General features: G+C 28.4%; 4 protein-coding genes across 6 annotated transcripts; 1 reads left to right on the top strand and 3 right to left on the bottom strand.

Moving 5' to 3' along the window:
• Positions 1 to 34,221: 34,221 nt before the first annotated feature.
• Positions 34,222 to 44,868, top strand: LOC113873463 (phosphate transporter PHO1-like). Its single transcript, XM_027511593.1, has 14 exons — positions 34,222 to 34,449; positions 35,833 to 36,145; positions 36,808 to 37,141; positions 38,273 to 38,321; positions 39,831 to 39,902; positions 40,074 to 40,203; positions 40,571 to 40,691; positions 41,562 to 41,811; positions 42,263 to 42,367; positions 42,483 to 42,527; positions 42,619 to 42,771; positions 43,385 to 43,663; positions 43,754 to 43,890; positions 44,582 to 44,868. The coding sequence occupies exons 1-14, from the start codon at positions 34,222 to 34,224 to the stop codon at positions 44,670 to 44,672; spliced, it is 2,307 nt and encodes a 768-aa protein (XP_027367394.1). The 3' UTR covers positions 44,673 to 44,868.
• Positions 44,869 to 46,430: 1,562 nt separating this feature from the next.
• Positions 46,431 to 50,107, bottom strand: LOC113871503 (KIN14B-interacting protein At4g14310). Its single transcript, XM_027508596.1, has 3 exons — positions 48,989 to 50,107; positions 47,619 to 48,232; positions 46,431 to 46,965 (listed from the first exon to the last, which is right to left on the bottom strand). The coding sequence occupies exons 1-3, from the start codon at positions 50,105 to 50,107 to the stop codon at positions 46,431 to 46,433; spliced, it is 2,268 nt and encodes a 755-aa protein (XP_027364397.1).
• Positions 50,108 to 50,970: 863 nt separating this feature from the next.
• Positions 50,971 to 52,728, bottom strand: LOC113871502 (CRIB domain-containing protein RIC1-like). The gene is made up of 4 exons (XM_027508595.1): positions 52,671 to 52,728; positions 52,095 to 52,192; positions 51,928 to 51,991; positions 50,971 to 51,371 (listed from the first exon to the last, which is right to left on the bottom strand). The coding sequence occupies exons 1-4, from the start codon at positions 52,726 to 52,728 to the stop codon at positions 50,971 to 50,973; spliced, it is 621 nt and encodes a 206-aa protein (XP_027364396.1).
• A 10,174-nt stretch (positions 52,729 to 62,902) lies between these two features.
• LOC113872679 (glycolipid transfer protein 1-like) lies at positions 62,903 to 69,725 on the bottom strand. Of its 3 annotated transcripts, none has more exons than XM_027510410.1 (7): positions 69,576 to 69,725; positions 67,654 to 67,783; positions 67,028 to 67,083; positions 66,631 to 66,761; positions 65,046 to 65,181; positions 63,951 to 64,082; positions 62,903 to 63,293 (listed from the first exon to the last, which is right to left on the bottom strand). In XM_027510410.1, exons 2-7 carry the CDS (start codon positions 67,769 to 67,771, stop codon positions 63,258 to 63,260), a joined length of 609 nt encoding a protein of 202 aa, XP_027366211.1. In that variant the 5' UTR covers positions 67,772 to 67,783; positions 69,576 to 69,725; the 3' UTR covers positions 62,903 to 63,257. The 3 variants fall into 3 exon arrangements, 2 of the variants coding, with proteins under 2 accessions (XP_027366211.1, XP_027366210.1); XR_003505903.1 differs by lacking the exon at positions 69,576 to 69,725 and adding an exon at positions 69,442 to 69,557 and having other exon boundaries at positions 63,090 to 63,293; positions 63,951 to 64,056; XM_027510409.1 differs by lacking the exon at positions 69,576 to 69,725 and adding an exon at positions 69,442 to 69,557 and having other exon boundaries at positions 63,090 to 63,293.
• Positions 69,726 to 72,089: the final 2,364 nt, after the last annotated feature.

Here is a 72,089-nt window from a genome sequence, read left to right as displayed (position 1 = left end):
CATATGCAGAACCTGTTCAATAAGTAAGTATGCATGCATTTCAATAGTCTATCTTGCATAAATGGTTGTTGAAATGTAATTTACTTGATTCATCCACTATTATTAGCGTTTTTGTCACATATCAAGTAGAGAGGCAAGTGCAGCCCTTTAGGACAAAGATGAATCAAACAAGATGAGTTACTGTACAGATATATATATGATACAAAAACTCTTTTTACTTTAAACTTATAACAATGTATATAAATCTATGTTAATTCTGATTTTTATGTTTTTTTCCTCCACATAATGTCCAAAACAATCAAATAACAATGACTTTACATTTTATGTGTGTCTATTCATTAGAGATGCTTTGCACCATGGCCAAACTACAATTTCATATAATGTAAGAGGATCATTTCTATTTCTTAATATTAAGTCTTTGCTATTTAGTTTAAATTTAACTTAACTAACCTTTGTGTTTTGTTGTTTTGTCTACAAAATTTTTCAGATTTCTATATCCTAACATTTCTTGATGAGAGAATTCATCAAGTGCAAAAGGAGTAGTGTGCATATATGTACCATAGATATTTAAAGGACACATTAAGAACAATAGATTTTTAGTGCATTTTTTTTTCACATCATTTGTGATTTTTGTAATTTGCCTAAGGCAACAAGTATATAGATTGTTTTTGTCCTAGTGTTTATGTGTAATTGTTTACAGTACATGCAGATGCATTTTTGTTGTATTGTTCTTTTAGTTTGGGATATTCGTTTATATGCTGATTGGATTTGTACTTTCATATTGTGGAATGCTTTCATATTATACATGTTTATTCTGTTTGCATTGTTTATAAGCAGAAATATTGTTATTAGGTATACTAAATTTTGAAACATTGTCAGTTTTAATAAAAAATTTAAAAATTTTCCTATACTTAGATAGTGGTTAAGGAAAAACCACTCTTAGAAATACACTTTAGAAGACAGTTATTTGAGAACCGCTCTTAAATTACAAAGTAACTGCTCTTAGAAGTTGACATAAAAGAATGGTTAAAATAGAATCACTCTTAAAAAGCAAAATACATGAAGAAAGTAAATTTTAAATTTTAAAATAGAGTGAGAAGTACAACACGTAAATAGTCTTCATTGCCTAATTAAAGAGATAATAAAAAAGAGTAGAATAATAAGAAAAATAAAGAGACGAAGTTACCATAAAGTAAGATGTGTGTGATGTGCTACTCAAAATTTTTTTTGAGTATCATATCAAATAATTTATACCAATAAAAAAGAGACACATAACAAGTTAAAAAACTATTATTATATATAATTTATTTAAAATTATATTATTTATATTATTTGCTGCATAGTCTTTATATATATATATATATATATTAAATTTCTTATTATATTTTTATATTATTTTTTATAAAGTTTTAGTTTTGAATAAAATAAATTCATATTTAAGTAATTTATATTTATTATAAAAATAAAGTTATAAATAATATATTAATTTAATAATTAAATATTAATAATAATAAAATTAAGAGTATAAAAATATATTAATATAATATTATTATTTTATTTTTAAATTTTAATTTATTTAGTTTTGACTTAAATACTCTTTAAGTTATTCAAATATAATAAATATAATAATTTATTATTTAAACATTGTTTCTAAATATTACTAGTTAAAATTTTCATATACAGTATACTAAAATTTTTTTATGGGTACCACATAATTTACTATGTCTAGAAATGCATTTATAAAAAAAGTGAAAAAGGGATCATTTGTTTCTTAGAACAATTTTTTTTTAAATCAATTTATTAGATTTTTGAATCATAACAATTTATAATTCATGGCTTAGAGTATTTTTAAAAATAGAAAACAATAACCAAATTGAGTTCATGAATTTAGCTTAAATATCAATATACTAAAAAATTATTTTTATATTTAAAACTAATTAGAACAGAAGAAACATTTTACGAGAAAATTATTTTATATAAATGATAAAACCTCGATAGTCCTAAAAATGCTATGAGGTGTTAGAGGGGCATGGATCAATTGTTGTCTACTTTATTGCAGTACATTTTCGTTTACCAAGAATAAAATAATTTAAAACAATTATCCAGATTGAATATAATATGAAATAAATATTTAAATAATTAAATACAAAGTAATATTTTATATATATTATTCCTTTTTTAAGTATGATGAAAACAAAATAAAAAATGAAATTTGTAAAAATAGAATGAATGATTTATTTTAAAATTTCATACTAAAGTTTAAGATTTTCATTTTAGTAATTTTTATTTTAAATTACTTTATTAATGTTTGGGTATGGATCCTCTTGTACAGAAATCTATACCTATTTTCAGTGTTATCCTATAATTCTATCACATTTCTCACTCATTGGATGTTCCAAGCTCACTCTCGTATTTCGCCTGCTACGTGGCAATACTACAGGAACATACTAATGTATTACTACCAAGATCAATTGAAACAAAATTATTTAATTTCACTCTCAAATTTAAATTAAGTCAATTAATCTTGAGTTTGAATTTTAGTATCTTCTACTGTCGTAAACACGATTACTTTTAATAAAGAATATATGCAGTGTAAGAAAGATAAATTTATACTTATTACATAATGCAATGAGTTTTAAGTGCAGAATGTGTATTACTTCTTCAATGAATGACTTTAATTAAAAAATTAATAAATATCACCTTTTTATGGTTAATGAAAACTACTTGAAATAGGTAATGTTTTTTCTTTTTTCTCAAAAAACTTTGAATCTTAGTGTCTCTATGTATCCACCATTTTAAGAATATAAAAGTTAATAATAGATTATTACAAATGAACAGTTTAGAAAATATTTTTTATTTTGGCAATGCATGGAATAATTGAATAATTGTATCAGATGTTTGAGAAAAAATTATTTGGGATTTGCGATAGATTTGGGTTATGAATTAATTTTAAGAGCTTATAGGCAAAACTTATAGTGAAAACATGATAGAATTTGAAACACTAAATAACACGCAAGGTAAGGATTTGGAAATGGAAAATTATAAGATATATTATTTTGAGTGAAATTTATATTTTCATTAGTGAATTTTGATAAAAAAAGATAATTGAAAAAAATAAAAATAAAACAGAGAAAACACAAATACATATAAAAGATGGTTAAACATTTTTTGAACGGTTTACCGAGTGTGAATTGTTTTCAAACAAATTTTCATAGAATAAAAATTTTCAATTTGTCATACCTGTAAGAAAGGTTAGCTAAAGTAAAGAGGGTAAGGAGAGAAGTAAATTATCAAATATACCAATTAATTCTAAAAATCCAAAGTTATATTTAGTTCACAAGAGAGCATTAAAAATGTTCTCTTTAAAGCACTTTATGTTACAAATTCATTATTTTTCAAATATTTTTATACAAATTTCTTTGAGCTCACCTACTTAAATAATGACGAATGTCTGGATCATATTTTTATGCGAATTCATGAATCATTTTTTTTTTGTATATGTAAATGCATGAATCATTTTTTTATATGTGAATGCATTAATTATTTTTTTTATATACGAATGCATGAATCATTTTTATATGTGAATGAACAAATACTTTTTTTTTTGTATATACGAATTCATGAATATTTTATTTTTGTATGAATTAATTCTTTTTGTATATGCTAATGGATAAATATTTTTTTTTTATATATACGAATTCATGAATATTTTATTTTTGTATAAATCAATTTTTTTGTATATGCAAATGCATGAATCATTTTTTTTTTGTACAAAACGTGTAGGATGAATAATTATGAATGTGAATTTAAACAAATGAAGGAACAGGATAAATTTTGTAAAGAAAATATATTTTATTTTTATTTATTTTAATTTTTCTACATTTCTATGGTAAAAACTCTAATTTTTGGAGTTCAATATGTCCTTTTGTTGGTGCATGATTTCATAGATAGATCTAGATTCCTCTGGTCTTGTATGGCTCCCAGATTGCCCCTATTAAATAATAAGGACCTAGCTCATGACTTAGTCATAAGTAGGGACGTGTCCTCTCAATATGAGTAAGTTAATATGCTAGTAACAACCTAAGTGGTAACTCAACAACTACCAAGTGAGCATAAAGCCCCTCAATAATAGTTGTTAAGGCACCTTCTACTCCTAGGCTAGCATAGGCTTGGGTATAAAGCTCAAATATGTGTGAGATAAGTATTAGTGATGTGTGTGCATAGAGCATACAAGTTTTTATCCTATTAACTACCAATCTAACACAAACTAACAAATACCGAAAAATGTACAAAAGTCATTTACCCTACGATTCACAATATAGCAAGAGAAATAATAGTAACAAGATATTTACAAAAATAAACTTAACAATAAATAAAATAAAAGAAATACACAAACAAAATGATGAGTGAAATAAAAAAAAATATTAAAACTTTTACACATTTAATTAGATTAGGTTTGACTCTTAAAAATATCCCCAGTGGAGTCACCATCTGTCGTAACCGGGATTACGACGGGACGGCGATAACAAGGAGTCGCCACCAAAGTTTATTAAAGAAAACCTTGGAAAAACTTTTGATAAAAAATCTTTGAAACCAAATTTGGGCTCGGGAGTCATTTACGTGTAAGAAAGGTATTAGCACCTTACGACGTCTGTTGATTAAAACGGTTATCTTCTAATTAATTGTGCAAAATTTTATTTTAAAAACATTTATTTCACTCTAAAAGAAACCAATTAATATTTTTTACTATTTTCAAATTTGTTATTATTATTATATTTAGATTTATTTCTAATTTTTACAATTTTTTTAGAGATTTTAATTTTATTTTTTTAAAATAAGGAAACACAATAAAAATTATTTGAATTAAAGGGGTGAGTTATTTGTAAAAATATTTTTCTTTTTTTTTATTTTTTGTATTAAAGAAATATATAGTAAAAAAAACTTATCTTAACACCTTATTTTTTGTTTTTTTATTTCTAATTTTTAAAATAAAATTTTTTTTTTAATTTTTATAATGAAAATGTGCTAGAAATTAATCTTAATTTAAAATAATTTTAAAAATATTTTGAACCTGAAAAAATTTAAAAAAATTTGGACTTGACAGGTCAAGTTCCCGCTCCTACGTATCATCCGTGTGTAACATAGGAATCAAAGCCGCCACGTAGTTCTTTTCCAAAACTTATGTTTGAATAAGTTTCAAAGATTTTCATTCTTTTTTTTGTGAAAAACTTGATTTTTCTTTATTATTATCATTTTTAAGTAAATCCACTCCTGCACAGGGTTCAATTTAGCACACAGCTACTCAATAAACCTTTACCATCCAAGCAACGTTGAAAGTGGATCCTCCACTCTATCAAAATTACTTGGCCATTGCGTGGATTCAAAAGACTCATTTTTTTTAATAATAAAAAATTGATATACCTTTTAATATGAGATTTTTGCACGCAAAAAAAAGAAACATACAAGAGACATACAGAACAAATAAACAAATACAAGAGCAAACAAAAATGATGAGTAAATAACTCTTATTCAATTTAGGAAATAAGTTTTTTTTTAGGTTAGGATATGCAAAGAAATTAGGGTTTTAGAATTTATGAAAAGAAAGAATTTTTAAGACTTTGAAAAATTAAATTTTTATAATTTGCAAAATTGTTAGGGTTAAAAAAAATAGTTTGTTTTAGACCTTGCAAAAAAATTGAATGATTTTAGGTTAGAAAAAAAAATATTATTTTTAAGGTTTGCAAAAAAGAATAATTTAGAGTTAGAAAAAAATAGTTTGTTTTTAGGGTTTGCAAAAAAGGTAATTCTCTGAGTTAGAAAAAAAAAATTTCATGGATTTGAATTTTATGTTTTAGGGTTTGACTGAGGGTTTTTAGGGTTAAAAGAACATTAGGGTTTTTAGGTTTATGAACAAAAAAAACAAGAGGGTTTCTCATTAAGAAAGAGTTGTTGGAGAAAAATTATATTTTTTAGGATTTTGCAAAAGGAATGATTTTTGGGGTAGAAAAAAAATATTTTTTTTTCACAAAACAAACAAATATTTCATGTTAAAATAAAAATTAGGATTAGCAGAAAGAAAAAATTTAGAAAAAGGAAAATTAAAAATTTTGTAAATTTATAAGAAAAGGAAAAGTTTTTAGGTTAGATAAACTAGGATTTGTAAAAGGAAAAGTTTTTAATACAGACGAAAGAAAAAACACATAAAGATATGATGAGTAAAAGAAAAAAGGAACAACAAAAGAAAAAGGAAATAGTAGTTCTTACCGAATGATAAAGAGAAGTAAATTATATTTTTGTTGACTCATTTGTGATGACTCAGAGTTTTTGAGTCGACTTTTCTTTCAACCTTCTAGATATGTTCTTTCCAATTGATCTCTAGGACTATGCTTTAACTCTCAGTTATTTCTTTTTAGCTCTTTCCTCTTTCTCTCTATTTCTCGAGCTCTCTCTTTCTTGAATCTATTCTTTCTCTTCGTTTCTTGAGCTTTCTCTCTTGAATTCTCTCTGTTTTTCTCTCTGTGCTCTCAAAGTATTTCCGTAAAGAAAATAATAGGTGTCCACCTGCAAAGTCCTCCTCTCTGAAGACCTAACCTTCCTATTTATAGGCATTGTCTAAAACCCTATATCCTAATAAAGGCTCCCTTATTTTTTGATGACCAGTAATCAGTTTTTTTTTTCTTTTTTATCCATTTTCCTAAAAATCTACTAACTACTTTGACCATTTCTAAATCTGATTTTACATTTAAAAATTAAAAATTTAAATTTAAATTTTAAATTAGTTTTTTTTATCTATTTTCTTAACCTATTAAAAAATAAATTATTATATTTAATTTTTTGTTTTGAAATTTATTTTTGACAGGGACCCGGATAAAATTGGGTATGCACAACATATAATATAAAAAATAACTACCTAAGGTGACAATGAATCACTTAAGTCAATATTAATGTCACTTTCACTATGAGTTTCACTATCACGTGCAGTTGAGCAGGATGTATCCTCATTTTGATCATCTAAATATTGTTGATTAAATAATGACGCAACATCAACTTCGTCCCCTTAACCACTAATATCAGCAAGGCTATCATCATAAAGATCAAAATCAATTTGCAACATTACATGAAGGTCATCAACAACATGCACATCTTGATATGAAGTTTCAATATCAACTTTATCAAACAAGTTATTATTCATTGCACTGCATGCCTTAGTCTTAATGATAAATACCCAATCACGATGTGCTTCTAGATATGTTGTGTAACAAACTTGTTCTGCTTGTTGTGCAAAGATGAATGGGTCATACACCTTATATCTTCATGATTGATTAAGTTGAACAATTCTATATTGTTTATTTACTTTTGTCCCTTGATTAGGAGTATTATCTAACCACTCACACTTCAAAAGTACTAACTTTTTATTGGGTATGTCAGTATACTCCAATTCAATAATATCAGTCAATATCATACGCAGATACCATAATTAGAAGTTTTTATGCCTTCATTCTATGCCTTTGTGTGAAATTTATACCCATTTATGATGTAAATAGGCCAAGACTCAACCCTTCTTAATGGTCCCCATGCCAACGAAATCAATAATGGTTCTTCAATTTGATTTTGTGGATTTTGAACCTATTTATCAAATATAAAATTAAACATAATAAAAAATTTAGTATAACATTACTTGAATATTATATTAAAAAAAAACATACATATCCTTTAAACCAACTAGGAAAATGAGAGGCAATTTCTTGATCAATTTGAGAGTATGAAATATCATGTTGAAGCTCTCATATGAGTTTAACATAAATACTACAAATATTAAACCAAAATGTGTTAGGAGTAAAAACAAAAAATATTTAGTGAAGGTCATCTAATTGAATGTAGTAAGACATTGATCAAGTTACTCTAAATATGCTTGTACTTCTTCATAATTTTGTAGAACGTATAGATGAATAACTTTCAACTCATGTTCTTCTAAGTAATATTGATAGGATTTGCCACAACTGTGTCCTGGATAATTAAAAATAGAGATTGGAGGACTAGATAAACAACCTTCGCTTTCAAAATTACGTGAAATTATAGTCCTTCTTGAATTTATGTTTGATGGATAGTAAAATGGAGCAAAACTAGATGTTTCTTCTACTAAATAGGCTTAACAAATGGAGCCCTCTATCTTGGCCTTGTTCTTCACTTTTTCTTTCAAAGATCGCAAGAACCTAAGTGAATACATTGTAATTCACCAAAACATGTAGTAATAAAGATAAACAACAATATTGAACTAGACCATCAACTGGTGCTTCACAGGGCAAGTAAATTGGAAGATGTTCCATTGAATCAAAAAAGTTGGCAGAAATATTTATGCCAACTTACACAATAACACTGGGATAGCACGTTCTATATCTATCAACTTGTCTATGTGTAATGTAGTGCAAATTAATTCTCTAAAAATGTGGCTAAGCTTAACAAGTGGTTTCCAAGTAGTGTTTGGTAAACTATCAAATGCAATGAGAAGTAATCTCTGCATGAATACATGACAATCATGACTTCTCATTCCATGCAACTTTTCTTCTTTAATATAATGCATAACCATTTGGAAAATTAAGTTGTTTAATCCACTAACATACACTTATTCTTTCTGACTTGGTTAAAACATATTTAGCTTTTGGTTTAATAAATTTGCAACCTCCAACATCTTTTAATTCACGATCCTTCCTTTTGCATAATTTTGCTAAATCTAATCGTCTATTGATTGTATCTTTTGTCTTACCCTTAATATTCATAACAATGTCAAACATGTTCATAAACACATTTCTCTTAGTATGCATGACATCAATGTTATGATGAAGAAGATATGTTTTCCAATAAAGCGACTTCCAAAATATATATTTTTTAGTCCAATTATAATGTTTACCAAATTTAAGTAACTTCCTCCCTTGAGACTCCCATATGAATGAAAAGTGTGAAATTCTCTCCCAAATATCTTCTCCACACAAACAAGAAGGGGAAGAAGACTTCTCAACACAACACCTCTTGAAAGCATTTTTATTCCTTCTATATGGATGATTATTTGGAAGAAATTGACGGTGACAATAAAAAAAATATGTTCTTATAGCAATAATTTAAATGACTTGCCTTTGTATGTTCCATACATATTGGGCAAGCAAGTCTACCTGCGGTTGACCAACTTAACAATATAATATAAGCTAGAAAGTCATTAATTGTCCACATTAAAGCTGCTTTCACGTTAAAATTTTGTCTTAATGATATATCATAGGTTAGGATGTCATTATTCTACAAACTTGTCAATTCTTCTACGAGAGGTTGCATGTACACATCAATCTTACTTTTGGGATTTGTTAGACCAGGAATGAGGATTGTAAGAAACATAAACTCTCTTTTCATGCCCATCCCAGGTGGAAGATTATATGGAGTTAAAATGATTAGCCAACATGAGCAAGTTTTACCATATTGTCCAAAAGGATTAAACCCATCTGCATATAATCCCAAAATAACATTTCGAGGATCTTCAGCAAATTTAGGATACATGATATTAAAATGTTTCCAAGCTTCTCCATTTGTTGGATGACACAATACACCAAGATCTCTGTGATTCTCATGGTGCCATCTCATGTGTGATGTAGTAGCCATTAATGAGTTCAATCTTTGAAGTCTTGGAGTTATTGGAAAGTACCACATTCTTTTAATAGGGACTTTTTTTAATACCCCTTATACAAGTTATTTTATATCGATTCTTGTGGCAATATTTGCAAGTTGTAACACTATCATCTTCATCAGCATTACAAAACAACATGCATCCATCTTAACAACAATCAATCTTTATACAACTCTATCCCAAGTTCGTTACTAATTTCTTAACACGATAAAGATTTAAAGTCATTCGATTTCCATTTAGCATGGCTTCACCCATAAATTGAATCATACGATTAAAACATCCTTCTAACATATTGTAGTCAGATTTTAAACTTAGAGTAACTAAAGAAGCTGATAATTCTGAGTGAGTATCACATCCATCCCATAAGAGAGCTTGTGCACTTGCCAACATGTCATAGAATTTTTTAGCATCTAGATTTAGCTCTTCTTCAAAGTTTTGTTCTCCTACTATAGGTTGTTATTCTATAACTTGACCAACTTGGAGACCAACATGATCGAAGATCATTTGCTCATATGGGTTGAATTCTTTCCTTCGGTCATTCATACCATAATATGATTTTTCCACCAAAGTAGGTGGGTTGGCGACATCCTCTCACCATGATTTGTCTAGTAGTAATAATTTTTCATGAATCCCTGTTCATATAGATGTACCATGACATCATCCACATAATGGAACCTTCTACATTGACATTTCTTACAAGGACACCTTAATTGTTGATACTTTTGGAAGCTTTGTTGAGTAGTTGCAAATTCAATAAATTCATTAACTCCTTCGACAAACTCGTGTTTCAAATGTCTATTATGATACAATCTAGTCTCCATCCATCTTTGATTCTCAAGAATTTCCATTACTGCTAACTATAACAAATGAAAAATAGAGTTTACAATCACACCCTATTAAGCATTGCTGTGTACTAACATTCAACAGTTTTCATTACACAAAGACATGCATAATCATAAATTACTCAGCATAAACCAACATCCTGCATTAAGTCAAGCAAGATCACACCCTATTGAGCATTACTCTCCACTAATAAACAATGATTTAATGCATCAAAGACATGCATAATCATAAATTACTCAACATATAATCAGCATCCTGCATTAAGTCAACCGATATCACATCCTATTGTGCATTGCTCTCCACTAACAAACAATGTTGTAGCTTAATACTTGAACCTTATACTTTGTTTGTGTAATGTCAAAACTCTTCTAAAGGTCTTTGTCTGTTGCCTCCTTATTGATCTCTTTAATTTATATCTGTTAAAAGTAATTAAAGTAAAAGTCAATAGCTGTAAAGAATAAACAGTCAGTTCTCTAGAAATTATAATCTAATTCCTTGCACAAATTATTAGTATGACATTTCATACAATACATAATCAATCACATCACTTCTAATACAAACAGATGTATAAAGGATTTATTTCGATTTCTAAATTCGGTGGGTAATCAAGCATTTTCTTGTTGTATGTCTAATTTTCTTTTTCTTTTCTTTTATAAGCAAAGAAAGTTTTATTAAAGAAGAAAGAGAACTTATGTATAAAGGATACCTAAGTTTTTGGTTCAGTACATGGTGCACACTTCTCACAAAAGATTAATCTCTAACAAAAATTATAACATAAAGGCTAATGAAAATTAGAATAAGATCATTATTAGTTTCCTATACATCCCAATCACAACCTTTAATAGAATGTAACATAAGTAGTTTGGAAGGCAATAGAAACCAACAAATCAATGGATAGTAGCTGACCTTAACTTATTCATAGGATCAACTGAGCAAACCAAATATAATTGTGTATTCTAGTGTACACCACATGCACACTTAAACTTCTAATACCGCAAGAGTCTCCAACTTTCAATTATGATATCAACTACATCAACTCAAAAGAAGTTTTACCAATCCAAATATAGCACCTTAATTTACAAACAAAGTTATACCTCATGCAGCAAAAAACAAAAAAAAATAGATTCACCGAAAGCTACAATTATATACAAGTAAGGGGATTTATTTTCCAATAGTATAAAGGGTAACTAAAATCTTTATGCTTAACTTTCAACAACCACCATATATAGAATACAATATAATGAAATAAGTCCTCATCAACTTGTGAGGGAGATTTAAATATCACATGCTTCCTTCTCATCCAAATGGAATATACTATACAAAACTAAATCATCATTCAAACATCATTTTTTTTTTTGTTCCCTAAAAATAAACCACGAATATGTTACAATGTAAAGCACAAGAAAAATCAATCCACTTTAGAATTTACACTCAAAGGTTGTGCAAAGAGTTGCATAGAACAAATAGATGGTTTTTATTCTCTTATTCCTCTTCACACATGTCATAGTAGAGCTAATTCAAAAGAAGTACTCTTTTTCCAAACAAATTTGACTTTACTGTTACTCTGTTTTACACTAGTCTCTAAGAAAAGACATTAACTTTAAAAGGAATAAATAAATTTTATAAGGATTTAATTCAAAAATCCCCTCAAAAAATATGTTTATCCATAAAAACTTTATAAGCTAATTTTACTAAATATTATTCTAAACCGTCAAGAAACCACAACCAACTATCATGGATGTTAACTTACAAATACACAGCTTTCAAAATAGAAATTAGGCATAAAAGTAAACCATTTTTCCAGTAAATCAATCTCTTGAATCTCTTGCATCACTCTCAGTTCCAATAACCTCAAGTAACACGCCCTTTACTCATAACATTTCAAAGGAGAAATTATTTTAATTTTTTTTAAAATAGCTTTACCAACTAATTTTCTTTTGAAATAGCTTTACCTTTAATATCGATTAATACATAGCTGCCTTTTGTGAAAATGCTTTAAAAACTAAATAAATTTTGTAAACATTTTCATTTTGTCCTTCTAAAAAAAGTTTGTTGAATCTCTTTAAAGATTAGTTTTTTTTCTTCAACTTTGACGAATAAATTAAATTAAAAAATATAAGCATATTGTTAATTTTTTTTCCTTTTTAAAGATCTTTTAAAAAATCTTTATCAAGATTAAAAAATGATTATAAACAAAAGCATAAAATAACTATCTAAAGAAATTAAATGATAGGTTAATATTAAAGCTTCATAAAACTACATTTGAAAGAATTTTTCAAAAGATATTCATTTTCAAATGCAAATTCTGGAAACAAATTCTGACTAAACTATGTTATGTTAGTCCAAAGAATAAAGGCAAGAAAGAAGAACACATATGTACACTAGTTCACCTTCCACAAATCTAGGGTTGTATCCAATCATTGACTTGTACCTAGAATTTTTATTTAAGTATTTTTTATAAGTTTTTCTAAGTTCAACAGTTCAAATATTTTTATATAAATCTTTTTAAGCTTTCTTTCTTAAATTCTAAAAATATAATATTATTTTAAATATTTACCAGGTAAGCTCAATCATAACGATAAATGTTGGAATGCTTAAAAAGTGTACAAAGAATGAAAGAACGAGAATTGAGTTAATGAGCATTGTGATACCAGATAGACAAAGCTTTATAAATTCTTCATTATAAGGTATTTATAACACTAACGTTCTTAAAGCCGTTGGAGATGGAGTTGTTCTTCTTCTTCAAAAAGAAAAAAACAATGAAGTGATTGTTGAACCTAACATTTAATGTACTTATACGTTGCTTCTAATCTCCAAGTAGACAAGCTATTTTAAATCTTGATTTGGCAATCTTATCCTCTACTATGTAGCCTTTTTAGACTGAAATTTTCATTGTGACTTTGACGTGCTAATATTGGTATTACTCATCACATCTTTTTTAAGATAATGACACATTCTTCAATGAAAATTCTTCTAATTAGGGTACATTGGGGAGAGATTTTTAGAAGGGAGGCATATTTTTAAATTTTTTTATTTTAAAAATTATATATTATTATAAAAAATATATTATGAATATATTAAATTTATGTTAATATATCAATTTATCTCTTTAATTTTAAATATTTTTATTTAATATATATATATATATATATATATATATATATATATTGTAATATTTAACTTAGTATTTGAGTTCCTTGATAGCATATTAGTGAAGCCTTGAACGGTCCTAAAACTCTAAATTGCTTGAAGAAACACACTCCTTTGCTTCCAGAAGACACTTTGGCTATTATACACGTCAATTTGGTCTATCAGACACTTAAACATTTAAGAATATTCTAAGATTCTGCATACTTCATTAATACGTAAACTTTTCTTTAAAATTCATTATATTATAATAACATATATATAAAAAATTTAATACTAATTATAATGACGGGTATAATACAAAAAAATTAGAAGTGTAGATTTGAAGACTAAAAGTTACGAATAGAAACATGGCACTTTATAATTCGTCAAAATAATTCTTTCTCCGTTCGCTAAATTCAACTATCCTTACATGATAGGTTACTATTCTTTCGTTAAAATTTTTACTATTTTATTTTCACCAAATAGTAATGTTCCTATATATATTTGAGCGTTAAATTTAAACACATCACTTAAAAGAATCACAGGTAAGTAGAGAAATAATTGCATAATAATGTATTTGTAAACTAATAATATATATATATATATATATATATATATATTGTATTTTCTTCTCAACTGCAAAGTATCATAGTCATTAAATATTTATTTTATTTATAAATAATTGTTTATTTAAGTGGGAGTTGTAAAATTCAAATTGCATTAAGTGTTGCTCATTTTCAAACTTTAAAGAATTTACATCACATTTTATTTATTTATATATATTACTAATAAATAAAGGAAAGAACAAAAAATTTACCATAGTACACTAAATTTTCAAAGACTTTAATTAAAGGTTTGGCAGGGTTAGTAGATAGGTAAGCCCTTTAAGTACAGTAATTACATTTAATTCTTAATTAAATGTGTGTATGAAAAGATTTAATTAATAAAGGCTATATTAACTCGTTGATCTCTCTGCCTTGAAAAAAAAAATGTTAATTTCCAAACTATTTAGAGACCGCGGTGTAAAAAACAGCTTTTATTTACTATATATACATATATATTGTGTATCAAGTCTCACTACTATTTTAAAATTAAGGTTTATAATAAATTTAGTAGGGATGAACATGAGATAGGCTCAGACGGAAAATAAATCAAAATTTTGATAGCTCATTTTTCAAAACTTGAACTCGACCTGATCAAGATATGATCATATTAGCACAGGATCAGATTAACCCAATCTACAAAAAAAATTTAATCAATCTTAACATTATATATATCTAAATTATAGAATTCATAAAATGTATAATTAAAACAAAAGCATATTTTATAGTATACATACATACATATATATATATATATATATATATATATATATTGCTATTATAGTATATATATTTTAAACTGAATAATATGAATTTAAATATTACATCAAATTATATATAAAATATTATTTATTAAGTGAAATTTGATGTTTTGATTAAGTTTTGAACAGAAAATAATTAATTGATTCAATTTATGAATATTTTGAATATAAAATTTGTAAGAATTTTGGCAGAACAAAATAAACAACATACTCAGTTTCTTAATTTTAAAAATATAGAGAAGTTAAGCTTAATTTTAAAAAATAACACCACACATAGTTCTAACTACGAGATGAGAAGTGTAGTTAAATCAGACCAAAGAAAATATAAATAAAAGACTCCTTCGACATAAATGATTAGATTAAATTATAATATTTATGCATGTACTCGTATTTTAAAATAAAATAGTTGTTAAAAACAAAAACTAAAAATAAAATACTTGTTCCTATCTTAAACTCGTGACACGTATTTTGATTTTGTGAAGAAAGGACGGTACCTTATTTGAACATATTTAACATTTACAAAAAAAGAAAAAAAAAGATCAGTGAGGATTTGGACTCTATAATCTATCAAATGAAGAACTCTTTCTTATTCTTCTTAACTAATATCTTAAAATTCATGACATGTGCTTTACTTAAACAAAATTTAAAATTTCATATCTTAATCGCAAAAGCAAGCAAAAATTGAATTAAATATAAGTTCAACATAGTAAATTAAATACTGAATTAAATATTACTCCAATATAATAAATATAAGTCCAACATAATACAAATAAATTTTCTATTTTGTAGTGATCGACGTAATATTTGTTATATATAATGACTTTTTAAATATTATTCAAAATTTCAGAATTAGTTTTATGTATAAATGAGTTGAGATTCTTGTAAACTATTTGAGTTTAACTGGTTTAAATTTTAATTAAATTTTATTATTTGATTAATTAAATATACGTGAGAGTTATATTTAAAATAAGTGATCATAATTTTATTTAAAATATATCATTTTGATAAGAAAAATTTGTAAATTAAATTAAATTTGATTATCTTTTTATTTTTCTTTTTAGTATAAATTTATTTATTAAATATTTTACTAATAAAAAATTATTCAAAATTAGTAAACAATAATAAATTATAACAAGCTTGAGAATCAAATCTAATTTTAAAATTTTTTAATCAAATAGATATGAAACTTTAAATATAACTCCTTTAAATAAATTAGTCAAAATTGAGTCTTTCTTATTTTTACAAATCAATCTTCAGTTTTAAATTTTAAGTTATACTCAACTCATTTACACCTCTAATTATATGAAATAATTTGTGTAATAGATTTTTTAAAAAAAAATTCATGGATAAAATAATATATATGCAAGTTAGAGATGGATTGAGCAGTAAAATATTCATATCTTCACATATCTCATAATTTGTAAATAAATAATTATATCTAAATTAAAATTCATTTATGTTTTTAAAAAGCAAGTTAAAAATGCTAGTTAGACCTATTTAAGAATAGTATGCTAGCTGTCAACGATAAAAACAATAACATGCAAAGTGAGCTCAGATTAGTGGGTCGATCCACCTAAAAATGATTTAAAAAATGAAACAAAAAAACGTGTAAAAATTATTAAATAAATATATATATTACTATATTTTAATTTTACGTAAAAGTTCAACAAGAAAACTCATTCTAACTCATTATTCACTGATATTTTACAAACCAAAGCAAGTAAGTTAAACGAGTGATCAAGTATAAAAAACATCAACACAACCCAAAACTTCAAATGCATTAAATAAATGGACTTATAAAATCAGATTTTTTATGGATACCTAGTAAGTTTGTATACATATAATTACTATCCCTATATTTAGGTTACATTGTTAGTTAAGATTGTATGGCAGAAAGATGTAGTGGACCAATACAACTTGGGACTTATATTGTGGACAGTAACGAAAAGTACCATTCATTTATCGTTAATACCTTTTGGGTTCTATATCATGTGGTTGTCAACAAAATAACTCATTCTTTCAAAATCTTATAACATAGGATTTCAACACTTTTCACAACTAAAAGGATATATTTATTCTTTATTTTTTCAAAAAAAATTTATATAGTTGAAATCAAAGTACATTTCACTAATCAATTTTTTACACTTCACATTTCTTCATTATCTTATATCAATCTTTTGTTTTATCTTAAATATTGTTATTCCATATTTATGAGTATATAATATAAAAATATTAAATATATTTGTTAAACATTTTAAAACGTAAATATCAAATGACTTTCATGTTTTTTATATATTATTGTTAAATAAAAACATTATTTTCAATTTTTTACTGTATATGTCCGTAAATATACAATAAAACTCAATTAGAGTGTGTTTAGAATAAATTGATTTTCCAAATTATATATATATATATATATATATATATATAAACTATTAAAATTGCTTTACAATCTTGTTTGACATTTATTAAAAAATAGATAATAATTTCTATTTATTTTTAAAAAAATTATTTAAGATAAGTACAATTTTATAATTTATAATTAAAAATCATATGCTTAGTTTTTTAATTGACTTTTGTTTTCATATTTTATCGTATAAGATTAATTATTTTAAATACAAAATTATCTATTTTAAATGACTTCATGTATACTTTTGTAATAGTTAAATTATAAATTTAATTTTTATATTTGATACACTTTTTAATTTGATTCTTACATAAATAGTCTTTACATGAGTTAATATTTTTAAATTAGTCCTTATTGTTAAAATATATTATCATTGTTACATGAGAATGGCTAAAATATAAAAACAATAAATGAAAATTAAAATATAAATGTTAATTATAAAAAAGTTTAAATACCTTTTAACTATCTCCAAATAGGGCTAAATTCAAAAAACTACCTTAGAAATTTTTTTTTTCATTTTAATGCCTAACTAATTTTATTTTTTTAATTTTATACCTGACGTTAATCTCCGTCAGTTAAATGATGACGTGGCTAACAGTTTATCACATCACCGTCGATCTCTCTCATCCACCTCATCTTAAACTACCACATCAGATTCCACATCAGCATTTTTGAATTTAAAAAAAGAAAAAAATCAAAAAATAAAAATTTAAGCGCGCAGTTAACATTTGGGGGAATTTTGAAGAAGGCTTAAATCACCATTTGGACAGTTACTTAATATTGAACACATAGTGAAATATTTCCAAATAGAAAGCAAAAAATCCTTGAACCCCTTATATGATATTGTAGTTTGTTTCTCATCTTCATCTTCACTTATGCTCTTTATCGTTTTCGAAACAAACATCTCCATTATTGTTTTTTCCTTGTTTCCCAAGCACTGTGGTTGTTACCAGAGACGACATTGTAGAAGGTAAGTGTTAGTGCGGGTTAGGGTTTTCTTTGCTAAATCTTTACTTTACCTAATACGAATATTTGTTTCTTTTTGTATGTAGATGGCTTTCAATGCTATAATTCATCATGGGAGTCATTTTGAACTGGACTCTGTGATGTACTATGTTGGGGGCAAAGAGGTTGTTGCTGTGAAAAATATTGATATGAACAGGTGGTCGTACTTTGAAGCACTTGGAATTTTAAAAGAAGACTTAGGTTACGGAGAGCACCCTGTGAGGATATGATGAAAATTTGGTCCTTCTGACTTCAAGGAAATCAATTGTGATAGTGTAGCCCTCGACATGACTAATTTTGCCATTTGTAACAGTATGGAGGTTGAAATATATGTTGTTTGTGAAGAAGGCAATGAGGGTGTTATTGTGGACAATTTTTTTAGTAGTGAGGAGGAATCTCTAAACGAAATTCATTTAGATGAAAGTGAGGAGGATAGGGCAGGTGACATGGATGATGGATTTGACAGAGACATTCCATTATTTGGGCGAGTAAAAGGCAAAAGAAAGAAGTCATTTGCAAAGAAAGTGGCTGAAGATTTTGAGGCCGAGGAGGTAAATGTTGCTCAGAGTGTTCATCAGTCTGATAAAGTCAATGTTTGTGTAGAGGTTGTCTAGATTTCTAGAAATGAAGTTTCTGTTGAAAAGTAAACCCCTAAAGGAGACTTACCAAGTGCGCTTCAGAGTGATGGTCAATCTAGAAGAAGGGTGGCTGTTGCGGTGGTGATGCTGTTAGGGGTGGGGATGATGTTGTTAAAGGTGAGGATGATGATGATGATGTTGGGACTACTGCTGCTGTTAAGAAACTTGGAGGTGGCAAAAAAAGAAAAAAAAAAAAAAGGGGGTGCTAAGATGAGGCAATCAAAAAGAGTGAATATTTTTTGTCAGAGTAGTCAAGGTTTACACAATGCAGATGATTTTTATAAGGCACAAGAAGTACAAGCTGACGACATTGATCATGGTTATGCAAGTGAAGAGTTGCTCAGTGGTGACTCTGAGGAAGATGGTTATAGAAGAAAATATTTCAAATTTAATGTTGATGAATTGAATAAGGATTATAAGTGAAAGTTGGGTTTGGAGTTTAGTTCCATCAAGGAGTTTAAGGACACTATTCAAGAGTAAAATGTGCTGAATGGAAAGGAAATCAGATTCGATTTGAATGACAAGAGGAGGGCAAGGGCAAGATGTAGGCATTGTGCTGAATACTCTATGTATGTTAGTAAGGTCAGTAATTCAGAGACTTATAGGTTGAACACTCTAGTTGACAAACACACATGTGGAAAGGTCTTTCACAATAAGAGTGCGAAGTCAGCTTGGGTTACCAAAGTTTTGATTAACAAGACCAAGGCTAGGACTACTGACATAGCATTAAAGGATATTGTTGGAGAAATTAAATCCAATTATTCCACTGGGATAACACTGTTAAGAGCATTCAGGGCTAAACAGATAGCTAAAAGTGTGATTGATGGTGACTTTGACAAACAGTATGGACTACTGTGGAGATATGCAGCTGAACTTAAACAAAGGAGTGCAGGCAATACCTGTCTGAAGACCACGTATGAGACCAATCACAAGATCTAGTTCAAGAGCACACGGAACATCTACTGCTGCAGAGATATATCAAGCTATTGCTGCAGATTTGAATGAAGGGTCAACTCCACCACCTTTATCAACTCCACCAAGTTAACCAACTAGACCTGAATGAAGACTGTGTTTTTTGGGAACCATTTTGGGAGGGAGAATAGTCTTTATGTTATATTGTATTGGGAGTAATGTAACTTTATTTTAAACAATGTATAATAGCTTACTTTAAGTTAGTATTCATGTGAATGAGAACCCTTTTATGGACCACTTTATGTACCTTTTGATTACATTAAATAATGTGTAGCATGCGCACCTTTTGGGATCACTGTTCTGTATGTTGATGTTGGAATTGAAGCACATAATTAGAACCAAAGATATATACAGGCAAGTACACGCCCGTGTATATGAACGTGTACTTTTTAGAAAAGTTATCCAGTGCAAATGTTAGAGATCAGAGATGTACACGGTCAAAGTACATGGCTGTGTACATGGGCATATACTTTTTAGAAAAGTTGTGCAGTGCAAATGTTAGAGATCAGAGATGTACACAGTCAAAATACATAATCATGTACATGGGCGTGTACTTTTCATTTACATCAGAGTTGAACTTTTGAGAAAAAATGAGTCCTTGGACCACTCTTATAAAAGGGAACATGACACAGAAACCTAGGATTATGAATAAGTAATTACAACATTACATTGATTGTGAATTGTTGTGAAATCATGATCAATTTTTACAAAAATAATGGACCACCTAAAGAGTAAATGGTTTTTCTACTTCTATGGCAGGAAAGACAGTAATTATATCTAATCAACTTTATTTTTATAAGAAGGGTGAAACTTTCTAGGCAGTGCTTTTGTAATTGATGTTGACACAGTAGTGAGGCTTATTAATGTATGTAATTACTTGCTGATTAGATCAATTTATCAATTTTACATGATTTTCATTTACAAATGTGCATCATAAATCTTATGTCATTGAACCAAATTTAACAGGCTGAACAAAATTAAAAAACTAAATTCAACAGGCTGAACAGAATAAATAACATAATGAACATAGTCACAAGCATAAATCTTATGTCATTGAATTCATTTAATCATATTCAAAACAACTTTCACTCCATTGAATTACAAATTGTCAACATTTAAAACTTTCCTACCAACAACATTTATTGTCACTACAATGCTCACAATGGTAATAAAAAACTAAATCATAATCACTAAACATACTAAAATCTTCACCCTATTCCTCTCAATAGCAATCTTTTTCTTTTTGTGGGATATTTTAAGCTTCATTAGTGCAAGTTGTTGATGGAGACTATCACATTCTTGCTGAAGCCTTACCATCTCTTCTTTGGTTTTTACTATTTTCTCCTCAGTTGCTTTTTCAACCTCCATTAAATCATCAATATTTGCCTTTAACTCTTGAATTGTATGGATTTCTTTTGACATAACAGACTCATTGTCTCCATTTACAGGCTCTTTAATCCAACGAAAATAATCGCAAGAATTAGGTTCCTGCAAACTAAATACAAACAAATTTGTAAACACAATCACAAATTTAGAACAAATACAACTAGTTGAATTTACATTCCAATTAAAGCATCTCCAAAACCTTCTACCAAGATTATCCTTGCTCTATGAGGTCAAAATTATAGCTGGCTTTTTACATTTGTAAGTTACACCTCGTGCAAAAGATGAGCACAATGAACCATCCACATTACTCATTTCGTTAAGATTAAGAATCAAAACGGAACCCCAGATGGATAATGACAGCACATGATAAAGAACTCTAACCTTCTTTTTCCTTTTCTGCTTTTTCTTCCTTTCTCTTCAGCGTCTTCGTTCTGTGCTTCTTCTTCAATTATAGTTTTAGATTTGACCATCTTTCCCTCACATAATCCAAAACGAAAATGCAACTGTTAAGTTAAAATTCAAAAATGTTGATGTGGAATCTGATGGTTGTTTAGGGTGAGGTAGAATAGAGAGATCGACGGTGACATGACAAACTGTTAGTCACGTCATCATTTAACAGACGGAGCTTAACGTCAAGTATAAAATTAAAAAAAAAAATTAGTTAGGCATTAAAATAAAAAAAAATTGAGGTATTTTTTTTAATTTAGCCCTATTTAGAGGTAGTTAAAAGGTATTTAAACATTATGAAAATTAATTTATAAATAAATATTAATTATAAAAATTAAATAGTATGCAAACTAAAAGTAGAAAATTATGAACTTGTTTAGAGAAAGAAACATGAGATACCCAATGAAAAAATCATAAAAGTTTTTAATAATTAAAAATTATATCCTTAAATAAACTTATATCTAATACATTCATATTCTAAAGATAGTAAATTTTCTTTATAAGAAAAAACTACTCTTAGCAGAAAAAAAATTATTTTTAAATATTTTATAAGAATTGATAAACGATAAAAATTATAATAAAAATATTAATAATGATATTTTTGTTTAGTTAAATGTATGATAAAAGATAAACACATAAAATAAAAGTGTAAATAAATGCTTCTCGTTTCAATAAAATTTTGTTAAAATTAATTGCTTGAAGTTATTCATAAGAGTTGGGATTATTATTTTTTTATTTTTTATCTTTTATCTTACCTTTAAATATATAAATTAAGTATTAATGTTAAATTCTTTGCAATGTTTATTGTATATAATTTCTATAAAATATTTAAAAAATTATTTTAAATGAAAAAATTTATTATTTTTAAGATATAAAACTACATTAAATATAAGTTTACTTCTAAGATATAAGTTTACAGTCAAATTTGTAAATTTTTCATTTGGTATTTCATTTAATTTTTTAAATAAGTCTATAATTTATTTTTATTATTTTTTAAAATACACATTTAATTTTTATCTATTTATAAATTAGTTCTTATAATTAATATTTATGTTTTAGTCTTCATACAAATATTTTTTTATACGTTCTAATAATTTTAATCTATGGTCGATAAACATGTTTCTAACATAATTAACTAAAAAATTTAACTCATATAAAGACTAAACGGTAGCATTTTGTTTATATCAAGACTAAATTAAAAAGTTTATTAAATATAGAAATTAAATTTATAACTTAACATTTTTTTTAATTTTACTATTGAAAAAAGTGTTGAATATTTATTTTTGTAACAACATCTAAACTACGTTATCAATAGGAACTATCTTAATTTTTAAAAAGAAAATGATGGCTAAAAAACTTTAAAAGTTAAAATTAAAATCTTAACCCAAAAATAGAGAAATTAAAAATATATTTAAATAAAAAATAAAGAAAATCACTCCATAAATTCTGAAAAAGAATCATCTCTCTAAATTAAAATCGATATTAAAGAAATCCATCATATAGATAAAATCACGATCTCCATATGTAAAAATTTTCTTTACGATGTAAAAACAAGGGACTTTATTTTATCACCATTAATTAATAAGCCTTACCATATTGTACGGAGAGGAAATGATCGTACAAATTTTGGACGAACAAACGTTTGTACGTGATTAGTCAAATAATTAATTAAAAAAGTGTTAACCGAAATTTCGTAAGACTTTGTATTTTATTTATTTATTTATTATTATTATTATTATTGTGTCTACTTAAACTTATAGCATATCCTAAAATGGTATCGTTCAGCTGAAAGGGCAAAGAATCTCAAGTAAAGAAAATTGGCTCTAAAAAGGCACTAAAATTCAGATATATTTTTTTAACACACTTTTTAATTATTAATTAAAATTTGTTGAAAACTTATAAAATATGAGATAAAAATATTAAATGAAAAAAGTAAGATTAATATATTCTTTTAATTTTTTAATAAATTTTAGTTAATAATTATAAATATATTAGAAAAGTAATGAACCAATGAATACAGAGAAACTTTCAATGTGTTAACTTGTGGCGCTTACGTATAAAAGGTAATGGATGGCATTCTAAACAAGAAAGATTGCAGATTTAGAATCAGATTCACCGATTAGATCCTAAAACTCACATTCTAAGCCAATAAAGACCATTAAGAATAACTAAAAAAGTTAATAATTAATAAACTGAGTACCCATAATTGTTCAAAAATCCAAATATCATTAGAATCATCTTCCATTGATCTCCAAACCCATTAATCAAGTAATTAAAAGTAAAATGAATATTAAAATATATTATTTTAAAGTTACAAAATAAATATATTCTTATACTAGAATTCATTCATAAATGGTATATATATAGTTGTAATGCTTGAACTAGGGCTTAACCAAAACCTTAAAATGTTAATTATAGAAGTTCATTAATTTTAAATGAACCTCACTTATTTGTACCCTTTTTTTCCCCACGTTTATACTCTTTTAATATGCAACTTTTTTTTTCACTAGCATTCCCCTCATAACTCCACCAATAATTAAGTTGTAAATATTTTATTTACTGTATTTCACTCACGTGTGTATGATGTTTGGTAATTAAATATATTAAAATGAAATAAAAATATTGAAATCTCATTTTATATATATGCCAATATTAAATAGAACAAAATAGTATACATACATATTTAAAAAATGATGTATTTTAATTTTAAAAGATGATGGAACACGTCAGACACTACTCTAATTCACGTCTTTTACGCATTATAGGGTCTATCCCTCACTAGGTATAGACTTTACAATTCCGATAATTTTAACTTTATATATTTTGTTCGAATTATTTGATTTTATTTTTTCTCGAGCAAATCAAGTTATTTTATTTATCTTTTTATTAAAGATGTTCACAAGTTGAGTTGAGTTAATTTAAATTTGGTGGAAAAAAATTACTCAACTCAATTAAAACATAATAGGTTAGATTGAGTTGATTGTGCTCAATTTTTAACATGCAATTCGAATTAATCCAACTTAATCACCAACACGTTAATTAGAGTTGAGTCACCGGATCTATACTTAAAATATTAAAAAAATGTAATATATGAAATTAAATAATTATCAAATTAAATTTAAAAATTCATTAATATTTATAAAAAAATATAAATTAATACAAAAATAATAAATTATTATCAAAATTCACATTTAAAAATACCCATCAAAATAAAAAAATAAACTCGACATCTATGTCGAACTTGATCGAATTAGTAATATTAAGATGAAATTAGGCAACCGATCGAACTCATTAATTTTAATTTGAGTTTGGTTGATAAGATTGAGCAAGTATAGATGACCCATTAACATTCCAGTATTATTTCTCCAAAGGATCATGATATCGACTAATCACATCTCTTAAAAAACTATTGATCGATGCAATAGAGAAAGTTATTAAACATGTAAGAGGATCTAATTATCTTCCATTATATGTGGCTAGCGTTGTTGGCTATAAAGTCTTATGTTACTGTCAGTATAAAGCAATGTAAGCAAGCTCTGCATATCATGAAGACTTTTTCAAGGCTGACCGTTTGGGTCACATTAGCCAACTTTTTTTTTTAATGATATAATATTTTATTTATAGAGTACAGAAAATTATATTTTTATTTTATTTTTATTAAATATTAATATTTTATTAAAGACAAGTTCAGAGTATTCATTCAAAGCATAAAAATCACCAAAAATGCTTTTACTTGTTTCAAGAGTTGCTTAAACAATCCTAATTAGCCATTCTTATTGTTAAAAAAGAAAGCAAGATAATAACTATTTATTTTTAATAGTTATCTTGTTTCTGAAGCAAAAATAGGAATATAATTCTTAATATGACAAGTGATAAATAAGCATTATAATAGTATAATATGATTAGGTGTTAAAATTACTAAAACGATTAAGATTGATGAGTCTATGATTAGGTATTAGAATTACTAAACGGTTGAGATTGATGAGTCTATGACTAAGTGTTTCCTTGATTGACGAGAGAAAAATAAAAAAGACATAGAGAACTTTTCCTATCATCTTTCCAAATTTTTTACGTATACTGTTTCAATAGAGCAATAGCTACTCTGAAGTGGTTAGGATCAGGAGCCTCTCTGCACATCTAGAAACACGTTGATTACAGGCGTATATTATGATACAGATAAATTTACAGATAGTAAATTAGAAAAATTAATTTTCTTTTAATTTTTGAAAAAATTTGTCTGTAAATTCGTGTGTAAATTATAGACAAATTTTTCTATCTGTAATTTAAAACTAAGGTTTGAAATATTGAGTGAGAATTACAAATGAAAATTTTCATCTATAATTATCATTTATTTTTAGAATATTTCAGATATTATTTTATAATTAGATATAATTGAAAAAAAAATCTTTTCTTAATACCTACTTGTTCGTTATTATCATTTACTAATCCTATTGATGGGAGATATATATATATATATATATATATATATATATATTAAATAAATGAAATAGAATATTAAAAATAGAATTTTTAGATAATATTTTATCGATGACTATTCATCTATTGTATTTTCATGTAAATAAAGGAGAAAAAACTATGAAAAAATGGTGGTTGGTGTTTAAATGTTGCATTTTATTAAACTAATTACAAACAAAAATATCTGTCATCTGTAACATGCGAAATAGATCAATACTTTATCTTTCCTTCTTTTTCCGCCTCAATTTTCATTTTTCCATGTCTCTCTCATCTCCCTTTCTCTCTACCATCTTCTATTATTTTTCCATTACGAGTGGTTGGAGTATCTATTTGTAAAACAAATTGCACCATTGTGTCCTTGATCTAACTTTTAATTGGTTTAGTTTTTTAATTTTTAATATAGAATAGACTCTCATGTGTATTGCTCATTCCATTTTGGATACAAACTCTCAGTTATTGTTCTAGTTTTCTCCCATTTCTGTTCATACTTGGCCACATAATTCGTTGACCCTTTACCATTGTTTGTCTTCATAGGTTGGAGAGCACTCAAAATTCTCACTTCAAGTATTCCAATTGGTTACTTCCAAAGCTGCCTAGCAGTTGGCCTTGTATCACTAATATACATTGTTGATTCATCTAGCACATGATAAGCACTCTCACGACACACTTTTAGGTGTATCCTACTTGAGAACTTGTTTTCATTCCTCTTGTCACCCTCCAACACTCCTAACCCAAAATTTTCAAGGTTGTACCAATGTGAGTGCATTGTCATGTGATCTAAACGAATCTCAAATTTGTTCAGTGGAAAAGTAAATATAAAAAATAAATTTAAATATTATAAAACAAAAAATCTGTTTGTAATGTTACAGACGAAAAAATCTGTTTGTAATTTATAGACAGAAAAATATGTTTGTAATTTATAGACAGATTTAAAAATTCATTTATATTGATTTACTGACGTGGAAATTACAGACAAGTCAATTTTGTCAGTAAATTCGTCTGTAATTACAAAATCTCTCTGTAAACTTTGAAAAATCCGTCTATAAATCTGTCTGTATTTCGTGTGGCTCAACCCAATAATAATAACCATAAAATTATATCCACTAATAACTTTAAAGTTATTACAAATAAGCCCAATAACAATAATTATTTATAGTATGGCTAAACAACATAGTTCAATATTTTAACATCTAATTAATTTGGAATTAAATTAGAATCATAACAAAAATTGATTTATGTTAGTTCATATATAAAATATCCAACAGTCTTCTACTTGGACAACAGAAATCAAAACATCATATACTTCAGATTAATCAACAATATGTGGTCACAACAAGATGACAAAATAAGTCAACACATACTATAAGCATCTTAACAATGTAAAAAATCATACTCGAAAGAGTAGTGACACAATACATTATAAAACACATGTATCTGTTGACTCAACAACAAAGTGGAATATGGATAAATGGAAAAATACAACAAAATGACATGTTAAGGTGTAAACAAAGTGCAATTTTTCCAACAAAATGGCTTAAGCATTCGCCCAAGATGCTTTATAAGATTCAATAAATCTTATTATAACAATAAGATTGAGACTGGGTCAAAAATGTCTCAACAATTTGTCATCACAATATATACATATACAATAATAATTATAACAATTAAACTGGGCAAAATAATATATATAGCAAAAACAACAACAATAATTATTGTTTGAATAATATCTCAAACATTATCAATGACTCAAAACATTACAAATATAGGGTCATAACAAAATATAAGAATAAACTCCCACTAATCTAAAATATCAAAAGGACTTTACTACACTTATATGGGCTACATGATCACAATCTCTTGAACTTTCTCTCTCACAAAAATAAACTTTGTCTCAAAGTGCTTTGTTCTCCTTTTGAGCCCTTATTGTAGAGACAAAAACTAATCACTACAGAGTTATCACAATATATAATCAGAGGCCTAGAGATACTCATCACAAAATCAAATTTAGCAATAAAGTTTTTCAACCATATTGCCTAATATATAGTCTCATAACGAGTTATATACTATGCTTCCATAGTTGATGTGGTTGAAAGAGTATGCTTGACACTCTTACAGGAGATGGCTCCTCTAGCTAACACAAATACATAAGCTAATGTGGATATATGATCATCTGGACTATCACCGTAATCATAATCAAAATAATCTATCACCTCAAGATGATATGACCTCCTGTATGTAAGCATATAAGCTTTGATACCTTTTAGACACCTCAAAACATGCTTTGCAGCCAATGTGCCACACCAGTTTACTCAAGTATCTCCCAAATATGCCAACAACAAAAGCAATATCAAGACGTGTACAAACTTAAGCATATATAAAGCTACCAACAACAGAAGAATAAGAAATTTTCTCCATGTCTACTATTTCACTTTTAGTCTGAGGACATTGGGGATTGAAAAATTTTTCAGTTCAACACAGGGTTTACAAAATTGTATATTGAACCGGTTCAGATTCTTTCAATATATCCTTGTTGAGACAACCCAAGGATACCGTAAAATCTATCACAATGAATCTCATTACCCAAAACAAAAGATGCATCACTAAAAGGATGTCATCAACATAAAGAACAATAATAATAAATTTCTCCCACTATTCCTCACAGATAAATACATTGATCAATTGCATTTTCATTAAAGCTAAGAGAGCTTATAATATGTTCTAAATTATTTTTAAAATAGAATTAGACTCAACGACTCTAGTGGTATGAGTAGAACAATGAAATCTAAAACCCTTGTAACCTACACAATATCCTACAAAGAAATTGCTAATTTTCTTTGTTAGCATTTTTGCCAGAAAATCTATTACTGACCGTTGTGCGATAGATTTTATAACTAGACTTACCCGTTAGTACTACATATCTCGAGAACATTATTTATAGTAAACTTCGTAGTTACTAGATATATTTTAATAGAATGAGCCCACTTATCATGCTTTGCTGAAGATTTAGGTGTGGGAGCATGTGGCTCATTCTTAGTAAAAGCAACATCAACATTAGAAAAGGCAAGGAATAGTTTAATAGAATCAATCCAGTCCTCATAATTACTTCCATTCAGCTATGGTAAAGAGTTTATTTGGCAAAGACAAAATTTATCATTAATGGGAGATTTTGTCGAGCAAACCTAATAGATAATATAGATCTTATGACAACAAGGTTACCTCATGCAATTATAATCCCATCGAAGAGTCCCAAATTATAATACAAGAGTTAACTCCCACATTACAAAAAATAATTATATTTTTAAAGCTAATATCAAAAGGATATAGAAAACTTTAAAATATAATTGTTAATCATCAGGAACTATATCAATAAAGACAAACTAATAGGGTAGGTGCATTATTTAAATATTTTCTAATGTCACATTAATAACAATAATTTTCATATAACAATATTTTATTACAATCTATCTTGTAAGGCGATCTCACAATTGTGAAAAATATCTATAACAATACGAAATGGTCTAAAATAACATATCTCATAAATATATGTGACAAAATTTTATAATAGCAATATGACATAATCACAATAATTAATAATCTACGCATAATAGAACATAAATTATTTAATTAATCAAATAATACCAAATTGGAAAGTATGTTGAACATAATATGCATAACAGTGTCAAAAATATGTATAAAAAATTTTAGACCAAAATTAGAAGAGTATCTAATGTCTTTAAGCATTTTGTTACAATAAAAAAAGGTTCACAAAATTATTTTTGATGTCTAAAAAATAAATAAAATTTCACCAATAACTTTAAACTATAAAAAATTTAAAAGAAATTAGGTCTCGTTATTACTATTATTCATATTAGTTACTATAATAAAATAAATTTATTTATTTATTTATTTATTTTTACTATTTGTTGTCAATGCTATATATCCAATACCATTGGCTACTACACTACAAACATATCCCAAAATATTTATCATAGTAAGTGACAAGAGAGCTATTAATATAATGCAACATATTAATTTATTCAATACAACAACAAAACTACAAAAGCCTTTCTCTATTTAGAAGAAGTTGGTGAATGATCAAACATTGTAAAAAATTATTTAAATTTAAACTTAAAATATAATATATATCAAAGGAATGCTTTGGTATATATTTGAAGTTGAACTTGCATGAAAATGGCCTCTATAGTCCACATACATTAGCTGGAACAAACACATTTATGGTTTAGATTAACAATAATACGATAGCAAAATAATCTTATAAGACTATAGTGGACAATCAATTTCAATTTACAGCCACTCATTTTAATTCTACTTAATTACTCAAGTGAATATTGAAGAGTAAAATTGACATAAGATCATGAGAAAAAAAGAGTTCCTTGGACTAGGCCTCCAAAACTTCATCTTGCATGACCTTTTGTAGCTATCTCTCCACATTATCCTATCTTGTGAAAAACTCATAAGAAAGCATCAAAATCTCAATAGGAAAGAAAAAAATAAAGATTAACCATGACCAAGCACAAACCACAAATTCAAGATGTACAACCAAATTAAATTTAACACTTGAATAACAAAATTCAAACCTAATTTGAAACTCACATAAAAGAGTCAAAAACATAGTTCTTACACACAAAAGCAATAAATTCCGTACTCAACAACACCAAATACATCATCTTAAAACATAAGCATACATAAGATTGGGGTTTCTCCCTCAATACTTGATGAAAATCAATCAAATGTCTACATATTCCCTTTTTTCAATGCTTTACAAAACTCATGTAATTTTGTTTCAAATTATAGTGTCTAACATCTTAGATAACTCCATGAAAAAGAGCGGGTAGTTTGAGATTTTTTCTCTTGATACTCGATGAAAATTAACAATTTTGGTGTCAAAAGATTTGAAACTTTCTATACTATAAAAGGAATTGAAACAGTTTTTCACAAACTTATGGATTGGGATTTTTCAAATTCAAATTGGATTCAAAAGTTAGGGTTTATAATTTCAAAATCAAAATTCTCCTTTTACGCTGATATGCTTCACAAGATTTTTATATCAATTTATTCACCATATTACTAATAACAAAAGTCCCAAATCAATTTCGAGATTAATCAAAGAAAACTTAAAATCTTAAATTAATCTATCAGAACTCGTCGCATGTATAAATATACATTTTTTAACAACTGTAATATCGCTGGTATATCAAAATTAGACAAGCTCTGATACCACTTGAAGAAAAAATAAGAATCTAATTATCAATATGAGAAGTGATAAACAAACACTCTAATAAGATTAAGTAAGAATTACTAAGAATGTTTGAAATTAATGAATCCATAATTCAGTGCTTCTTTGATTGATGAGGGAGAAACAAAAAACAGAGAAAGAACTCTTTTTATAATCCTTTCAGATTTTTTATATACACTTGTCAATAGGACAACAGTTACTATGGAGTGATTAGAAATAGGATCTCTCTAGTCAATAATAATAACCATAAAATCATATTCACTAATAATTTTAAAGTTATTACAAATAAGTTCAATAACAATAATTATTTATAATATAGACTAAATAATATAATTTAATATTTTGACATTTAATTAATTTAAAATTAAATTATAATTATAAAAAAAATGATCTACGTCAGTTCAGACATGAAATATACCACAGTTTTATTAGAAAACTTGACAGGTAAGGATACATGATCTGGAACACTTTTCTAACGTGTAACACAGATAACCAACAGAAAAGATGTTTGGTGAAAGAAAAAACTAAACCAGCATAGCCATTATGGTTCTCGGTAGTTTAGTCCCTTTAAAATTTGATATGATTCGTGTACGAAGCAGCTGTGTTAGCTATCTTGTAATCTAAACCTGATGAATACGGACTAGTGTACTCACAGTACTTTTTTCAAAAATCATATTTTCTCATCCAACGAAAATTTCAAATAGTAAAAATTATAGAAATAAATACTATCTATCTTAACAAAAGGAGAGATTTTTACAGTAAAATTATAAAATAGAAAATACTCAAATAAATCCAGGGTCTATTTAATTATCTAAATAAACTCAAATCTATTTAATTATCTAAATAAACTCAAATTCTGTAGATAAAATTTGGCCATCAGAACATTCTCACGGAACTAAATCTTGAGTCGGCTTTTTTTTTTTAATTTTATTTTATGTTTTTATATAATAAAATGAATATTATTATTAAAATTATATTTATATATTTATATTTTGTTAAAATAAATATTTATAATATATTATTTTAATAAATATTTATAAATATTTTGTTAGTTATATATAGTAAAATAATTTTTATTATTTAAATTATGTTTATATTTTTTATATTATTTAAAAATGAATAAAAATAAAAATAATATTAATTTTAAATGTTTATTAAAATTTATTTGACATATTTAAGATAATAAATAATATTTTTTTTCTTATCATATTATTTAATATAATTTTGATTTTTTGAAAATGATATTAATGTTATATTCTGAAATTATATTTTTGATTATTTAATATTATATTTTAAAAAAATAAAAATTACAATAATAATTTATTTAATTTTAAATTTGTATAAAATAAAAATTATAATAATAATTTATTTAATTTTATATATTTATAAAATAAATAAAAGTATTAAATAATAATTAGTTTATTTATTTATTTGAGATATTAATTTTTATTAAAATTTCTTCCTTTCAAATTTGAATATAATTATTTAATTTTGTTTATTATTTTTTTTAAATATCATTTTTTTAATAAATTCTTTTTGCAATATTAAAATTGTTCACTTGGACCTTACATTGACACTCGTTGCTGGTTATGAAATTTGACAGAATCGTGAAGTAAAGGTTTGAGAGACTTATGTTACATAATAATGCAACATCATTATCACTTGCACTCATACAAGAGGAACAAAAAGAGAGTCATGGTGATGAAGATTTGAATGATCATGTAGTTTGGCTTTATAGTTATTATTGTAAATGATAAATTGTTTAAATTTAATTGTAACTATTTATGATATCTTGTGTATTTGTAGGTTTACTTGTGTGAAACATGAATGTTACATTTATATGACTTGGGTACTTTCAATCTAATTTTTTTATGATGATTTTACTTGATGTAAAATGATTTACATGCAAAAAGAGGTGTATAAAAAGGTATAAGTTTAAAATTTATTTATTTATTATACGCATAGTTAAAGATACAATCACATATGAAAAAGAGAATCAACTTAAATTAGAGACAGAATATAGAGGCAAAGATATCATTAAATTTAGAGACAAAATTCTAATTTCCTCCTTAATTAGAGACAAAAAATTATGTGAAATAGAGACATAAACTTTGTCTTTATTAGAGACAGTATTAAGCTCTATTTTAGAAAAAATTAAATTTTTATTTCTAATCAATTTATGATAAGTGATTTAATGACAAATAATTTTTTTCTCTAATTATATCTCTAAATATATTTCTAACAAGGATTTGACATATTAGAAATGAAATTTATCTGTCTATGTTAGAATTTTTCTAATAGTAAAAATTGTACCTTTCACATCAGACATAACTATTTAAATCCTTAGAACATTAAAATTTTTGGTGAAAAAACACATTAAAATTTTTATTTTTTTATAAAAAGAAATTGTCTCGTTTTCAAATTTATAAACGTGGGATATTAATAGATAAAAAGCTTACTCTAGCCCCACAGAGAAACAGCATTTAAATGGAAAAAGCAATGTAAACTTCTATTAACATTGTCCACACGGCTCTTCTCTTATAAAACCCCTCGATCACATTCTCATCTCTCAGCCACTTTATACAAGTTCTTCTACTCTTCTTCCTCCTTTATCCCTTCACAAATACAATGGTGAAATTCTCAAGGGAACTCGAAGCTCAACTAATACCAGAATGGAAGGAGGCCTTTGTCAACTATAGCCAGCTCAAGAAACAAATAAAGAGGATCAAATTAACAAGAATTTCCAAGCAACAAGAAGCACATCAAGGGGACTTTGGTCTCTCAGTTTTTGATTCCTTTCGCTTCATAACCAACAACTTATTCAGTTCAGACAACAATAAACAAGATATAATTCAGGTAAAGTACAAAATCATTGCTACGGTTAATAAAGTTTGTGCTTGCTCTCTGGTTTGTTGTTGTTCAGCTCTTTTTGTGGTGATTCTAGTAAAATGAAAAAATGTTTGATAAACACTGCCCTATTCAAAGAGATACAAGAAGATATATAAGAGAAAATAATTAATGTTAAAAGATATATAATACACTTGAGGTATAAATAAGAGTTAGGATAAAAAAAAACAAAATATGGGACGTTGCGTCTGTCTATGATCTTGTATGTGCTTTAGTCAAGTTTTTTTTTTCTGTGACTTCGTGCATAACCTTTTTGCAAGGAAGGGAGAGAAAAGCGAAAAAAATGACATCATTTTCGGATGACAACGATATGTTACTCTGAGGCTCTTATTTAGTTAATTTCTTATATTCTGCTCAAAAACTCTCGATGAACACAAAATTGATTCCAATCTGGTTTCTCTTCCAATTTTCAAAAGCTGGCTAGCTGTTAGTTTATGATGATATAGACATAACTAAAGTGGCCTGTTTTCTCAACAAGGATATGCAAATTACGTTTGTATATTTGTATAACCGCCACGTTAGTTCCAGTTAATATGAACCACGAAAACGTAATGCGATGACAATGGTCAATGATCTATTGGTTGCACACGACAATCTAAAAATGTTACTTTATGGTCCAATCAAATAAACAACCCAAGATGAATTGAAGCAATTCTTCTTAATATGGTAAGACAATCAGATGCATATACCCTTCAAAAATATTTTGATTCTTAAATTTTGGTTGCATGTTATATTTATCAAAGAATATATACCCTTTAAAAACTACCTATTCGTGAGGTAATCAAGTTGACGTTTTAAAAGAAAAATCAACATTAAAAAATTCAATATATACTCAAGAACGTGTAATCAGTATTTCCTTTTAAGTCTTGAAAATATTTCTAAGGCTAATCTACCCTTTATAATGATTAATTAATTTGATGTATATGCTTAATTATTTATAAGTGGGAACTAAAAATGGAGTGAATAAAATAATAGTCAAAAAGCAAAACAAGAATGTGGAGAGAGTGAGAATGGCATTAGGGACTCTAAAGTGAGTTTAGTGGCCTTTTTTTAAAAATTCTGAAACTCCTTTCTGCTTTTTTTTTTCCTGCTTTCGGTAGTTTCTCCCTCTCTCACGAAATGAGGTGAAAACGGATATTGGCGTTAGTGGGAAGCACTATTGCTCACATACACATCACAAAACCAAAAAATGCACTAGATCATTAATGTAAACTTACATAAAATGATATATAAAATGAATATTAATTTTTATATTGTGTACATAAACTTAATAACGATTGAAAAGGGGTAGCTATGTATAAATGTTTATATTTATTAAAAATTGTGTTATAGGTGAGGAGGAAAACCGTGGAGGAGAGTGGAGAAGAAGTGTATGAAACTGAGCTGGCGCAATTATTTTCGGAAGAGGATGAAGTGCAAGTGTTTTTTGCAAGGCTTGATGAAGAGCTAAACAAGGTGAACCAATTCTACAAGAAACAAGAGAGTGAGTTTCTTGAGAGAGGAGAAATGCTTAACAAGCAGCTTCACATCTTGCTAGACCTTAAGAAAGTTCTCAGTGATCGCCTCCGCAAAAATCCACCGCCAAAGGCTTCTTCTGATACCGGAATTTTACCTCATTCTCCGGTTCACAGCTCCAATTATTCGGGTCACCTCTCTTATTTATATTTCACTTGTTAAATATTAACATTAATTCATGAGTTATAAAAAAAAATGAAAGCGAGCCTTCAATTAATTGTTATAAAAGTCGAAGTAGCTTGTTAAAATGTGCTACAATAGTTAATAATTTAGTCAAAATATACGTTATTATAAGACTTGGGTGATTTTTCATCTTTAAGTTATTTATTAGGAATTTTTCCGAAAAAAATTTTTCCAAAAAAAATATTTTTTTCGGAATAATTATATATAAATTAATTTTTTTCATCGTTTATTCATAAATTTAACAGATAATGAATAGGAAAACAGTAAAAAAATCAATTATATAAATATTTTTTGAAATATAAATTAAATTATTTAAATATACTTTGAATCAATAAAAATGCTATTTCTTGCTTAATATGTTTTTTATATTATGATAAAATGGTTAGTATATAATTAATATAAAAAAAAAATTGTTGAAACTATTATTCATGAGTACTTCACAGAAATGAGTCTCTATGCAGACAAGAAAATTTCTGCGCCTGTGATGTGGAATAATAAGGACGTCACACGTGTCTCAAAATGCAATAATTAATTTGTTGAAAAATATAAATTTCTATATTTATATCCTCTAGATCTGCTTAACGATTTAATATGCATTTGTTTATGCAGAAAGTATTGGAGAATCAGAAGAAACTAATTCAGAAATGGAAGAAGTAATCTCAACGTTGGAGAAAAATGGTCTAAGTTTTGTGAATTCAGCAATGAGGGTAAAGACAAAGAAGGGAAAGCCTCAGATGGCAATGAGAATTGATATTCCGGCCACCACGCCAACACAGGCACTGACGGCTGTTACTTCCCTGTTGTGGGAGGATTTAGTGAACACTCCAATGAAACCTGGGTACGGAGAGTTCATTAACAAGAGAAAAATCCAATATGCTGAGAAGATGATTAGAAGTGCATTTGTAGAGCTCTATAAAGGTCTTGGCCTTCTCAAAACTTACAGGTTATTGTTCACTTAATTACGTACATCTATCATTATTATTACCACTGCTAGAGTTAAATATATTTTTAATTTCAATGTTAATTAAATTTTATTTATTTTTAGTCTTTGCAAAATATAAAAATTATCTGGTTTTAGTCCTTGACAAACGATCAAACATACACTCCTTTTATTAAATATAAGAAGAGAAATATAGAAAATGATGGAAGCTGATTTGGGGTATGCTAGCCTTAAATTAGAATGAAGGATAAAGACTAAATATTAATGAGGCTAAAAAAGTGTGGAGTTGGATGGAGTTTCAATAGATCACGTAAGAACAAGATTTTGGGTAGATAAGGCAAATGGAGGTTTGTGAATGGGTGCGATAGCTGGATTATACGGGCCAACCTGATTGATCCATTCATGATTCAAAATCATGATATTAACTATAATTACCCAAAATAACTCTCTTTACTTGCTTTAAATCAGTAATATACACGTCCTATTCACCTAATAATTTCATCATAATGAAAACCCTTATTTTTAATGGTTGGGAACAACTTTTTTTTTTTTTTTTGCTACGATGATAAAAGATGTAAAGGCGATATATAGACAGTTTGAATGATCTCATAAATAAAAAAAAGTACCCTTAATTTAAATTAATGTAAGAACGCAAACTTACTACACACACACCCAAGATTTTTTTTCTTTTAAAATATCATCAAAATATTCTATATAAAAGAAACACTTATTCTATCACTTCTGATTAAGCGCACTACACGTCAAAAATTAACTGGCAAAAAACTAGCGTTGGAAAAGTTGTGAGAAAAAAGATGCACAATGTGTTGCTTCTTTGTTTGGGCTAGTTGAACAACTTTAAACATGATAGAGCTGATGAAGAGACCGTCGAAATACTAAGATATAATTAAAATAAGAAACCATTTTTGTGTGAAAGAATTATTACGTGTCACTCCAAAAATAGCTTCATTTCTTTAGTCACGCAAGTACATGTCCCTGAATTTTCCATTCCTTTACGTAATATACGTATGTTTCATTGAATAATGGTGGGTCATAGGCCATAACCACTTACTGTACGTGCCTTTTTTTTATAGTGACTGTTGAACAATTTCTGACCACATTCTATCTATTTTGCAGCTCATTGAATATGGTAGCATTTTCAAAGATACTCAAGAAATTTGACAAGGTACGGCTTCAAATATCTTCAACTCTTTACACATGACACTACATGAACATGAATGCAACATTACATTGGAATTTGAGATTACTTCTTTTCTTTCTTCCTTGTTATGTTACATTCTGTGTATGAATGCATAAATCTTACTTTCAGGTGTCACTCTATGGTCTTACTCAACGAGTTAACAAGAGTAGTAAAGACAAATGAATTGAAAGTGAACTCTGTTACATAATTCATCACGTTTCAAACTAACTCGCAATTGCGGGCTATATTCCTCACATGAAGGTCATGAACGACATAACAATTATCTCAATATATTCATATATGTGTAACCAACCTAATTGCCCAAACCAATTATATTTCTATATATAACTCACACAAAGCATGACCTAAGATATAGCAGCAAAACAGCTACTCGCTTCCATCCCTTTCCCCTATATAGTTATTGGGTGATGTCTTATGTTTAAATCCTCGTGTACTACCATGCAGTGCTCCTTCACATGCATCTCCATTAGAATTTTAATTAAGCTCAACTTGGATAAAATTGTTGAGAAATTCTTATATTGAGTATAACAAATTAATAAAATTTCTATTATATTTCTTTATTATTTAAAAATCTCTCATTTAATTTTTCTAAAATTTACAGAAATAATTTAGTTGGCAAGTATACAGTGCATAAGAAAGGTGTGTAACTCGATCTAAAATACAGAGTTCTAATTCTTTAGGGATAATAAGGAACGTGCCTCTCTTGTATTATTAGCTTTGCCCCTTAAAACATCTTCATTTTTGTGAAAGGAAACAGTACCCATGTTTAACTAGCTAGTTATAGTTCAACTACAGTTTTTAATATATGTAGTCTCACATTTAACATTTTTAGTTTACTTTCTTGATTTATATTACGTAGGTGCATTTATCATGCTTACGAGGTCTGTAAGAAAGACCAAGTGTTCTTGACTCAATAATATTAACATGTCTCATATATATTATCATGAAACAAAAATTAAGGGTATGTTTGAGTAAATAATAACAAAGTACTGAATTAATCTATTCTAACTATATGAAGGTTTATGACATAAATTTGATTATGAAATTTATCAAAATAAATTTAAAAAATTATATTAATAAATTATATCATTAGCTTGTAAGAATTATAAACTATTTTTATAAATTCTTGATGAACAACTCTTTCAAATTACTGTCTCTTAAATATATAAATCTCAAAAAGTAAAAACTATTATTTCATAGGTAACTCATTTGGTAACAATATACGGATGTACGCAATTATTTAAAGCTGAACTTATATCCTCCACTCAAAATTTGCCTGTCATAGTGATGCCCAAAGTACCAGTACTCGTTTTAATTGAGTAACTTGTATCACGATTTGATAATTTAATTCACCTCCTTGACATTGATACATAAAATAATTTCCATGTTACAAACAGTTTATTAGTTTAGCATGTTTTTATTTTTTAATTAAATTCCAATGATATGAGCGAAATTATATCGCCATTTGATCAGGTGTCTTGCCAAAAGGCTTCTGCAAATTATTTAAAAGAAGTGAAGAGATCCCAGTTCATTAGTTCTGATAAGGTATGCCACTTTTTTCCTATATGCATTTATTTTATAAGTAGGGAAAAAAAGAAACAAACAATTATTCAAATTTCAAGCACCATTTCTTAAATTCTCAGTTAGGAGAATGGATTACACTATAAGGATTTCTAATAATTGGTGGTTATTTTCAATATAATATTTTGACTTAAGGTTGTAAGACTAATGGACGAAGTGGAATCCATATTCACAAAGCACTTTGCCAACAATGATAGGAAAAAGGCAATGAAGTTTTTAAAACCTCAGCAGCCAAAAAGTTCTCATATGGTTACCTTCCTTGTCGGTAATGCCCTTCTCTCTCTCCCCTAAGTCCTAAACTGTCCTTAACAACTTCAAATTAATATTTATTAGCCTATTAGTGAATATTTTTAAAAAGTAGTGTTCATTATATCATTTGTTACTTCCTAACAGTGCGTTCAAAAGTCAAAACGATATAATATTTTATGCCTAGTGATAGCTTGATCACTTCAAAATAATGTAATACGAAATGATTACTACAAAAAGCAACATCCATATAAAATTTTCAGGTATGGCAACCAGCCAGTGGCCACTAAACCACTAAGCTTATAGGACAATTTTATAGATATGTAAATCAATACCCTTAATTATATTAACATTTCATTGATGTTTCTATGTTACTTCTTCTACAGGGTTGTGTACAGGTAGTTTTGTATCCTTGTTTTGTGTATACATAATATTGGCTCATTTGTGTGGTATATTCTCGCCTAGCACAGAGCCAGCTTATACGGAAGCAGTCTACCCTGTTTTCAGGTGCAACATTGCATGGTTCCTATTTGAATTTAACTTCACACATGACTTTTATTTATGATAGAATAAGTAATACTGATCAAAATCCCAACTCTTTAACCTAAATTATTCAAACAAAGGAATGTCTACGGTTCAATACATTTGTGTAGGTGAAGAAGACGGGTGCCAGTTGTCCTATGGAAGATGCTAACCAATATTGTTAAAGCACTAATTAAATAATTAAAAGTTTAAATATATGTTGAATTTTATATTTGAGCAAATTTTTTTATTTTAATTCCTCTAAATGTAAATTTTTTATTTTGATTCTTATATTTTTAGAAATTTTTATTTTTAATTCTATCATTAACGTGGTCTACTAAAAAGTTATTATGTGTCAATTTAGTTAAACCTCGCATGTGAGAAGGATTACAAATAAAAATATACAAAATGAAGAATGAAATTTAAAAAAGAAACTTCAAATTCACTAAAATAAAAATTTTGTTAAAATGTAAGAATCCAAATCTCATTTAAGTTATATTATAATTGAATATATTTGAATAAAAAAATTTGTTTAATGCACTCCCGTTATGATTTGCCATACACTTTTAAAGTGATTTTTTATAAAAGATTTTTTTATTTCTTTAACTTAGAATATTGATTAACAAGACTCTTATAGTAAATGGCTGATTCTTGTTTTGGGTGAAAAGTTTAGCGAAACCTATCTTTTCTAACTCAAATTTGTAATAATAAACCATTACCCTGCACATAAAGGAGGGAGGTGAGGGGGGAAAGCATTAAAATTCTAAGAACTGAGATTAAACATCTAAACTAGAGAACATAAAATGAAACCTGTTATCGCTGCACTAATGGTTACATTACATTGATTTTGTGCAGTGTGTTCACATTGTTAAGCCTACACTTGTTTATGTTTGGATGCAACCTGTACACGTGGAAGAGTACAAGAATCAACCATAATTTCATATTTGAATTCTCACCAAACACAGCATTAAAGCACAGAGATGCATTTCTGATATGCACTACCCTCATGACAACTGTGTTTGGAGCAATGGTGATACACCTGCTTCTAAGGGCTGCAGGTTTTTCTCCAGTCCAAGTTGATGCAATTCCTGGAATTCTTCTTCTGGTTAGTTAAAAATTACTATTGCTTTTTTATGTTACTTGAAAGCTATGATGCACGGATACGCGAGAAAGCTCCACGTCACACGTTGTATTTGTGTCAAATATGGATACATATAATATAGTTGCTATTTAGTTATTAGTGACAGCTTTTATATTTTATAGAATTTATAATACTATTTACTTATTTTAATTATTCTTTTTGTCAAATTATTGCTTGACTAAGATTAGGTCAAGCTTGTCTTAAATGTCAATACACATACATAATATAAGTATATTTTAGTTAGTAAATGTTGCTTTAGCCGTATTCTAATATTTTAAAAAAAATTATGTGTTTATTTATGGTATCATATTGTATAATATAGCTTGGTTAGCTTTAAATTCTGAAAAGTTATTTATAATAGCATTTCTAGAGTTCAGGTTAAATATTTGTGCTGATCATGAACTGCCATTTTCAGATCTTTGTAGTTCTTCTCATTTGCCCATTTGACATTTTTTATCGCCCAACGCGCTTCTGCTTCATCCGTGTTATGCGTAACATAGTCTGCTCTCCATTTTATAAGGTGAATTTGTTCTTACATTCCTTGGAACAATTGAACACAGTGATATGACATGGTGTATATAGTCATGTACAAAATTGAACTTGTCATTGTTTTATTTAATTTATTATTCCTACAGGTTCTGCTGGTAGACTTTTTCATGGCTGACCAACTAACTAGCCAGGTGATCTTATTGTGCAATAAGTTTATTTTGTTTCCCTCTTCTTCTCAATATGCATCCTAATCAAAATTAAATTTTATTTTATCGGTTACAGATTCCATTGCTAAGGCATTTGGGAACAACAGGTTGTCACATTTTTGCTAGAGTTTTCAAAACAAACCACCCTGAGGCCTGCCATTCTGGAAGACTATACGTAGAAATAACTTATATTATCTCATTTTTGCCATATATTTGGCGGGCATTGCAGGTATGCCTTTGATGCTTATGGTAATGTACATTCTGTAGTAACATAGCAAGCTAGGAAATTAATCAACTACTTCAAGAATTAGGGATATGATGTACTACTTTTGTCCCTTTTTATCTGTCTAGAGAAAAGAGAAAAAGAAGTGTTCTTTTTTATTTGTCTATTTAAAAGTACAAGATAATAATACTAATTATTATTTTCCCACTAATATACCTTTTTGTCCATATGAAATATTTATAGACAAAATTTATGTGTTATTTTTTAGATTTTATTTGTGTTGTTTAATTATTAATAAAATAAAATATTTGTATTTAATGTTATTCCATATTAATAAGGTCAAACTTAATTTTAATTAAAGAATACTGTACCTAAGTTTTATCTAATATTTATACTATTTGAGTAATTCAAGAGTTAAGAAGGAAATCGACTAATAAAAGATAAAGTAGAAAGTTTAGCAATTAATTCAAAAAAATATTGAATTTCTTAATTTGTATAATTTATTCTTTCTCTCTGCAGATAAATTAACGAGAATAGAATTAAGGACTATTGAAGCAGATTTTCTTTTAAATACTCCATTTTATGCCATCAACTAACACCTTTGATATGCGATTATCAGTGTATAAGGCGATGGTTTGATGACTGTGATGTTGCCCATTTGGCTAACATGGGGAAGTACGTTTCTGCAATGGTTGCAGCAGCGGCTAGAGTCACATATGGGAGGCAAGATAACTATGTATGGTTTGCTATAGTCTTAATCACTTCTGGGATGGCCACAGTATATCAATTGTATTGGGATTTTGTTAAGGACTGGGGTTTTTTCAATCCCAACTCCAAAAACCCATGGCTCAGAGATGATCTAATTCTTAAATATAAAAGCATATACTACATGTCTATTGTAAGTTTCTCTTTACATATTTGTGATTTGAATATGGCAATATACCCCATTAAATTGGTCTTAAAATCATAAAGGGGTATTGAATTTCAGGCGTTGAATGCTGTTCTAAGAGTGGCTTGGGTGGAGACTATGATGCACCTCAAAGTGGGGCCTGTTCAAACAAGGCTTCTAGACTTTTTGTTAGCTTCACTAGAGGTTATTCGACGAGGGCATTGGAATTTCTACAGGTGCTGTCTCTAACATTTTTAAGAGTGCTAAAAGATGACTTTTTCATTGTTCTGAACGCCCTTCTTGTTTTAGTTCATCAATTTCATTTGGTCACGACTGAAACTATCAATGCCTTGCTCCAATATCACATCTGAAGTGACACAATCTGTTATCCGTAAAGAATCAAATCATCCCACAAGGTCAAGTTAGCTGCATATATAGTATAAAAAGTTCATAGCAACAATACTGTAATTAGAAAAAGGAGAGAAACAATTATAGAAATATTAATACTTAATTATAAAGGCCCTGAAATTATGTTATTAAGTAAATATTCGGAAACAGTTACTTTAAGGAAAAAAAAAATTTTGAAAAATTCTATAAAGAAATTGGAAGAAATAAGTAATTATTTCTTTTAAATATATTGAACAAGCACCTACTAAGTGCATGTTTGATTTCATATTTATAAGATCATAAATTTACCTTATAACTTTTACATTAAATCTGCGTTTTACATGTTTTTTAACATGTTATCAAACACACACTTATCAGCTTGACGGTAACTGAGCAAAAGTTGATTGTGCTATAAGTAGATACTTATAATTACCGTTTAACAAACCTCGATTTTGCTAAAGCTCTAGAATTATGTATCATTGGTAGAGGTTTTAAAATTATGTTATTTAAAGCTAATGAGTTAACAACTTTTGGGGACAGGTTGGAGAATGAGCATCTAACCAACGTTGGTCATTTTCGAGCAGTGAAGGCAGTTCCGCTACCATTTCGCGACATAGATTCAGACAGCTGAGATGACGTTCTCATACAAGTACAAATTTTCTAATAATGCCAAAGGAAATAATATTTTGAACGTTACCAATTGAAGTATCAATAAACACAGATTGTTATGCAAAACAAGAATGCATGACAGATGACATTTTGTCCTGTAAATTGGCTCTCACAACGTTTGGATTTCATGTTCCCCAAAATTAAAATAAAAAATTATTCTCTTTTTGTAACTTATTCCTGCTTTATTAAATTGGTTTAGTAACCAATATGAAGCTTGTGTATCTAACATACTGTGAATTGTAAATAAGATTAAAAGTCTTGATTTAGTTTATTGAAATAAGTTGAAAATATATTAATTTAAAAATAAATATAAAATTTGATATTATATATATATATATAGATATAGATATAACAATGCATGCAATATCACTTGATTTATATGTAAATGTATTGGTGTTTGATTTTTACATATAATGAAGTAGTCATTTAAAAATATACAAGATATTAATTTAGTAATGTTACATTTTCCTTATCATATTAGCCGTTTAAGTAACTTTAAATTAATCCTTAAGAATGATGATAATGCAACTTTTTATCAAAATAGAGTTTAAAAATAAATTTTTAAAATTATATAAATTCAAAACATTTTATTAAAAGGGGTGTTATAAACAGTAATCGAATTACAACAAAACTGAGTCAATCAGATGTGTCACTTGTACAGATCGAGACACATGGCACTGGCAAGCACGCAGAGTAGAGCCACTTAGTTATACATCACTCTTATTAGTTCAAGATAGGTGTCACACATGCAAGGAGTTCAACCTCATGGTTACGCACCACTCAACATAGTCATGACACGTGTCAAATGTCCGTCAATGGGACCAATTTAAAAATTGTCTTGTCTCTAATCTTGCATTTTGTTGGAATTTAGGAAACCGAAAGGAATTGTTAAGGATGCAAAACTCATAGGGACATAACATGTGTCAATTGTTCGGCTAATGACTCGTTAAAATATCTCAACTCTTAAGATGACACCACATGTTTATTAACAGTTAAATTACACTATTTTTAAAATTTGTTTTTAATTTAAATTCATTTTGGTAAAAAAAAAAAATCTAATAGTGCAACCAATTAAATGTTAGACTGAGTGAAACATTTCCTCTTTTATAACTAAGTAAAAGAGCTCTAATGTATTCCAAACCAAAGATGTACAAGCCTCAAACTCTAACCCTTTGTTTATTTGAGAGAAGAAAAAATAAATTAAAATGAAGAGAAAAAAAGAGATAAATTTAAATTCTAAGTCAATTTTGGTTTTATTATTTCTCTTTAACCAAATAAAAACAATACATTAGTATGCATCTAACATTTCAACCATACTTGAGCCAAATTCAAATGTAGATTCAGAATCATATTTGCTATTACAGGTGTAACTCATGTTCTCAAATGCTCATTTTATTTCAAACTAGATTGAATATAAAAATATACTGATTCAAGAAAAACTGGTGGGTTGGCATAAATATGTATATTCCTCTTTCTGCTCTACCAGACTGATCAGTAATATGCGGTCAACCTGGGAATATATGCAGCCATTCCATAGAATATTAACACCCAAGCATCCACATCTAACATAATTTCGTCTGATGGAAAACAAAACTCTAGTCCTTAAAAAGCATAGCAAGTAAAAATAAATAAAAAAACACTAACACCCTTAAGCTTAAGCAAATTTATGTTTTGTAATTGTAGACAAATAAGGCTTGAAGTTACTAGAAATTAATAATTATCAAGCTATTAGATGCCTCCACATAGCTGGTCGATCTCTTGATATAAGAAGAGCACGAGATCCCAGATAATCAAAGGAAGGCCAATACAAGTCATCTGGGCCAATAACTTCTCTAAAACTTTGAGCACTGGAATAATCCATATTGAGAACACGTAGTGCATCATCTTTCAGTGCATCAAATACAAATAGTCCTAGGCCACAAACACCCATGACAAAGTCAGAATTACCCCATACTTGAGGGATTGCTGCATGATGTGAGTGTGCATTGGAATCTGGAAGGGCATAGATGCTAAACAGTCCTTGTCTGCGCAATGAAAATTGCTGTAGCAGTGGTGAGGACTGCTTCTTGCCCATTGAACTTGTGCTGGTACAACCAAGGAAGACGGAGTCCCCACGCGAGAAAACCGATTGCGCATTCACACCATGTTTTGAGATCTTAAGGCCCACACCAGATGGCTGGCGAAAGTCCAAGACATTAATAGAATCTGATGTGCAGAACACACCGTCGTGTCCTTCAGCCTCTGATGAGCTTACCCTGCATTATATTTCTCAACTTGGTTAACAAAAGGGAAACATAGCAGTGAAAATGCATGACCCTTATGAAAATGCCCTTATCCTTAAAGACCAAAATCAAGTTCTTCATATTCTTTCCAAGAATAAATAACTTTCACTAAATATGTGCTACAGAATTTTCAAAAACTATCCACATATCATCATTCAATTGGAGAACATGATACTAGGACATAAGGAGCTTGACCAAGCACCTAAGTTTTGTCCTTCCCATAATAAATAATAACATGAATTGCAAATATTAGGCCTGAAGCTTTCCGTTGATGGGAAAACAACTCAAATAAGACTAACTATACATGTGTTTGTGCTATTAGTAGACAGCACGAATACAGTAACTAAGATATAGTTTTATAAGTGGGATTCAGTTGGACAATGGGTTTGAGTGAGTCAATAATTGGAAGACTTCCTTTTCTTTATCTTGATTTGCGTAGAAATTTTAAAACTGGTCCTAGTTGAACCATGGAGACCTGAATTCCACTATGGTATCATAAATTTTCTTATCTTAGATATAAAAGGAAAAAATAAGTCAACATGCTACCTTATTAGACAGAACATAGAGCACACAATGCAGAAACAGGACATAATTGATAAAGAAGCTAAGGTTCAAATCTAACTCACCTTTTCCGAACCCCACCACCCAACTCTGCATCAGTGTTGCTGACATGGAGAGCAGAAACTTTTCGACCAGTTGTAGGAACAGAGACCAGAGCTTGAGGAACAATTGAGTTCACATCCCATAAAGAAACAGATTCAGCTTCAGCCACCACTACTTTTCCTCTGTTCCTCCACTGCAAAGGGCTGGAATATTCCATTGCTTGAACAGGCTTCTGAACATCCCATTTCATGATTTGCTCTCCATCACGAACATCGAAAACTTTCACAGATCTCTGGGAGCAGGCAGTAGAGATGATAAGAGGGCCACAGGGTCTATACCACCACTGCTTAGCTTCTGCTGCCACAATGCCAGAAGTAGAATTCCTTCTATGCACAATATTGTTAGGCAAGGGTCTAAGTGCGGTTCTTGAGGACGCTGTTCCAGCCTCAACTTGGAGAGCTCTCACTTCCTTAGTGTAAAAATCCCACGAGCAAAACCCTGAATCCAGTGTGTTGCCAGCAGATGCAGCAACCACAAATCTTCCAGAACAACCATCTGAACCAGGAGCACGAATGATCCAACAGTCTCTCCACATATTAGGTGAAATTTCTGCCGGAGGCATATATACAGCTTTTTCCTGAAAGAATGATAAATTTTCAGATGATAAATTCTTCATTATATCGTACCATATCATATCATATGTTATATCATGCTTTAAGCTTCTTTATACCTGTTTGAAAATCTTTATTATGAGAAATAATTACTTTCTCTCTTCAAAAGCTCTTTAGGAAACGCTAAAAAGATAAGAGATTATGATAATTAACCATCGTACAAATCATCTACCTCAATATTCACCACTATCTACATGCAAATCAAAAGGCGAACAGGGTGAGACCAATATTGTCCGAAGATCATTCATACAAACTGATATACATAGATAACACTAATTAACATGATATAACTAAAATCTAAATCATTAGTAATTAACCATCCTACGAGATTGAATCGACTACATTAATAGTATTCAGCACTAACTTATATAACTAAAATCTAAATGATTAGTAATTAACCATCCTATGAGATTGAATCGACTACATTAATAGTATTCAGCACTAACTTAATGAAAATCAAAGGATGAACTTGGTGAGACTAAAATTAATGACATACGTTGACATTGAACACAGAATATTCATACAAACCATTATTATTAATCTTTACGGATAACATTAATACCATATAACTTAAATCTAAATGATTAGAAATCAATCATCATATGAGATTAAATGAATGGCCTACCTTAATAGTCAACAAATTTATATGCAAATCAATAATTGAACTAAAATTAAAAGAGTCCACAAGCCAACATTTCAAACATGCAATGAAGAACGCATACCTCACAATTGGCAATATCATAATAGGAACAGGATCCATCATGATGAGCAAGAAGAACAGCCTCCCCTTCATTAACAAACCAGCCACCAGAAGCAACCTTGTTCCCAATCTCATTCAACTTAAAATTGAAAGCCTCATCCATCACCTCCTCCCCAACAATTTCCCCTTGCCGATTCTCCTGATCATCAAATTCCTCAAGCTTCTCATCAGCCGCAAGCAGAACATCAATGTCACACTCTGCATTATTCCAGCCACCATTCCCTCCCTTCTTCCCATTTCCACCATCCATATCCTTCACCTCTTCAAACACCTTCTCCTTCTCTTCTCCAAGAGAAGCCAAGAACTCAACGGCAACGGAGTTATCGTCAACCGGACTCAGCACCTTCTCCTCCTCCTTCACCACCGTCCTATCCCGAAGCAGTTTCTGATGAGGGAACAATCTTGCCTCAAGTTCCTCATTGTTCAGCCCTTTGACCAAGCTCTTATTTTGAATACCCACGTCATCATCACCACCACCAACAACACCCAATTGCTTATTGTCACTACAATTTTCACTATCATTATTCTTCGAAACGACATGAACCATGGCCTTCTCGATCCCTGAGATCTTGTCCTGAATATCAGAAAGAATAACCTTTGACGCATCAGGGTTGTTCATATCCAACATCTCCTTCGTCTTCTTTATATCGGAGGCTATTCTCTTCACCTTCCCTTCGAGAAACGCAAGCTTCTCGTGAAGCCTACTAGGATACTTGTTATTGTTGTTTGTGTTGTTGTGATCTACGAGTTGAGAAGTTTTGTTGACTTCAAGACTTGACCTGGTGGTGGTGGTGGAAGGTTTGAGCTTTTGGGCGGTTGTGGGTTTGCTGATGGGCTTTGTATGGGCCAGGTTGTTGGGTATGGGGCGGTCGAGGGAGGGGCTGGAGCTGCGGCCACGGGGTTTGAGGGTGGGGTTGTGGGTGGGCCCGCGAGATGTGGATCGGCGAGGGTTAGAGTTTTCTTTGAGGAGAGAAGGGGAAGGGAATTTGCGAGTGGCGGAGAGAGGGGTGGTGGAACGGGTGGTCGAGCGGCGACGGAAGGTGGCGGCGTCGTTTTCGCCGCCGCGCCGAGTGGACGACATGGCTCAGTGGGTGACTGAGTGAAATTAATGTGATGTGAATGTAAGTGTGAAAATGGAAGTTTGGTTTTGTGGGTTGTAAATTGAGGAGAGAACGAAGATTCAAGGATGGAGGAATAGGGATTCAGTACGGTTAATTCAATGTGTGCCGTATGATTTTTATCAACAGTTAGAATTAAGCCACGTGTGAAATAAAAATAGAGTTTCGTGATCGGGTTACGCGTGGCTTGATACAAGGCGTTTGATGAAAACCGCACGGGGTCTTATACTGTAGTGAATCTGAATTCTGAGCGGGAAGTGATGCAATTTTGAGTTTTGAAAATGCTAAGCCGGGAATTTGTTTGTTTTTGTCGCTTAATTTACGCGACGCTCTTTTTTGGATTTTCTTATTTCATAGAAAGGTCATATGGTATTATTAATAACATGGTTCTTTTAACATGACTTCTTAGGCGCACCATAAAAATAAATTTAAAATATGCTGAAAAGGTATCAAAAATTATTTAATATTTATTTTTCATGTTCTATATAAGTATAAACAAAATTTAATTTTTGTGTTATGCACAAATTGATAAACATGATTTTATTTATGATAATAATATTTAATTAAATATTATGGACATAAGATCATCGTTTATGCATGCAATTAAGAAGTTTTGGACGAAGCATCGATATTTCAACAAAAGAAGAAGAAGAAGATTGGTATGAAAAGAATTGAAGTGATGGCTTCAATGAAAAATGAGTGAATCAAAATCCGTAAGAATTTACAAGTTGCAAAAGAGCAAATATGTTCCCTTCATTCCCTCCCTAAAGTATTGGTTGAATAATAATTAGCATATTAATTACTTTCTCTGAGTTGAATTTAAACCCTATTGAGCCTCGTTCTTGGTTTCGGGCCCTGAGCCAGATCCAAAATCTGAAATAGAGATATCAGTTAGCGAATCCCCTTTGGAAGATCTTCTAGACGATGGCTTTCGCACTGAACCATCTTCCGAGTTCTTTGATTTTCTCCGATGAGTTTTGGCGCCAGTTGGTGGCATTTCTTGCGACGGTGAATCTCCGCCGTGGTTCGATCCACGCCTATTTCGCCGATGCCGAGAACCACCTGATGATTCATTTGCCGATGTGTCTGCAGATGGGTCCGATGATCGGTGGCTGCGTCTCGTGTGCTTTTGTTTGGTCTCACTGTCTATTGATTGGTGTCGAGACTTGGGAACCATATGTCGACTCTTTGAATGTGTTCCTTTTGCATTTGATGAATTGTTGTCATCTACACAAATTAAATACCAGCTTGTCACAATTGTTCATAATGTGCTCCTACATCCTCAATTCTAAAACAACCACGACAGACATCAAAATTACAGAATCAGAAAATATACACCCAGCAAATTTTCTTTTCTTATTAAAAAATATTTTATATAAAAAATTGAGAAGAGAATCTAAAAATTAGTTTTGACTATTTTCTATTCTCACTGTCTGTATTTCTTATTCTTTCCTTAAAGCTACATGTAGTTTCTCTCTCTCTCCTGTTTTATTAATTTTGTTAACCGAATTTCTTAAAAATATTTTTTTTAGAGTTTGAAATATAAGATAAGAGAAGATAAGAGAAGAGAAGAGAAGAGTTTGAAAAATTAGGAAAAGGAGGTCAAGGGAAAAAGAAAGAAAGTTTATGAAAAAAAAATGACAAAAGTTTGAAACATAAATTTATAGAAGTTTTAAAAGGTTTATAAAAATTCTACTTTACATTTAAATAAATCTTTTCCTTCTTTATTTTTTTCTCTAAAATTAACTTATAAACAAAGTTAAATCATTTAAGGTGTGCAAACCTTCAAGCATCTCATTTACTGTTCCCGATGGGTCTCCTTCTTTTGCTGGTTTGAACTCTGTCATCTGCATAAGTTTTCAAATTGATCACAAATTAATGTTTGTTGAGGAAGAATTATTAACCAAATAAAAATTATTACTATGAAATAGGAGGGAATTAGAATAGTACCCAGCTAGGTGCATTTGCTGATGGATCATCTGATCCAATGTGCGCCACGTGCTTTACATCAGTTGGGAACCCAATTTGAAAATCATCTTCTTTTTCTTCTGCAAAATTATTGTGATTAATTCACTAATTCACAATCTGTAATTTGAAAATCTCAAATTGTAAGAATAATATTCAAACTAACAATAATATGAAATGTAGGCTTTCCAATTTTGATTTTTTAGAGATAAATAACAAAATAATAGCAGTTAATTTCATATTTTTGAATTACTGCCATCAAATAGATTACTTTTTTTCTTTCCTTTAATCTGGGCATCGAGCTGTATAACAAAGCAATCAAAGCATATATCAATAATAAAATGACAAGCTCTTAAATGTGTTTATCAAATAAAAGTCTGGGGAAAAAAAAATGCGTGTCTGTGATCCATCCCTTACACAAAATAATTCTCAACACCTAGCAAAAGATGATTAAAAGAAAACAGTGAAACATAGCAATAAAAATTTCCTACTCTTAAAAAATGCATGGGGTCAAGAAAAAGCTATATCTCATTTCTTAGTGAGAAAAGAGACTGCGCATACCAAATATTTGGGATATGTATCTTAATCCTTTAAGGAGTCCTTTCACCTTGGTAGACATTGAGTAATATAAATGAAGCTCGTTGATATACTTACACCCAGAAACCCTCCACTTAAAATTGATGCTGGTGCAATTTCTTTCTTCAATGGAACCAACAAAAACTTTCTGAAAGAAACAAGTAACCCAAATGATTACATAAAAAATCTGCTTTGTACCAATTAAATATTTGGCCGTATTACTTAATGACACAATAAAATGAGTAACTAATCCTTTATGCAAAATCCATTATTTATCAATGAAATTTTCACATATTGAAAGCTTTCTATATAAAAAGGAAAATTGTTAATATTAATCTTTGGCGAATGATTTTAAACATCTAAGAACAATAATTTGTCATTAGAAATGAAAGTATGTTTCTTTTCATGGTCTGAAACACCTTGCAAAAGGGAAAAGATTTCATGATGAAAAAATTGTGTTGGGAAAATAAGTGGAAAAATAAAATTAAGAAAAAACAAATAAAGATTACAACAAATCAAAACACCTACGTACCTGGCTCTACCTTCAGAGCATAATACTTAAATGAAGCATATATAATATGACTTTATTGGCTTCCATATACACTTAAATGAATCACAAAACCTAAAGCATGCATGTACCAGCAGTGAAGAAGAACACACGTATCAAGTTGGCAAGGTAGGAGAAAGAAATTATGCAAAGAAAAATGGGTGCATGGTGCTCTTGGTTGGTTGTGTAGGAAAAAAAACCAACCAAGAAGAGGGAGACTTTCAGGGTTGGAGAATTCTCAAAAGTGAAAACAGAAAGAGCAATGGTTTTTTATCAAACACCCTCCTATCGTTAGGAGTGATCAAATCAAGACATGTAGCTCAACGTATTTTTAGGTGAAAATCCAGATATGTAATACTACATTTTTAAGGCACAGAGGCTATATTTGGGCTTGGTGCTTTTTCAATGGCTTCTTTTCTACTGAAGGGACGAGAAACAAGGTCGAGAAATGATAATTGGTGACCCATAAAAAACCTAAACTCATTCCGTTAGTAAGAATATTGTTGGGTTGGGAATTTTCAGCTTATCATTTATTTTCTTACGTTAAATGTTGTGATAGAAGTACACGATTATTTGTATGCATATCGAATCAAATACTATAAAAACATTTTATTTTCGATTGCCTAACTCAACCTGCTAAATTTTACCCTTTTAAAAAATAAACTAGAAGCCGAACTCGTTCAATGTACAGAAAATATTAATAATATAGTGTTTATGTAAATTTGTTATTATAAGAATAATAACTTATATTTTGTATTTAAATTAAAATTATTTTTTATGAAAATTTCAAAAAATTAATTTAAAAAATAAAAAAAATGTAAATAGTTACAATATTATTCCTTATCCCCTCGAAAAGACAAAAATTATATTCATAACAAAAATGCGCCTAACTATATAACCAATGCTTACTTATAAATATGATTGTATATAAATTTTTAACATATAATATAGTATAGCAGGCTCCATGTCCATTTTGATTTTCCATTATGAATGTTTTCTTCTATGATTGGAGACTGTCAAATAAAAATGATAAATAAATATAAGCTTTTACACATAAAATTATTACTACATTAATTTTGTCCAACTAGAGAAAGAACAACAACATTTAATTTATATGTTGTTGATAATGCTATTTTTTTATAAACTTTAGTTACCTGTATCAAGAAACCTAAGAGATTAATCATATAATGCATATTGATAATGAATAAAATTATGGAATATAAAAATTGATATACTTTATTAAATTTAGAGTTAGGATGTATAGGGTTCTTACATTATGGTTTTATTAGAAACATCTTTTGCTGTGAATAATGAGTCCCTTCCTAGTTGATGTTTGACCTTTTTTTAGTTCATCTCCAATTCTCGTTTTCTCTTTTTTTTTTTTTTTTTGGCCTTACTTACCGACGGTGGATTAATAGGATCAATTTCAACTTTTATCCCATACTTGGCACCACAATTAGACTTGATTATGTGTGCTTAAGTTTGTAAGAATTTCTCCATACTAGCATTCATTGACAAATTCTACTATTTGCTCTTTTACAATCTTGTGTTGCATCACATGCATGCACACAAGGATAATCTGCTAATTGAATTCTACTGTTTGTCTTTTTCTTTGAATCTTTAGTTTAAGTTTTAATACATATGACACACAAAATCAATGCTCAAAATTTGAAAAAATATATTAGCAGCATTAATTAACCTCTTTGTTTATCTAAAATAAAGGTTTAAAAGATATTATATAATTCCCATGCCCACATTATCCATCAATAATTGTAAAAAATTCCTTCCATGAGTGATATCTTTTAACTTCAACATCTGCTATGGCTATTGACATCATATGATATTGTCATCTCTTCCCATAGCATATAGTAATTGCCCACCAAAGCAATTCTTCAAAAAGCAACCATCTAGACCTATAATTGGTTTACAACCATTCAAGAATCATTGCTTGCAAGATTGAAGACACTAATACATCCTTTGAAATGTATCATTATCAGTAGGAGATGACTTATCAAGTTATATCTTCACTTTACTTCTTGGATTATGCTTTCTAATTCTGACCGCATAATGTCACAAACTATGAGATTGTGCCATGTTTGTGTCTTGTATATCTTCTTCTGCTTTTCTCTTTGCTCTATACATCTTAGATGATGTGACATCAACCGTTGATCTTTTCTAACATTATTCTAAAGAGCAATCAAATTGCATTGAGGGTCATTCCTAACTTTAAATTGATACTTTTGACAGTATCTTGTTGTGACATGCTTGTTGTTGTGCTTTCTCCTACACATATGCTCCCCTTCAAAGTCCTAATTTGAAAAGTGGCAGTCTTTTGGATTTAAGAAGCACGGATCCTCCATGCACAACCCCTTACATACTTGGCAGTAATTTTATAAGAATCACTTCTTATTCAACTAACTTCATATCCTTCTGTTGTATTCCATTCCTTTAAAACATGCCTGAATATGCGAAAGTTCTTGAATTTTTGGCATGCTTTCAACTCAATTTGATGTCTTTCATTAAGCTTCTCACCATCAAGCTCAATGGTGTCTAACAAATCTTGATCACTAATAGTTGTTTCATTTCAGTCACCTCCCTCAATTTGTTGTCTACATGTTCACCATAAGCACTTAATGCATCCCTAACATGAACTAATAATGGTTCATTGGCATTAGACTTCACAACAAAAATATATTTATCCTTAACTGTTTTCAAACCTTCTTCTAACCGATTAGGCTCATTATCATTTTTGCTTTGTTCTATGTTAGCTTATATTATTATGTGTGCAACAACAATGTCTTCTTCATTATTGTCATCTATTTGGCCAATGCTTATACCTTTCTTCTCCAAATGTTCTGCTACATAACTAACAAGTAGAGATGGTAATTCAAATCCTTGTTCTCCACTTACACTATAAATAATCCTTGTAAAAAGGTATCGATTTGAATCATTCACTAGTTTAATATCATTATTCCCTAGGATGGGTAGTAAGTTTCCTTCCATATCTACATTAGGAATACACCACCAAAAAGTGGCATTAGTTGCATCAAGTTTCACATGCTTAAGCATACTAAATAATCGCATCAACGATAATTTATTTGGATTCTCACTCTTCCATATATATTTGGTTGTTTTTTAAAATTGTCTTCAAAATACAAGTGTATTTCAACTAGTTCTCCTTTTCCTTGTCTTTTGTTACACGTAACAAAAAAATAAAGATGAGCCACCCATATTAGTTGACACAACTACTACTATGATGGTGAATCACATTCAACTATAAATTATAATATTGATATGGAATATAAAAGCTATTTGAAAGTAACTCATTATCTTTCTTTAAAAGCTTTGATCATTTTAAGCTTTTTCACTAGATGATTTATGCTTCTTACAATTTTAGTTGTTGCAAATTCATTCAAAATTTGACTTTTTGTAAAATTTAGAATTTCTTAACATTCTTCTATGTTTAGTTTACTCTCTATTCACCATTTAATTAATGAAGTATAAATTAGAGAGACTTTAATTGTTCAATTTATAAAGGGATTAAAGTCATTTTAGCATAAAATTATTAAATAAAATAGAGACCGTTAAGAATTTTATTTCAATAAGAACTATAAAGAGTTGACTAGTAGGTTTATAAATTATAGAGTTAATTTAAATAATATAAAAACCTACAGTATTTTTTTGTATTCCTATTTTTATTATTTATTAGTTTTGTATTTGGTATGAGTTGTTAATGTATGTTGCTTGAAATTAGGAGAGTTTTAGATGTTTAAGTTGCAGGATTTCTTATTGTAGATGTGTCTCACTGTGGCGAGAAAACAGTGTCCAAAATCAAGCATTTTGATACTCTCTTGCTGTTTCTTGCTGTAGCGAGAAGCTCTCGCTGTAGCTAGAATGACAGACAGCAAAGTGCAATTTTGTCTATTTTTTTCACTGTAGCAAGAATATCATGAATTGAGGGATATTTAAAGGTTTTTAAGTTGAGAAACTTGAAGTATACTCCAAATTATGACCTTCTATGTTCTCTCTGACTTCTCTCTTCATTTTTTCAGCAAATATTTGAAAAATCTCAACCTTTCTCCAATCAAAGCTTGGAAGTTCAGTTCCCTTATTCTTTGGTAAGTTCTTGAAGCATGGTTCTCCATTCGTTTAGTTATTTTCTTGATTCTCCTTCCCTAAATGAGATCTCTTGTGATATTTAGGAAAAACTTCACATTTTAAGCAAAATCTTTTGAAAACCCTTTACTAAACTTCTATTTTAAGGTAAGGAGAGCTCTATTTTGTTACTAAAGAAGTGGTATGCTTGTATTCATGAAGATGTTGTGATAAAATATATGATTTTAAGTATATGTTGGATGAAAACATGTTTTTGTTATGTTTGAAGCCTATTTTGTGATGTTTGATGATGTGTATAATTTTTATTTTGACTGTATATGCATGTACATGGTGGACTGAGTCCGAGAGAATTAACTCTCAGCAATGATTGATTTATGTGTGATATAATAATGAACTAAAGTAAAAGAAAAAGATAAAAGCATGAATAATATGTTAATAAATAGATAGTGAGAAATATAGAGATGAGATGGGAAATATGGAAAGAGAAATGAAATGAAAATAGAATATGATAAGGATGAGTATGGATAGTTCAAAGGTACACTGGGAGTATGGAAGATGGAGACGACGGAGAAGTCTTGAGGAAATGAGAGTGGTGGATGCTCCTCTTGAATTATGCAAAACAAATGAAAATAGAAGCATCATAGGTCTCACACTCGTTTCTTGACTAATACTTTTATCCATACTTTTGCTAAAAGGGGTTAGGTCGACACACGTTGTATCTGTGTAGCTGCGGCTATCCAACGACTATCTATGCTAAGAAAGATCTCGAGAGATCCCAGGGACAATGAAAGTGAGAACTAAAAATATTAATAGTAATGGACTTAAGTTAAATAACTTAGAATATTAATAATATTATTATATGATGCTTGTATGATTGCTTTACCTGTATCATTGAATTATTGGTGATTGTATGTTTAGTAATAAAAATAGAGATTCATCCTTACATAACCATTTTAGAAAATTAGGATGACATCACCCACCGAGAGCACTAGACTTGTAGATAGTTCGGTAACTCATAGGTTAAATTATGTATTTAATGAGTATCAAGCCTTTGTTTCTTTAGGATTATTGTATATGAAAGTGATGTACCTAGTGACCTTATTATGATGAAAATATAATTAGCTTTTAGTATTGTTTTTTATTTCCCTGTAAGCAGAATTCATCATACTCTATACATATATATCTTTCCTGACACTGTGAGGACCCCAGCAGCTTTGACATACCTATTCACGTATTATGGTCACGATTATCTTGGAAGACCATCTCACTAGACGTTCGAGAGAATTACTGGCACCTAGTAACAATTACTGCAGACCCTGGTGATGTATATCTCGGATCGGATGACGACCTCAACTCTGACGATATAGCGATGATAGAAGAATGACACAGAGATGACTAGTGTCTCTTTGGTCTCGTGATGGATAGGCTGCTCATTAGAACTCATTATGTTTTGTATTTTGTAAATATTTGAAATGAAGTCCTAATGTATCTTATTGTATTTTAATGAATACTTTGTAAAGGTTAGCATTATGTATATTATGAGAATAATGTATGTTCATGTATTTTAATGCTTCTTCTTCAGAGTCTGCTTAATCATTATCAACTCGTTATTCAAAGTTTTGTACAATTGATCAAAATGAATGGAATATATGATAATTTTATTATTATTGTTTTAAATAAAAATAAGGATGTTACATATTCTACACTATAATATAATATATACTAATTTTAAATAAAAAATAATTTTAATGTTGTCTTCTACTAAATCAGTATATCTTACATTAAAAAAATAGTCATGACTATTAATATTATATGTGAATTATTACATATTCTTGTAAAAATTTCATGCAATAATTTGATTTTTAAATATTTTACATAAATAAAAAAATTTACTTTTAAAACATAAATAAACAATAATAATAATAATGCACAATAAAAAATATCTTTATTCAGAAATTTTTTTAAAAAGTAGAATAATTATTTTATAATTCAAACAATAATATATTTTAAAGTAAATTTTATAGCATATTGTCAATTGAAGGAATTTTGATCCCTAACTCAAAATAGGATTATCTATTATCTATTAATGTTTATGTTGCATGCTACAAGGGAGTCCTTCACAATCTTATCTGGATTATGTTATAAGTAAATTATATTATATATTATATATTTTCTAATCAAGCTTAAGATAAGAGAGTTTTTTCTGATAATTACTCTAACAGTACATAATCAAAAATAAAATTAAATCAAAATAGAATATTTTAAACAAGAATAATAATATTGACTAATTATTATAGTATAGTCTATAATTCTTTTTAAAAACTTTCTAATAAGAAAAAAATCTTTAAATTAAAGATACAATAAAATAATTTAAATAAAAAATGATAAATAATTTGAACTAAATATTAAATTATTTTATATTATATGTTTCTTAATCAGGCTTAACACGAGAGAGTTTTTTCTATAATTACTTTAACAGTGCATAATCAAAAATTAAATTAAATCAAAATAGAATAATTTAAGCAATAATAATAATAATTACTAATTATTATAGTATACTCTTTAATTTCTTTTATAATTATATTCATATATTTTGCTATAAAATAATAGTCACACCCATACTAATAGCACCCATAATGATTAAAAATAATCAATTCTACAATATCTAAATATTTTATCTAAATTTTAATATTGTAATCTTTTCATAATTTTTATGAAAGAATTGAGTCTTTCTCTTATAATTACTCTAACAGTACATAATAAAAAATAATTAAATCAAAATAGAATACCTTAAACAAAAATAATAATATTTACTATATTTTAAAAAAATTATCCATAATTTTAAAAATATTTCTTATAATCATTCCCAGTTAAGAACTCAGTTTGCACGTTTGATATTAACGGACTAGCATTCATGCAGAACAATGTATTTGCATTTGGTGGGTAATTTCTGCAAACCTTCCTCACAATTTTCCAATGAATCTAAGAAGTTTGTCAAACTATTTTCATACAGTTTTATGCTTTTCCTATCTCCTATCTTATTTCTATTTACTTATTTGTACTAATTGGCTCATAATCTATTTTGCAATCATAATAGCGAACACTCAATAGAGTTTCTATTCTCTTATTTCTGAATAGGTATGTTCATTCATACTTAATATATTTTATTTAAATATATTGTTTTTTTTTTTAAATACTAACAATTGGTTAAGTTCATCACTGTCACACTGGAGGTTTTAATAATTGAAAGTTAATTTGGTAGGTAATCTTGGCACTCATTTGATTGTGAAAAGATGACTTCTAATTTAGACAAGATTTTTGATATTTCTCTATTCAAATCAACATGAAAAATTAAAGCACGGGTAATTCGCAAGTAGAGTATAACTAGATATGGTAATGAACACAATATTATTTCTGTTGAGATGGTTTTGCTCAATGTCCATGTGAGTTATATTACTATTGAATTAGTCATCATTTTGCAAGGGGTAATCATAAGATTTTGAACTAATTTATTTTCCTTAACAACCTCATAGAGAGGTCAAATCCAAACATTTATAAGGAAAGTATTCCTAAATAAGTTTAAGGACATGGTTTGTGAAGGTGAACTTTATGTTTTAGGTAACTTTGGAATGTGATAAAATACAAGAGATCACTGTTGCATTAGCCACACTTTCAAGATCAACTTCTAGTCTCATTTGGTGATGTGTTATCTTCTAGAGTGATGAACGAATTTGGTTGGTATGTCATTCCTTCTATGATACTTATAATAATGTGACAAATAGTACTTTTAATATTCATATACTTTTGTGGGGCTATTGATAATTAGTTTTCAACTATTAAGATGTCATGGGAAAAGTTCATGAGATTAAAGATTCGGAGGAAGCTTGCAAAGATAGTGTGTATTATAAGAAGTTGATTTTACATCTTGAAGTTATTAAGTGTGTTTTTTAGTTTATTGTTTAACCTTAGTTGTTTATAATTTACTTTCATTGAAGATTTTGATTCTCCCTCGATATGTATTGAAATATTTCCTTAACTCAAATGCTTAAACCATTACATAAAATTGTCTTTCAAGTTCCATTGTCAACAGTTTTCAATTGCAATAAGTTATGCAATGACCATAAATAAAATCTAAGGTTAAACTTATCTAATGTTAGTCTATATTTGTCAAACCTTGTTTTGTTTTGTAGACAATTATATGTGATTATTCCTTAGAGTTAAAAATTAAAAAGTCTTAAGATTTTAATATATAATAAAAATATTATTTTAAATACAAATGTAAATATTGTTTATAAGAAAGTTTTAGATAAACTTTTATAATATTTAGTTGATTGATACAAATTAATGATATATAATTACAAAGACTTTTTTTAATAATTATTATTTTTTCATCAAAATCTTGTGTGTCACATGGATGAAATACTTAATTAATGTCTGTCTTGCGTGTTACATGGCAGTCCTTCGCAAACTTACCTGGATTATGTTGTAATAACGTAGAACTAGTGCCTACAAGTTGCACGCAATGCAATTCACATGACTAAACAATGTTAAGTAGTAAAAATTATAATGAAAAAATGTCATTAAACACAAGGATGTCGATACCAATCCCTCATTTGGTGAGAACGACAAATAAAATAAAAATAAATCTAAACCGAAGACAAATGTATCGTACTCTTTTCTTTTTTTTTTTCAAATGTATCGTACTTGATCCACTATGCAAACAAAGACAATATCCAAACTTTCACCTTAGATTCGTTGTCACTGCCTTTATGTTTTCGTATTTTGACCTGTGTGGTTTAGAGATACAGGAATTGTGAGACTAGGGTCCCTTTTCTTACTTTTACATCTATTTGTCTCCCATGTACCTTATTCAGATATGATTGACTAGGTTTACTATTAGCCAAATCATCGTTCCCCTAATGAATCTTAAGTCACAAGAATTTTTAATACAAACCTGATAACTTTTATAAAGATCAAAAGCTTATTTAAGTCAAAAATAAAATTACAAGACTAAAAGAAAATATAAAAGTAATTAAAAAGATCAAATTGAAATAAAAAATAAAGTTAAAAGACCAAAAATATTAATTTTTCATAATTAATATTACTTTTATTTGATTCATTTTTACACATGGATGTAATTCCAATGAAAAGGACGGCTAAACAAGATTTTGAAAATATAAATATAATCAATGATCTTACACAACAAACATTCTATGCTAAGAAGCTAAAATTCATGAAAATAGATAAATAATATTAAATCTTAATGATTTTTTATATATAAATAAATTCAATAGATTCAGTTCATAACTTTTAATCTACTAAAAATGTATTTACTTTTATTATAATTATACAAGCACACTTATATTATTTTATCAATGTGTGAATATTTGTGTTATATTTTTTATGTGCTTTAAATTCATAATATAAAAAATATTTACTATACACACACATGAATGGAGTAGCTGAGATTTGTTATTCACCAGCATTAAAAAATAAACTAACAAATAAATAGTCATATAAATCATCAAAATGTGGATTCACACCCACCAATTTGGCTTAAACAATCCCATAAAAAACATTCGGGTTACTGCATGAATAAGCATCCAAAGTTCACAAGTACAATTTGTTTCAACCCACATGTAGATGGCGTCTGTTCATCACTAATTCTTTAACAACTGTCATAAATTTTATAATTGAATAGCATGTCTATATCTCAACACATGCTGAACCAAAGTTGAGAAAGCAACACTGTTATAGAGTTATTAGCGGTACACGTTTTATGTCAATGCTTATTTATAGTGGTACTTGATCCAGATGCCAAAGGTGAAGCAGAGTTTAAAAGCTCAATAAGAAATGAGAATAAGCATGCAAGTGCCACTCATTTTGAACTACTAACCATCAATACATAGTCATGATGCCTTCATATCGTCCAAGCCAAAACGAGCCTGTGCCAAAAAAGCAAAAATTTAAAACTTAAAATTGCTCTGTATTCACACTAAGAATAAGTGTTTAGTTCATCAACTTATTTTGGAAAATTAATCACTTATTTTTACTAGATTTTAAGAGAGCTGTTAAAAAATAAGTGATTATCTATTACAAATAAGCAATTACTAATACACACAGATTGCTTCCACCCCCAAAAAAACATATTTCTGCTACACAACCAACATCATTCTCTTTACATTATATAGACTTGTCACTCATATTTTGATGTTTGCCACATTATTTTTACCTTGTCCTTCCTTCCTAATTTTACCCTCAATGAGTGAAAGTCTTGCAAGAACGATAGTGCCACCTCATATACTTTACAATTCTCTGTTTATTAATTTAAATAACTTCTGTATTGATGTCACGTACTGTAATTCCCGAGTAACCTACATACTTCTAAAACAGTGATAAAATAATTTTTCTACTGGAATTGCCAGGGGTTAGTAATGGAAGCTATATTTGAATCCTCTTAATTCAATACAGATATTGCTACGAGAATCTGGTTTATTCCAAATTAGATGATGCATACAGTTCAATGTCTCATCTTTCAGACCATTCAGATCAACACCATTAATGATCATCACAAAGCCCAAAAATGATTGAAGACATCTTACCAGAAACTTGTGATTCTCTTCAAGGAGAGGAGAAAAGGTTGTACAAAATTTCTCTATGTCAGCAATGATATTGCCAGTGCCTCCTATCACCTCCATGAACTTCTTCCTATCTGGAGCAAGCTTCATGACTACCTATAGGTCAAATATTTAATATGTCCCAAATGCGTATTCAGTACCATGTACTATACTCCTTCCTAAATAGAAAACCATAACAACAAAAGACAAACAAAATAATAGAAAAACACAAAGTAAGGGAAGACTGCATGGTGTTTGAATGCAATGATCTAAGTTAAAGAGACTACTGCAAAGAAGCCATAAAATAAAAATCTAAGAGTAGCTGTCCTATATAGTAGTGAATGTGGGGTCTTAAAGGAACATGAGAAAAAAGTGAGAGTGACAAAAATGAGAATGATAAGATGAATGAGTAGACACACAAGAAAGAACTTGATACAAAATGATAGTATACGAGAGAATATTGGAGTAATACTTATAGTGGAAAAGATTTCTGAGGTCATGTGCAGAGAAGACTTTTGAGAGCACTAGTAAGGAGAGTGGATTACATGACTTTCTTATTTAATAAAGAAGGGTTAAGAGAGACTTAAAAGAACTTTAGACAAAGTTATTAAAATAAACCTTATGATCAACCAGATTTCTAAATATTTAGTTTTTGACCGAACTCAATGGTATCGGTTGATCCATGTAAACAACCTCACTTTGAGATATAAGGCTTGGTTGTTGTTGTTGTTGTATTCTTTTGTCAGTATTTAAATGATTCAATGACCACAACATTGTTCAGCTCATTTATCAAGGAATCTTGATGTGCTGTATGTCTAAACAATATTGAAAATTAAAACAAATAAAGAGTAGTTTGAATAGCCAAATGCATATTTCACACTACATAAGAATATGAAGCATTCACAAGATAAAGAGCAAAGATTGCAAAAAATTGTCAGCATAATGCTGCAAATGGTCCAGCTTTGACATTTCATTTATTAGTCCAATATGAAGGAATTTCATATTTAAGAGCTTGAATAAATTCTGTATCAACAAAAAAATATCAAAGATTATATTAATAAAACATCAAAAGAACATTACAGTGAAGCTTGAACTAGCAAGCCAGCCATGCCACTTCTTCAGAGTTTTGTTATAGGAATCTGTACATGCTTGTGACATAGGCCAATCCTCGTGCTCGATTAAGTTTCGGAACAAAGCCACCAAGAAATCCATTGCTCTGAAGAATGAAGATTTTACAGGTTAGAGAAATAAATTTATGATAAAGAGTATTGCAAGAACAAATAATGGCAACTCATAATCATTAACCATGGTCTCTGGCTACCAAATAAAATTTAAGATTATCACATGATTACCTCAACGTCTTGAGAAAGACAATCTGAACTAGCACAAGCTTGATAATCTTGAAAGAAATAAAATAAGATAAAAGCTAATTGAAGCAAGTGTAAACCATCCACCATAGTTCTAAAAGATAAAATAACAACACGTTTCCTACTATGTGCAGTAGGCTACATGATCATCATTATACCAAGTCTTCAAGTAAGCCATTTAGATCTCTGTCTTTTTCTTTCAAATTTAATCTCAGGGTTTTTCTTGCTCCTTCTTATACCTCTATTTAATGAGCTTCAATTGATCCTTTTGGGATAAACTCTTCTTACTGGAGCTTCTACTGGTCTACTTCTCACATGGCCAAACAATCATAGCTCAAAAAAGTTTCATTTTTTCCTTAATAGATTCTGCTCCTACTTTCTCCCTAAAAATTCATTCCTGATTTTACCCCTTTTTATATGAACACATCTCCCACAACATTCTGATTGAAGAAACACTTAACTTATGCTCTTTTTGGCACTTTACTGCCTAACTTTCAGTACCACAAAGCCCCACACCACTGGTGTTATGACTGAAGGGTAACATTTTCTTTGGAGCTTGATAGGCACCTCGATCATAAATAATGCCTAAAGCATTTTTCTAGTTCATCCACCCAGTTTAAATCCTGTAATTTACATCTCCATCAATTTTTCTATCACTCTGTGTAACAGATTCAAGGTACTAAAACCATATAACTTGCAGTATGATATGAACTCCAATTTCCACCTCAAATCTTGTGCTAGTGTTTGTCTAGCTGAATTTTCATTCCATATATTCAGTGTTACTTTAATCAGAAATCACATGATTCCAGAGCTTCTGTCCACAATTCTAGTTTACCACTCTTTCCAAACAGGTCCAGATAGGAGTTCTTCCATTTAGGAGAAAGAGACAGACATGGTCTTTGCTGATCCACAACCTAAGATACTTTCAAGTGTGATGACAGATTTGAAATGTTAAACATCCTTGCATCCAGGCATGCATGGATTACACATTCACACATTAATATGTCTATAAACTCTATTAGTTATAGCCAGTTTCACAAATTTTGGAAAGCACGCCCCCAAAGTACTTTTATGAGATTCCTTCGGAAATTTGGGTAGGAATAGGTGCAAAAATTCATTTACTTTTTAATCTAAAATTTACCATGATGGCCATTCTAACTTCATGCACTATACAATCTATGCTTGAAACAAAAAAGTTGTTAACACTATTACAAATTATAGAAGAAGCTCTCCAAACAACAGATTTGGGAAGGTCATACCAATATGAAACACAAGTACAACTGCATGGTGTTCATTACCTTGTCAACCAAAGCAGTCCATTGGTACAACTGGATGATGATTTAGTTGTTTTAGTTTCAATCTCTACTTGTACCAAACTGTAAAGGCAGTTAAATCTCGTCGGATTGGAAGAATATAAAGATTCCAATCTCTGTCATGAAAATCAGTATAGCATAGAGTGAGAACGTATAGCATATGATCCCAATCCCAATATTATTAAGGTCTCAGTATATACACATACGTATAATTGCTAAACAAGTCAAAACATACGTGTTTTATGAATCATAACCAAACACTAGGGTATAACTATACCATGTTATCTTAAGAAAAAATAATAATACATTGAAAGCTGCAAGAAAGCATATGATGACATGCATGTCGTGTAGAAGTCAGAAAAAGCAATTAACAAAAACATACCGATATGTTACCACCTATGTCAGATTTAACAAGGGCCATAGCAGCTCCAAATTTATCTGTCATAAGAAAAGTGTTAAGTTCTTTTAACCCATGGCAGAAATATTCATTTAATGCTTAAGCAGACACTAAACCAAAGTGCATAGGTACACACTCTATTGTGTTGTACATATTGCAGTTGTAGAGTTAGACATCTATACAATAAAGGCATAGACAAGTTTCTGATCTAGAAGGATTCCTGATTGTCTTTGTGCATCTGTTCCCTTTTTAATGAATTCAGTTCATATAAATGAAAGATATATTAAAAATCATTTTCTACATTTTTTGAATTAAAAAAAAATATATCTCAGTGAGGAATGTGGAGAATGGGGAATAAGAGAACAGAATTATGGAAAAACTCACTTTTATGCATCTTACCTGGCTCAAAGAGGGGACAATTCATTAAGATTTAGCAAATATAATATCATTTAACACACTACAGATTATAAAAAATGGATAATTGAATCCCCTACCAGGTTAAAAAAAATAGAGGGAAGACAGGAAATTTTCCAAATCCAAATAACATCATATCCATTGTTTCTTTTATCATTGTTGTGCCAATAACAAGGTAAGGGACCAAGAGCATGTACCTATTACAGGCAATATGTGCTTGCACGCATCCAAGAATGGCTTGCTCAGAATTTCTCCTTGCTCAGACTTTACATGCTCAAGTTCTACCAATGCAGGAGTGAAGACAGTCCCTGCCATTTTTGGGCTTTGCTGCACATAACATGATCAAAACCAAACAAATACAATAGCATAAGCTTCAAGATATCAAGGGTACATTTGGACACACAGCTTAATTCTTATTGTCAATAAGCTCGTTTTAAATTATGGCTTATTTAATAATTTTAACCTTGAAACTTATTGGAATAAGCTAAAAGCAACTTATTTTGATAAACTATACCAAGATACTTACTGAAATAAGCTAAAAAACGCTTATGGGAGTTATAAGCTATTTGCATAAGCTCAACCTAATGTGCCTCAAATCTACATATAAGCCACACTCAAATTCAAGTATATGTATCATTTTCCTTGCTCCTCTAGTAGACAAATTTAAGCATACAAACAACAACAACCAAATCTTATCCCATTGATGACGTCGACTACATGGATCATATAATAGTAAAAAAAACCAAATTTTCAGAAATCTAGTTAATCAAAATGTCTCTTTTAATAACTTCGTCTAAGAATTTTTTGGGTCTTTCTTTATCCATTTTTACTGGATTAAGAGTCATATCATCCACTCTCCTTACCAATGCCTCCAAAGGTCTTCTTTGTACATAACCAAACTACCTTATACGATTTTTAATCATCTTTTCCATTATAGATGCTATTTCAATATTCTCTCGTATACTATTATTTCATATCTTGTTATTTCTCGTGTATTCACTCATCTCCTTTAGCATTCTCATTTCTGCCACTCCCACTTTTTTCTTATGTCGTTCCTTTAAGGTCAAACATTTATATAGGATAGTTGGTCATTACAATACAATAAAACATTCCTTTCAACTTGATAGGTATTCTTTGGCGACAAATAACTCATGATGTTTTCCTCCACATTAACCGCTCAATAACATTTTCATTAATTATACTCCGACTTACTTCTACTCAAGCAAAAATTTTTAGATTCTAAAGTCTCTCTCCATAACTCAAATTTAACATTAACTTCTTTTTTCGAATGCTCAACCAACACTATATAATTTGCAAAGTGAGTACACTTAAGGATAATCTTTTGTATGTCATTTGTAAACACATCTAAGACTAGATTAAAAAAGTAAGGGCTTAAACCAGAACCTTTATGTAAACCTATTTCTAATGGGAAGTCCTTAGATACGCTTCTAGAAATTCTCAAACATGTAGTCACTCTCTCATGCATACATGTCTTGTGTAGCTTGAATATATGCTACAAAGACCTCTTTGTTTTCTAAAGCCTTTCATAACACTTCTCTTGGTACCCATTTTTAAGTCATTTTCTTTGTAGAGATAATTTTCCTTCATCTTTCATAAAATTAGGGAAAAAACATTCACAACATTCAAGGGTTCAATGAAGGCCCCAACTATGAGAAATATAAAAAAAACCAATCAAATCACTCGAGAGTAACAGTGGTTCAGAAGAAGCAAATTTAAAGCTGATTTAACTTCTAACACCTCAAAAGATTAAAATTTGTTCACAGCCACAAGTGGAATCCACCTCCTCTTCCCCATCACCAAAAGTATATATATGAACAAGATTTTGGGGCCATGATTTAATTTCTGGACTAAACACCCTTTGGAGGCATGCATGGGTAAAAAAATAACCGATCGCGTTCACAAATGTAGATCAACACAGCAAATGCAACCGTAAATTGAGTTCAAAAAGGAAGAATTTAGAATACCCATTTGCTGATTTTCCGAAAACATAAAAACCTTTCATTCATTTCAGTTGTCTCGGAAAAAAAAAATCAAACACACAGACAACTATGGATCCATGAACAGCAAGAAACAAACAGAATACGGATGATAAACATACATAATATATTGTGGCAAGAATCTCGGGGACTGTGATCTGATCAGAACAGAATGGAGTTTGAGTTATAGATGGGAATCTGATTCAATCGAAGTTTCGCTTTTTGTTCTTCTTGTCCGAATAATTGTACAAATATGCATAATTTTTTTCTTTCAAAATTTTGTTCGTAGATTCTTAAAATTTAAGAGTACTCGCAGTATAGTTAAAATACTTAAATTTAGATAAATTATTTATTAATATATTTTAAAAATAATTATTTATTTTCCAAAATGAAAATAAAATAAACAGGTAATAAGTTTTTTTTTTTTGTCAATCAAATGTTAATTTTTTTTCTTATTTATTGATATATTTATAAGAAAAAGTTATCTAACATAAATTAGTATTTATAATTTTATTTAAATATCTTTATAATTTTAATTTATTGTATGATTTTAAGTTAGATTTTGAGTCAAATATTTTTTATGTGATACAAATTCACTTACTTTAGAACAAATTTTAATAAAATTTATTCTATTTAATCATTTATTATGAACATGGAAATTTTATTAGTCTAATTATTAAAATTAATATTACCATTGAGTAAATAAAGATTATAAAATTTTATATGATTTAAAAATAAATTAATATTTATCAATTAATTTAATTTAACAATTATTATATTTTTTAAATACAAGTAAATAATAATTATAATATAATATACCTATTAATATTCAAACTACCAATTTTTTGTGTAAATTAATTAAGATAATATCATATAATTAAAATTAAAAAATTTAATTCAATATTTTTAATAAATTATTGAATAGAGCAAATTACAAAAAGTACATATCATCTTATTTTTATTAAAAGTTATATTTGAAATGTATTTAATAAATAAATATATAGAATTTATTTAAAAGAGTCTATGAACTGTTATAAAAAATAATTTATGACTCTCATAAATTATTTTTAAATTATTTTAATAAGTTTTTTAAGATGATTTTTTGTTTAAGAAAATTATCAAAAAACTATTTAAATAAACAATTATCTAAAAACACATATAATATATGAGATATTCATTAATTGAATTCATTTTTATTTTTTTATGAGAACTTGTAAAAACAAAATAAAATATAAAGTTTAAACATTTATCATTTTATAATTTAATTTATGTTTTCAAGCAATTAGTAAAATATTTTTTCTTCTAACTATTTTTATATTTAACCTATATTTATACAACATGTAAAATAACTTTCAGTAAAACTAAATCAACAATCATCGAATTTGTGTGTATTAATTAACAAAAATGTTGTTTTATTCAATAATAATTTTGAAAATAATTTTGAAGTACATAAGTATAAATGAATAATAAACTTTCCAATTTTTTTTAATGTTTCAACAAATCATGTGTTATGTTGTTCCACTTATTTTTTTAACAAATCTTTAAGATTTTATATGTTATAAAATTATATCTAAAAGTACGCAAAAAATATGAAAAAAAATATATAATTTAAATTTTATTTAAATGAAAATTATTTTATTAGTAAAAAATATAAATACAGTTTCAATAAATATGTATTAAATACTTAAAATGAGAATTTTATTATTGCAATGATTCCATCTAATTGAAACAAATTACTTCTGCTGAAGATACATGTCATTTAAATAAAAATAAATTAATTAAAATTAAATATTTTAAATTTTAATCTTAATAATATTTTAAAATGAGGTAATTTATAAATTCATTATGATATATAATGCCAAATTATTAATTTTTAGTGAAATATATTTTTTTCCTTGTTCATGAGTGTATCATATTTCTTAAAGTGCAAAAAACAAATATTATTTTCATTCTTTTTTTTTTTTTCAGTTAGTATGCAATCTTATCCCTTTGATTTACTTAATCATATTTAATATAATAAAATGTTTATTGTCAATAATAAATTTATTTACTCTTTTTAAAGTTAATAAAAGTTTTAAAACATAAAGGAGTTCTGCAACATAATTTTTTTATCGTTAAAATATTTTAATTTATTAATATTCATATATTGCTCAAAAAGTGATAATTCATAATAGGGATGAAAATAAGCTAAACTTTGCATAAATAGGTATGACTTCTTTAATAATTTTAAAATTTAAGTCTGATCTATTAAATGTTATTGACTTTTTATTAAGTTTAGTTTGACATTTTTAAAAGCCTGATTTAACCTATTAATTTTTTTAATGACCTACTTCATATTAAAATATTCAACAGGTTATTAAACTTTCTTGTAAATAGAATATTAAATTATCTAAATAGGCATGTCGTATTGAGAGATTCAATATGACTCTCTGTCTTAAAAGGTATGTAGTAGAAATAGTCTTTAACTAACAAAAAGACTAAGATTTTAATTTAACGATTTTATTATTTTAAATTTTAATTAATTTAATATATTATTATATTATAATTTTTATATAAAATTATTAAATATATTATTACAAATTTTATGAATTTTAAATAGGTCATTCAATAGGCCTAATAGGCTTTTTTTTAAGTTC

The sequence above is a fragment of the Abrus precatorius genome, unplaced genomic scaffold (genome assembly GCF_003935025.1).
Source record: "Abrus precatorius isolate BTA unplaced genomic scaffold, Abrus_2018 Scaffold7, whole genome shotgun sequence".
In the NCBI taxonomy this organism is placed as follows: domain Eukaryota; kingdom Viridiplantae; phylum Streptophyta; class Magnoliopsida; order Fabales; family Fabaceae; genus Abrus; species Abrus precatorius.
Note: the sequence above shows the minus strand (reverse complement) of the source record. Positions and strands in the feature narration are given on the sequence as shown.

Coding starts and splice junctions, on each gene's coding strand:
- LOC113873463 (XM_027511593.1), top strand. CDS start 34,222: ATGGTGAAATTCTCAAGGGAACTCGAAGCTCAACTAATACCAGAATGG. Junction 39,903..40,073: donor AGTTCATTAGTTCTGATAAG/GTATGCCACTTT, acceptor TTTTGACTTAAG/GTTGTAAGACTAATGGACGA. Junction 43,891..44,581: donor GGGCATTGGAATTTCTACAG/GTGCTGTCTCTA, acceptor TTTTGGGGACAG/GTTGGAGAATGAGCATCTAA.
- LOC113871503 (XM_027508596.1), bottom strand. CDS start 50,107: ATGTCGTCCACTCGGCGCGGCGGCGAAAACGACGCCGCCACCTTCCGT. Junction 48,233..48,988: donor ATGATATTGCCAATTGTGAG/GTATGCGTTCTT, acceptor TCATTCTTTCAG/GAAAAAGCTGTATATATGCC. Junction 46,966..47,618: donor GGTGGTGGGGTTCGGAAAAG/GTGAGTTAGATT, acceptor AATATAATGCAG/GGTAAGCTCATCAGAGGCTG.
- LOC113871502 (XM_027508595.1), bottom strand. CDS start 52,728: ATGTCTACCAAGGTGAAAGGACTCCTTAAAGGATTAAGATACATATCC. Junction 52,193..52,670: donor ATACATATCCCAAATATTTG/GTATGCGCAGTC, acceptor ATAATTTTGCAG/AAGAAAAAGAAGATGATTTT. Junction 51,372..51,927: donor AGTAAATGAGATGCTTGAAG/GTTTGCACACCT, acceptor TAATTTGTGTAG/ATGACAACAATTCATCAAAT.
- LOC113872679 (XM_027510409.1), bottom strand. CDS start 69,483: ATGAATGAAAGGTTTTTATGTTTTCGGAAAATCAGCAAATGG. Junction 66,762..67,027: donor ACATAGGTGGTAACATATCG/GTATGTTTTTGT, acceptor TTTTCATGACAG/AGATTGGAATCTTTATATTC. Junction 64,083..65,045: donor TTGCTAGTTCAAGCTTCACT/GTAATGTTCTTT, acceptor TTTGACCTATAG/GTAGTCATGAAGCTTGCTCC.